Below are 72,089 nucleotides of genomic sequence, written 5' to 3' on the forward strand. Positions count from 1 at the left end.
GTGTACGAGGTGTACGGAGCGGAGCTGCGGGTGTACGAGGTTTACGGAGCAGAGCCGCGTGTGTACGAGGTGTACGGAGCGGAGCCGTGTGTGTACGAGGTGTACGGAGCGGAGCCGCGGGTGTACGAGGTGTACGGAGCGGAGCCGCGGGTGTACGAGGTGTACGGAGCGGAGCCGCGGGTGTACGAGGTGTACGGAGCGGAGCCGCGTGTGTACGAGGGGTACGGAGCGGAGCCGTGTGTACGAGGGGTACGGAGCGGAGCCGTGTGTACGAGGTGTACGGAGCGGAGCCGCGCGTGTACGAGGTGTACGGAGCGGAGCCGCGCGTGTACGAGGTGTACGGAGCGGAGCCGCGTGTGTACGAGGTGTACGGAGCGGAGCCGCGTGTGTACGAGGTGTACAGAACGGAGCCTCGTGTGTACGAGGTGTACGGAGCGGAGCCGTGTGTGTACGAAGTGAGTGGAGCCGCGCGTGTACGAGGCGTACGGACCCGAGACGCGCGTGTACGAGGCGTAAGGAGCGGAGTCGCGCGTGTACGAGGCGTACGGAGCGGAGCCGCGCGTGTACGAGACGTACGGAGCGGAGCCGCGCGTGTACGAGGCGTACGGAGCGGAGCCGCGCGTGTACGAGACGTACGGAGCGGAGCCGCGCGTGTACGAGGCGTACGGAGCGGAGCCGCGCGTGTACAAGGCGTACGGAGCGGAGCCGAGTGTGTACGAGGCGTACGGAGCGGAGCCGCGCGTGTACGAGGCGTACGGACCCGAGACGCGCGTGTACGAGGCGTAAGGAGCGGAGCCGCGCGTGTACGAGGCGTATGGAGCGGAGCCGCACGTGTACGAGGCGTACAGAGCGGAGCCGCGCGTGTACGAGGCGTACGGAGCGGAGCCGCGCGTGTACGAGGCGTACGGACCCGAGACGCGCGTGTACGAGGCGTAAGCAGCGGAGCCGCGCGTGTACGAGGCGTACGGAGCGGAGCCGCGCGTGTACGAGTCGTACGGAGCGGAGCCGCGCGTGTACGAGGCGTACGGAGCGGAGCCGCGCGTGTACGAGACATACGGAGCGGAGCCGCGCGTGTACGAGACGTACGGAGTGGAGCCGCGCGTGTACGAGGCGTACGGAGCGGAGCCGCGCGTGTACGAGGCGTACGGAGCGGAGCCGCGAGTGTACGAGGCGTACGGAGGAGAGCCGCGCGTGTACGAGGCATACGGAGCGGAGCCGCGCGTGTACGAGGTGTATGGAGCGGAGCCGCGCGTGTATGAGGTGTACGGAGCGGAGCCGCGTGTGTATGAGGTATACGGAGCGGAGCCGTGTGTGTACAGCATCGTGTGCATACGGAGCCGTGTGTGTACAGAGTCTTGTATGTACGGAGCGGAGCTGTGTGTGTACAGAGCCCGGTATGTACGCTGTATACAGCTGTATACTCCCAGGTTCGGTCGTAGACTCCGCGGCTCTTTAACCAACTGTAGAAGAGCTGACACTGGACACTCGGTAAAACTGCGCTCGGACGTCTCTTGTTTCTCGCACAGATACTGATAACATAAGATGGAGTCAGACGAACCCTCCTACAAAACTTGATAACAAAGTCATTACTACAGGACTGGATGAGAAAGGGATTTATTCTACAAGAAACGCTGGGGCCACAAATGAGAGAATCCGGGCCCCGTGGCTGGATACTCCGGGCCCCCGCCGTGTTAGGACCAGACGGGGTCTTTGTCCCTGAAGCTTCTCTGCTCGGTATAATGAGACTCTGATGTTGTTCTTATAAAGAGGGTTGGAGTAGAATAGAAGCTGCCTGAATATGAGGACCTTGTCTGATCTCTATGTCCTTGTGTACAGAGCTATGGAGATGGCGCTATTCTCTGTATAATAGATGTGATGTCGCTGGAGCCCTAATATTCCTGTACAGGGGTCTCTGTAGAGATAATCTTACCCCAGCATTATGGATTGGGAAAAAGGAAAAATGGATTGGGGGCATTTTATTGTAATTTACCTTTAAAAAAATGTGATAAAGAATAACTGATTATAACAAGTGTTTCGTTTTCCCTCTATGTTGTCTGTAGGAAGTAAAGAGTCGGGGCTGAAGATGCTTTATCTCCAGAAGTCTACAAAAGAGGGAGGATTGGCAACTCCGAATGTCCTTGTCTATTTTGGGATTGGGAGTTAGGAAAAGGGGCAGGAGAACATTTTGGGATTTGTTTTGTGGGGTGGGGGCAAGAGATGCAATATTTGTCAATATAGTGTAAATATATGACTACAGGTAGGTCCAGAAATATTTGGACACTGAATCTTCGTGATTTCAGCTCTGCAGGCCACTAATCTGGATTTAAAATGAAACAGCAGTGATGAGCGAGCACTAAAATGCTCGAGTGCTCAAGTCGAGCAAATTGGAATGCTTTGGTGCTGGACCCGAGCAACAAGCCCAATGTAAGTCTATGAGAAACTCAAGCATTTTTTCAGCACCTGCAGGGGGCCCAAAAATTGTCCAAGTCGATGGGAACAGTGCTGAAATGACATGGGAACAGCATGGGGAAGACCCCTGGAAGCATCTCTGACTCCCAGGTCACTGCTGTGAACAATGTTGTCAGAGCTATTATGCCACTTTTACGGACTCACAATAAATCATACAAAAACAAAACCAAAATGGATTTTCATGGGAAATATGTTAAGGAACATCCTTTCCAGGGTAATGACTTGTATATAAGGCAAAATAAATAACCAAAAGCAAAAATACTCCTCCACACCTTGGGCTATGTTCACACATAGCGTTTTTGATGCGTTTTTGCACTTTTGCATTGCTTTCAACTGTGAAAAATACATTCACCGGTAAATGACATTTTAACATTTTACAACCTTATCTGGCTATGTAGTGTGTGAGACATGATCAGACACATCCATACAGTGCTGAAAAGACATGGGAACAGCATGGGGAAGACCCCTGGAAGCATCTCTGACTCCCAGGTCACTGCCTAAAACTATGGTCATCAGACGTGATCTTATATAACTGCGGTAATAATACAGACATTTTTGGCAACGTGACAAATATTAAACTCCATTTAAAATGGGCAAGGCGCGTGGCAAGGGAGGGAGAAGTGGACATGCACGCCGAGGCCGTGGGCAACATGAAACTGTGCCTGTGAGGGAGCACAACAGGCACCCACATCATGTCAAACTACTTTCCTGTCCCAATTTCTAGGGGGCCGCGTAATACCACTCTTGAAGCCAGAGCAGTGTGAAAAGGTTGTTGGTTGCTGCTAGAAAAACTAACACTTCCTTTCTTTAGGTAAGGGTACGGTGAGAATAGAGAAGAAAACAATCTTGAATTGTGTGGATAAAACAAAAGCTTATTTAATGTTCATTCAAAAGTGATTACAAAAATGAAGAAATATATTTCATAGCACACAAAAAGAAGTATCAGGTTAGAAGAGAGAAAGGAAACAATTATAGGTTCTTACGTATCCAGTATAGAAGCATGATCCGTGTTGGAGATACTCGAGGAATGAGTGATCTCCTCCATTCATGTCTGGCTCTGCTTATATACCATCTCGCCTCATAGACATACATTGGAGAATATTTTTACAGTTTCATAACCCAATATGGCGACTTGCTGGTATATTAGTAGCTTCTACCATATTAGAACAAAACTAGTAACTTGTGACATATGCATTTTAGCTACGTGCACATCACCTCATGTTGGTATATTTTAAACATATGGCTAGTGACCTTTAAGGATCACTAGTTATCCCCAAATAACCCATATAGACAAGAGTCCTATAGGTTTGACAAACTGAACAGGTTTCTACCAAGGTCCCAGAATAACTCCAGTCTTTCTCTATATTTGAATCTAAGCATGGTTACAGCCTAAGCATGATAAAGCTTATGTATATTTTTTTATCATAAGAGATTAATATTTTACAGTCCCCCCTGATTATGATTTAAAAAATATCATAATCAATCCTAAACTCATTCTCTCACCATTCGTATCACATTCATTCTTTATTCTGAAAACCTTGTATCAACTCCTGTACTGAATGTCATCTGAGTTCCCAAAAACTTCTAAATTAAAAAAAATTCACTCAAAAAGTTATATTTTTTCTTTTTAACATTTCTCTTAAAATATCATCTTCCTTTTTCATTTCTGTCTTTATTTTTTTGTATATTTTCTTAATTTTACACATAATAAAAATCTGATAAAAAATATACAGCAAGACCAAAATGAATATCATTATGATTGGATTTGTTAATACATTTCCTGCTGCCATTTTTGCTGAAGACTGTGACCAACTAGTTACTGATCTTCCTAGATTTCTCCACCAAGATGAGCCTGACATACTTGTCCACTCATGTTCAATATCATCTAAATGACCTTGTTCATGTCTGAATACAATTTCAGCTTCTTTTAGTTGTTTTGTTAACAAAATTAACAAACCTTTGTCTTTATCTCATTTGTCCACATATCCCAAGGGAAATTATTTATTTGTGACAAATTGAACTGTATTGGAAGGATTTTCAGATTTCTTGTCCCTATTGATGTAATATTAATACTTCCTACCTTCTTGGAGATATTTTTCACATTTCCCTCAATATAATATAAACCTATTGTCAGATTTTCAGCATGTACACAAGATGAGAAGAATGCAGAAACAACTTATTTTTAAGACATAACTTGGAAACAAATTTTGTTCGAGCTTATTGGGGTCACCAAGTCATGTATCGTGTGCACATTCTCAACTCTGGCATGACCGGAGGTATGATTATGGAAACACGAGTTATAAATGACTTTATCCTGTCCAGGTAGACACATTACCTTAGAAACTAAATGTACAGTGGGTACGGAAAGTATTCAGACCCTTTTAAATTTTTCACTCTTTGTTTCATTGCAGCCATTTGGTAAATTCTAAAAAGGTCATTTTTTTAAAGTACACTCTGCACCCCATCTTGACTGAAAAAAAACAGAAATATAGACATTTTTGCAAATTTATTAAAAAAGAAAAAATGAAATATCACATGGTTATAAGTATTCAGACCCTTTGCTCAGTATTGAGTAGAAGCCCCCTTTTGAGCTAGTACAGCCATGAGTCTTCTTAGGAATGATGCAACAAGTTTTTCACACCTGGATTTGGGGATCCTCTGCCATTCTTCCTTGCAGATCCTCTCCAGTTCTGTCAGGTTGGATGGTGAGCGTTGGTGGACAGCCATTTTCAGGTCTCTCCAGAGATGCTCAATTGGGTTTAGGTCAGGGCTCTGACTGGGCCAGTCAAGAATAGTCACAGAGTTGTTCTGAAGCCACTCCTTTGTTATTTTAGCTGTGTGCTTAGGGTCATTGTCTTGTTGGAAGGTGAACCTTCGACCAAGTCTGAGTTCCAGAGCACTCTGGAAGAGATTTTCATCCATGATATCTCCGTACTTGGCTACATTCATGTTTCCTTCAATTGCAACCAGTTATCCTGTCCCTGCAGCTGAAAAACACCCCCATAGCATGATGCTGTCACCACCATCTTTCACTGTTGGGATTGTATTGGGCAGGTGATGAGCAGTGCCTGGTTTTCTCCACACATACTGCTTAGAATTATCACCAAAAAGTTCTATCTTCATCTCATCAGACCAGAGAATCTTATTTCTCATAGTCTGGGAGTCCTTCATGTGTTTTTGAGCAAACTCTAATAAATTTGCAAAAATTTCTACATTTCTTTTTTTTTTCAGTCAATATGGGGTGCAGAGTGTACTTTAATGAGAAAAAAATGAACTTTTTAGAATTTACCAAATAGCTGCAATGAAACAAAGAGTGAAAAATATAAAGGGGTCTGAATACTTTCCGGACCCACTATAAGCATGAAAAAATGTCTAATTGTTCAGTGTTTGTACCATCAAATGCAAAATCTGTGTACTGTAATATATAATACAGCTATTGTGTATTACTAAAAGGAATTTCCATAACAGTTATAGGAACCATGGTTTCTTCTCTTCCCGATATTGGGATTAGTGATGTTCCTATACAAATGTTCTGTTCACATCCTAACCACCTATTTACCCACAAATCTGTGTGATTTAACGCAAAATTATATTCTGTAGGCAAATTTCTCATTATTCCTAAAGGTGTAATTCCACTTTGCAATGCTTGTGCAATCATTTTCAGATTAGTATAATATTCAATCTGAATTTCTAGACATGCTCTGGCCACTTGGGATTCCTGTTCACTTTCTATGAGAGCTAAAGTAGCATCTTGTAGATGTGACACTGAAGATCCCAGCAGAGCAGCAGTGTTCAAAACCATCTTCTCAAGGAGTTGATTCAAACTTTTCTGAATTTTTACCCCTTTACCTCCAATATACCCAATATTTTCCAAATCTGATTTAAACTGTATGAATGTCCATAGTGTTAATTAAACTTCCCACTGTTCCTAATCCCCCCAAATTACCTTTTAATATCCCCCTCTTACTTCTAACCTGTGTTGAGGTTCTTTTCCCAAACCATTGTTCTATGCCCATCTCCATGTTAATGAGATGTGATTGACATTGGGGATATCTGGATGAGATTTTCCAACTACACATGTTAAAAGTCCAGACCATAGTCATCAACACTCCATCCCTTAATAGAGGTTTAGACTGGAATTGATTGGTTTGGAAAGGAGTAGATGGTTGAAACCTTGTCTGTGTACATACATTATCTACTGCTGACCAAACATTTACATCTTTACATTGTTTATAATTATTTTTAGTTAAAACGCAACACTGGTAAAGTCCAGAATCCTTAGGAGATGGATTATCTAGAGAAAAAACAAAATTCTTATCCAACCATCTCACATTCCCATATTGACCTCTGTGTATAACATTTGTTGGACCATTTGAAAAACTTCCCAAAAATAATTTGTTTCTGGTCCATTTTAACAAAGACTCGGGAGGTAACTCTAACCTTGTGTTGCATTTCAATAAAAGAGGAGCCATATTTTCATGACGATGTATTGCTTGTGGTGCAACCCTTACTTCTGGAGCGATAGTACTTGTTACTGTAAAAACTACAGATACTTGTACTGATTCTCTGGTTATCTGGAAATTCCATGTTTTTACCCAATCTTCATCTCCTTCTGTAATAGAAAGTAATGAAGGATCCAAAATTTTCCCCAAAAGTTGTGTGTTTAACACAATCTCTGTTTCGGATGTTCTAACTGTCCCTTTTGTGATCATATCATTAGTAATATCACCCGGCCACACAGCTTTCTCTTCACCTCTTATCTCTATATTCCAGTATAACACATCTGTAGGATTGCATTCCCATGTGCCTGTCTTATTATGTATATAATCTCCTTGCAACTGTGTAAATTTAGACTTCGGTCCTATGGTAGCATGTAATATTAAGTGACGTGTATGAAGTGTAGCTCAATACCGCATTTTACACCATAACCCATGCAAATGTTTCCAGTAATATCTACTGAATCGTCCGGTATGTCTTCATCTATTAGATTTTGTAGACTTGATCCTCTTGGTTTCCGTGAATGTAAAGTTCCTTTGATATGTCCATCCACTTCACTAGTATTTGTTCCATGATATAAAATGTCTTCTGCGTAGATTACAATTGAAACAGTACAAAGTAGCAGAAATGTGGTTCCCATCAGATAATAGCTTTTCCTGGGAAACTTTTTCTTTTCTTGAAGGATTGGTGTTGAATCCCTTCCATAAAGGACATGGTATTCCATATTCCAGCTCTTATTGGAATCCATTTCTTCCTAAAAGAAATGCAGTATCATTATTTTGCAATATACAATTTGCATTGATCAACATGTTCCCACAATTTTTGTTGTCTGCGGGTAGTTTTAACCATGTTGGATGCTGGTTGCACTAGGATCATAACTCATCCCATGGTGTCGATTATTTCAAATGGACCTTCCCAGTTACTTTCCCAAGGTCCATTCTTCCTGAAAGTTGTTATCATGACTAGAGCCCCTTTTTTGAATTTGGATTCATATGGTGGCTCCATCCTCTGCATTCTTGATGCAGGATGTGGAAGAATGGTTTTCAAGTTTTCCTGCAACAATTGCAACCATTTGAACCTTGCAACAGCATCTTTTTGAGGTGTGGACAAAAATGGTTCATGTGGGAAAATCAATGGCATTTTCCTTCCTGACATTAGTTCAAAAGGAGTAAACTGAGATGTGGAGGAAGTTGTTCCTCAAACACTCAACAGTACAAAAGGTACTGCATCCACCCAAGTATGACCTTTGTCCAATAACATTTTGGCAATTCTGGATTTTATTGTCCTATTCATCCTTTCCACAATACCAGCAGACTGTGGATGGTATGGTACATGAAACTGTTGTTGTACCCCTAGAAAAGTACAAACCCCTCAATAGTGACCCCTCTCTGTCCACTTCTATGGGAGTAGTGATGTAATGTGTGACCCCGCTCCGTTCACTTCTATGGGAGCAGTGGTGTAAGGTTTGACCCTGCTCCATACATTAGAAACTGTATCTAATCCCATCCTGTATGATACACTCTGCTGAGCTCAATATCTAATCCCATACAGGACTACACTTAGTCCTGTATCTAATAGCAGCATGTGTTACTCTAAGCGTATCTAATCGCGCATGTGATACAGTCCACATATCTAACCCCAGTTTATGATACAGCGAGCAGCACCATCTATCAGGATCAGCTCTGCCGGCCGTCCTCAGTGACACTGTACTTGTCAGTATCGCTGGCGGTCACCAACAAAATGTGCAATATTCCCCAGACCGGTGTATTTAATCCCGTCATTGTGTGCAATAAGCCCCGGACCGGTGTATCTAATCCCATCATTGTGTGCAATACGCCCCGGACTGGTGTATCTAATCCCATCATGTGATACACTACACTGAGCCCTATATCTAGATATGTGTAGTGTATCATGTGCTGTGAATAATCCCACTGTGTGTAACACTCCGTATTGTTATGGTAAATATTTATACTTTGATTTGATTATTATTTTAGACAATTAAATCTACCTACCGTATTTTTTTGGACTATAAGATGCACCCTTATATTTTGGGGTGGAAAATAGAAAAAAATATTTTTTATAAGATGGGGGTCCATCTTATAGTCTGAATAGGTATGGTATCTTACCTGGGGGGCAGTGAAGCGAGGGTCACAGGAGGCAGGGTCCCTCAGGAAGTCGGCGGCTGCAGCAGAAGAGGTCAGATGCTGTGGAGCCTGTGCCTGGCTGAGGCCCTCAGCCTGGCCGATTGCTGGGGCTGAGGCCTGTGGCTGGGGCTGAGGCCTGTGGCTGGGGCTGAGGCCGGGGCCTCGGGCTGGGGCCTGTAGCGGACTGAGCCCGGGGCCTTGGACTGGGGCCTGTACCGTGCTGAGGCCGGGACCTCGGGCTGGTGCCTGTACCGGGCTGCGGCAGGTGCCGGGCAGTGAGCGGCGAATCAGTGCGGACTGCACAGGTTTCCGGTGTGCGCGGCCATCTTCCTAGAGCTGTGATCTACAGGAAAATGGCCGCCAGAGCTACGGTCTGCGCATGCGCCGGCTCGGGCGGCCATTTTCCTGTAGATCACAGCTCTAGAAAGATGGCTGCGCACACCGGAAACCTGCGCAGGCCGCACTGCCTCGCCACCCAACGACGCTCACAGCCCGACACTGGCCCCAGCCCCTGTACCGGCCGGGCACAGGTCCCGGCCCCAGCCGCTCTGCCTCACCTCTGCTGCCGCTGCTACAACCACCGCGATCCTGGAGGGCCCTGCAATCCCACTTCACCACCACCGTAGGTAACGTTCGGACCATAAGACGCACCCCCAATTTTCCTCCCAAATATTGGGGGAAAAAAGTGTGTCTTATGGTCTGAAAAATACCGTATATATATATTTGATAATTTTATATTTTAATATTAGTCTTATAAGTGTTACTCATAAAAGTGATAACACGGCATTGTATGAAATATAGAGCTGTCTTCGTGTTAAGCTTTCCTTTGTTTTTAAAAGTATAGTAAATTGGACAGAGCTGCTTTCAAGGACTGTTATTTCCAATTAAAATACTTTCTTTCTTAGGCAATGTTAGCCACCCCTTTCTTCTGGGGGTGTAATAAAATACTTGTTGCTTGGGTTCTGAAGGCAGACAATAATTGTACACTCAGACACTGGCTGTGTGTTATTTTATTTCTCCGATGCATCGTATTTATTTATTTAATTTGAACCAAAAATGGCAGATTTGGAGATAATTATCTCAATCCAAATTCTTGGAAGGACTACAACGACAGTATCTAACCGCAGCTTATGATACAGAGAGCAGCACTAACAGAATTGGCGCGGCCGGCCGTCCTCGGTGACACTATACTTGTCAGTATCACTGGCAGTCACCAACAAAATGGCTCCACACTGTGATCCTAAATTTCATCCTCCCTTATCCTGTTACAAACACCCAGAAAGAGAGGAGAGGAGCGACATCACACACATGTACAGTGTCCATTTTATGACATGATCAGATATCAGAATGATGTCAGTTTGAGGCTAAATACCCTGTCTGACAAGTGATTCTGACAAGTGATTTTAAGTGACTTTTACAACTGTAATAATAATAATAAAAAGTCACTGTTGGGACTTGAACCCCAAATTCTGTATCCAGACACCAGTGCACTAACCACTGAGCTAATAACTCAGTTGAAGTAGGACCTAAGAGTTATATTATTTTCAGTGCAAACCTGATTGAAACTCATTGGGACTTATGCACAGACTGCAAGCAAGCCAAATTCAAATAGCCACGCCCCCTTGAGGAAGCTAGTGCGAAATGCGCATTGGGGCCAGGGGTCACGTGGTAAGTGGGTCCTAACAGCCTTCCTGACCGGTAATAGCATGTAATACATGATTCAACACCGCAAAATGAGATATTCTTGCTTGATTCAGTGAGGTGACACTAGCTGGGGTTTGAGATTTCAGCACAGGGTAACTGTGTACTGGGTACATGAGCACTGATAGTTTGCAGCCTGCATTCATGATTGCACTCGAGGCATAGACTGAGATATGTATATAATGTGCTGTTAAACTGTAACTGTTTTTTTTCTCTGCCTGCTGTTTGCTACCTCCCGTGGAGAGGGGAAGATAAAGCCCTTCTGATTACTAAAAAAGACTGGTGTTAAACTGTTTACTGCAATGTGATTTGATTGATGTTAATGCCACTCAGGATATACACTTGTAAACCTGCAAACCACCCCAATTGATCAGTTCATCATTTACTACGGTTCACTGTCTGTTAAATAACTGTTTTTAATTGTTTGTCAGCATATATGTAAAATAAATGGATTTATACTTTTTCACAAAAATTGCGGCATGTGTAATCACTCTGTTTTTTTAAATAAAATGCTTAATAAGGGCGTTAGCATGATTTATATCAAAGTCTGGTTCTTTTTGTGGTATATTCAAATTCAAATGATGTTTGATTTTGATGTGTGAGTCTGATGTGTGACTTTCTTCAAACATCAGAATCACAATGACTTTTAGTCACCCGGAGTATTTTCATGGTTGATCTCATAAGACAAAAAAGCTTCCAGTTGCTATCACTTGCCTGGATAGCTCAATGGTAAGGCATCAGCCTCTGATGCTACAGTGTCACAGATCAAATCCCAATAGAAATATTATTATTATTTTTTTTAAATTATGCCTGTTTAGCACACAAACTACAGGGATGTTTTACTTTTAATATCTGACATTTTGATTGTCATCCTGACGTGCTAAGAGTTTCAGACATGTTGTCTATTTGCATGGTAAATTACATAGCCAAACTAAATTGGGAGGCACTAATTTACTACATATCTATTTCCAAGTGACTGTACATTTGCATAATTTCTGTAGTTTGTGTGCTAAACAGACATAGTTTAAAAATAATAATATTCCTAGTGGGATTTGAACAATGACACTGTAGTTTCAGAGGCTGATGCCTTACCATTGAGCTATCCAGGCAAGTGATAGGAGCTGGCAGCTTTTCTTGTCTTATGAGATTCACCATGAAAATACTCAGGGTGACTAAAAGTCATTGTGATTCTCATTCTGAAGTTTGAAGAAAGTCACACATCAGACTCACACATCAAAATCAAACATCATTTGAATTTGGCTTGCTTGCAGTCTGTGCATAAGTCCCAATGAGTTTCATTATTATTATTACAGTTGTAAAAGTCATTTGTCAAAATCACTTTTCAGAATCACTTGTCAGACAGGGTATTTAGCCTCAAACATCATTCTGATGTTTGATTTTGATATCTGATCATATCCTAAAATGGACACTGTACTACAGAGACCCCTGTACAGAAATATTAGGGCTCCAGCGACATCACATCTATTATACAGAGAATAGCACTATCTCCATAGCTTTGTACACAAGGACATAGAGATCAGACAAGGTCCTCATATTCAGGCAGCTTCTATTTTACTCCAACCCTCTTTATAAGAACAAGATCAGAGTCTCGTTATACCGAGCAGAGAAGCTCCAGGGACAAAGACCCCGTCTGGTCCTAACACGCTGGAGGCCGGAGTATCCAGCCACGGGGCCCGGATTCTCTCATTTGTGGCCCCAGCATTTCTTGTAGAATAAATCCCTTTCTCATCCAGTCCTGTAGTAATGACTTTGTTATCAGGTTTTGTAGGAGGGTTCGTCTGACTCCATCTTATGTTATCAATATCTGTGCGAGAAACAGGAGACGTCCGAGCGCAGTTTTACCGAGTGTCCAGTGTCAGTTCTTCTACAGTCTGATAAGGAGCCGCAGTGTCTCCGTCCTAACCTGGGAGTATACAGCCGTACATACCCGGCTCCGTACACCTTGTACACACATGGCTCCGCTGTGTACACCGCTCCGTACACGCGTGGCTCCGCTCCGTACGCCTCGTACACGCGCGGCTCCGCTCCGTATAGCCTCGTACACACGCGGCTCCGCTCCGTACCCCTCGTACACGCGCGGCTCCGCTCCGTACGCCTCGTACACACGCGGCTCCGCTCCGTACCCCTCGTACACGCGCGGCTCCGCTCCGTACGCCTCATACACGCGCGGCTCCGCTCCGTACCCCTCGTACACGCGCGGCTCCGCTCCGTACGCCTCATACACGCGCGGCTCCGCTCCATACGCCTCGTACACGCACAGCTCCGCTCCGTACCCCTCGTACACGCACGGCTCCGCTCCGTACACCTCTTACACGCGCGGCTACGCTCTGTACACCTCGTACACACGCGGCTCCGCTCCGTAAGCCTCGTACACACGTGGCTCCGCTCCGTACGCCTCGTACACGCGCGGCTCTGCTCCGTACGCCTCGTACACACGCGGCTCCGCTCCGTACACCTCGTACACGCGCGGCTCCGCTCCGTACACCTCGTACACATGCGGCTCCGCTCCGTACACCTCGTACACACGCGGCTCCGCTCCGTACACCTCGTACACGCGCGGCTCCGCTCCGTTCACCTCGTACACATGCGGCTCCGCTCCGTACACCTCGTACACACGCGGCTCCGCTCCGTACACCTCGTACACGCGCGGCTCCGCTCCGTTCACCTCGTACACATGCGGCTCCGCTTCGTACACCTCGTACACACGGCTCTGCTCCGTACACGCGCGGCTCCGCTCCGTACGCCTCAAACACACGGCTCTGCTACATCCACACTGTAAACCCCTCCTGACCCCACACATAAACTTCAGCTCATCCAGCACCATGACAACCAGCACAGCAGAGTCCTGCATCCACTGAGGCCCCTGATCATGTGACCCCTGACTCCTCCCCTCCTGTGACCTCATCACAGCTCCTGTGCGCACAGAGCAGCCATATATGTGGTGACGGTTCTGCAGGTGGAGGTATATGGAGACCCCATTACTGGGCGCAGGGGGCATTAACCCCTTCAGCACGGAGACTCTTTTGGGGTCTCTGTGTGGTGTGAACAGTGAGGTAACAGCTGTGGACAGAATGCGGCTTAGCTGGTTCCCGTTCACATTAGATCCATTCAGACGACTGCAGGATGAAGGACAGAAGCCCAGAGAAGTCCTCACACAACGCCATTATTCCTCTCCTAGCTCCAGCACAGTAATGTAGATACTGGTGATTATCTCTCCATTACTGGATCGAGTATCGGGGGAGTTGTAGTCCGCCCCCCGTATGTCTTGTGTCTGTTATACGGCCAGTATACATTCGGGCATTGCCTGCCATACACTGTAGTGCTGTAGCCATGTTTTCTAGTGGCATTACTGCGATTGGCCGGCCACATCTTGTTATCGGTAGTGATGAGGGAACATGCTCCGATAAGTAACTAAAGGGTGCAACTTTATAATATTTAGGGGGAGGGAGTGGACATTAATCTAAGCACTCCCTCCTATAACAACTCTCCTTGAACTACTATACTTTCTGAGGACAGTGGGCCGAGCATCGCATTGCGGGGGTCTTTCGGTAAGAGCCAAGAACTAGTGATCAGCGAATGGTCTTTAGATAAGGGGTTAACCGAGCACGCTCGAGCACAACTGAGTATCATTGGAGCGCTCGTATATTATGTTCGAGTCCCTGTGTCTGCATGATTTGCGGCTGTTAAACAGCTTCAACACGTGAGGATTCCCTAACAAACAGGCAATCCCTGCATGTGTTGAGGCTGTCTAACATTTAAAAAAATGATGTGGAGTTCCCCCCCCTATTTTTGATGACCAGCTAAGGTAAAGAAAACAGCTTGGGACTGATATTATCCAGCTGGGAAGGTCCATGGATATTGGCCCCTTCCAGCCTAAAAATACCAGTCCACAGCAGCCCCAGAATTGGAAAATCCAATTAGATGCGACAAATTTTGGCACTTTGCCTGCCTCTTCCCAATTGCCCTGGTATGTTGGCAACCGGGGTAATATTTTTTGGGTTTACATCAGCTGTGTATTGTCAGCTGTTATCAATTGTAACAGTTAGTATTAGAGAAGCGTCTATCAGGCACCCCCATTACAAACCCAGTAAACTAAAAGAAAAAAAACACACAAAAATATTTTTTTTTAGAAAACAACTCCCCGACAGACAACAGAGGAATAAAGTTCAGAGAAGAAGCTTCATAGAAATACGTTGACGTTACAGACGTCATTTAACCCCTTGGGAGAAAGTGATTCTAGGGAGTAAATCCAGAACACGTCTCTGTAGAAGTTTACTGCGTTGTGATTGTGAATCCGCTGCGGTCATCTCTTCTAACACCGACCATCGGAGATCAGAACTTTTATCACCATCTCCGAGAAATGTCTGGCCACGGTGGTCTCAACAAACTTCTGCTCTTCTTCATTCTTTTTCTTGCAGGGGCCGCAGTGGATCTCATCCTAGACTCATAGAGCCGAATAGAGGAGCCATGTTCCTTCAGTCTGATTGTAATTGATCGTGGTGTTTGTCCAATGTCCACTTTAAAGAAATTGTCCACTACTTTATATGAACCCCCCAACTTATCCCCCCGGGGCCCAGAATGTTTTTGCAAATACCTTGCTGTGCCTTTTCTGCCTCTGAGCGGCGCTATCGCTGGCCGCTCAGAGGCATCACGTGACGTGATGTCACGTCAAGTGAGGTGTGACATCAGTGACGCGCTCCCCGCAGTGGATGCTGGGCTGTGGGCGGGGTTACCCCGTGCGTCACACCCAGCATCCACCGCGTGCTTTCCCAGTAAATGAGGAGAGGGAGAGTGCGCGGTGGATACCGGGTGTGATGCGCAGGGTAACCCCGCCCACAGCCCAGCATCCACCGTGGAACACAGAAGTGAGTACCCCCTGCTGCAGCCGGAACATGACGTGACATCAGATGTCAGAGCCGGCTGAACCGGGAGGTCACGTGATGCCTGTGAGCGGCCAGTGATAGCGCCGCTCACAGGCAGAAAAGGCACCACAAAGTATTTAGAGAAACACTTCCCTGGGGGAATACATTGAGGGATCATATAAAGTAGTGGACAACCCCTTTAACACAAGGGCACTTTACTGAGTAATTCACACCAGAAATATAGCCAGTAAAAACCACCAATATCCACATGTGTCCCTTCTAATTGGTGGGAAAACTATCACCTCTAATAATCCTCACACAGTTCTGGAATGACAAACACTGAAAAGTGCCCCTTTATGGATTTGAAAGAAAGTCTGTTTAGACACTTTAGCTTAATAATATCAGCTCTAATCAAATGGTTATATAGCGATTTACCTGAAGATTCACAAATTGTGGGGTTGTTTTGAAAATGTTATATTTAGGGTGTTTTTGTGAAGGAATCATGTATTGCTCCCATAGTACAGTGCCCCTTTCATGGCCCCCACACACAGTATACTGTTCCCCCTAGTACCACCATCCACCCACACACTGTATAATGTCTGCACACTACCTCCATCCCCAATTGTATTTTTTGGGGGTGTTTGTCATGTAATATATGGAAACCTACCGTATTTGCCGGAGTATAAGACGACTGGGTGTATAAGATGACCCCAACTTTTCCAGTTAAAATAAAGGATTTGGGATATACTCGCCGTATAAGACTACCCCTCTTCTAACGCAAATACGGTAAAAATTAAAAAAAAAAATCAGATTTGATTTCAATATGGTAATTTTAAAGTGATGAACCTTACCGGCGATTGGCTGGTTGTTGTATACAAATCCTGCTTGGATTGGTCAGCTCTCCCTGCCTGTCCAGCCCTCCCTGTCTCCAAGACTATCAGTGGAAACGATGAAGGCTAGCACTCAACAAAGTGGAAAGGCACGGTCCTAGTGAAGGGAGCCAGTGGTTCCGTCAGTAAAAATCACTGCACACGTAGAGAGGTATGGTATGCTTTAGGTGAAACTTTATTTAAAGGGTGATGCTTGCGGCGACTAGTGGACGTTTCGGCCAAGTGTTGGCCGAAACGTCCACTAGTCGCCTCAAGCATCACCCTTTAAATAAAGTTTCACCTAAAGCATACCATACCTCTCTACGTGTGCAGTGATTTTTACAGTTTTTTCCAAGACTATCAGAGCGGTAGCACATCCCTCTGGCCCTTGTATCATTACTGGTACCTCCTTCTCTGCCTCTCTGATCTCGCTCCTGAGGACTACAGTGACGAGGTGAGGGGGACGCCTGCAGCTTGCTTCACTTACACTTTCCCGGTGAGGCGCCCCCTCACCTCATCACTGCAGTCCTCAGGAGCGAGATCAGAGAGGCAGAGAAGGAGGTACCAGTAATAGGATACAAGGGCGGTCCAGAGGGATGTGCTACCGCCCTGATAGTCTTGGAGACAGGGAGGGCTTATAAATTACCATAAATACCGTATTTTTTGGACTATAAGACGCACCGGACCATAAGACTCACCTAGGTTTTAGAGGATGAAAATAGAAAAAAATGTAAGCAAAAAATTATTATTATTATTATTATTAATTTATATAGCGCCATTGATTCCATGGGGGTTACATACAAAATAAGAATATCACTACAGTAAACAAAGTAACAATGATAGACTGGTATGGAGGGAAGAGGGCCCTGCCCTTGCGGGCTTACATTCTACGGGAATAGGGAGGAGACAGTAGGTTGGGGGGTTGCAGTAGTAGTAGCTTCGGCGTTGTTGAGGAGGCAGCGAGGTCATTGCAGGATGTAAGCTTTCTTGAAGAGATTGGTTTTCAGGTTCCGTCTGAAGGATCCGGATGTGGTGGATAATCGGACGTGTTGAGGCACAGAATTCCATAGGATGGGGGATATTCGGGAGAAATCTTGGAGGCGATTGTGTGAGGAACGGATAAGTGTGGAGGAGAAAAGGAGGTCGTGGGAGGACCGGAGGTTACGTGAGGGAATATATCGCGAGATTAGTTCAGAGATATACGGAGGAGAGAGGTTATGGATGGCTTTGTAGGTCAGTGTTAGTAGTTTGAACTGGATGCGCTGGGCAATTAGGAGCCAGTGAAGCGATTTGCAAAGGGGCTTAGCAGAGGAGTAGCGAGGCGAGAGATGAACGAGTCGTGCAGCGGAGTTGAGGATGGACTGGAGGGGTGCGAGAGTGTTAGCAGGGAGGCCACAGAGGAGGATGTTGCAATAGTCGAGGCGGGAGATGATGAGGGCATGCACAAGCAGTTTAGTAGAGTTAGAGTTGAGGAAAGGACGGATTCTGGAAATGTTTTTGAGCTGGAGGCGACAGGAGGTGGCGAGAGCTTGGATGTAGGGTTTGAAGGACAGGGCAGAGACAAGGGTTACTCCGAGGCAGCGGATTGTCGGTACAGCGGAAAGAGTGATGTCGTTTATTATGATAGATAGATCAGGTGGGGAAGATATGAGAGATGGGGGAAAGATAAAAAAATGTGTTCACGATGTACTTTTAAGGGGGAGGGGGTCTTCTGCTGACACTAGTATAGGGGTAATGTCCCCCAATTCTGACAATATCCGCCATCCTGGTATATATGCCCCCCCCCCTTCCTTTTATACGTGGCAATCCCCCATCCTGGTATGCATGGAACCCCTCCATCCTGGTATGCATGGCACCCCTCATCCCTGTCCTGGTATGCATGGGACCCCTCATCCCTGTCCTGGTATGCATGGCACCCCTCATCCCTGTCCCGGTATGCATGGCACCCCTCATCCCTGTCCCGGTATGCATGGCACCCCTCATCCCTGTCCCGGTATGCATGGCACCCCTCATCCCTGTCCCGGTATGCATGGCACCCCTCATCCCTGTCCCGGTATGCATGGCACCCCTCATCCCTGTCCCGGTATGCATGGCACCCCTCATCCCTGTCCTGGTATGCATGGTCCCCCTAATCCCCATTATGCTGCACATAAAAAAAAATAAACACTCCTACTCAACTTTCTTCTCTCTCCTCCAGCACTGCATCCTGTCTGCCTGCACTGATCTCTCCATGTGAGCTGCGCATGACGTCACTACGATTCGCGGCTCACAAGGAGAGCTCAGCTGCCGGAAGTCACTGCTCCCCACGCCGGGACTGTGTGCGCAGGGAGCAGTGACTTCACTCTCCTTCATAGCTGGTACACAGAGGAGCCGCGCTGCGGCTCCTGCTGCTGCCGGCTGTCTCCTGTGCCCGCTCATTAAAGGGCATGAATATTCACCCCCTCCCCACACCCATGGGCGTAGAGAGAGGTTGAATATTCATGTCCTTTAACAGCCGGCACAGGTGATTCCGGCAGTAGCAGGAGCCGCAGCGTAGCTACACTGTGTACCACTATTAAAGAGCATGAACATTCAGTGCTCCCCATGGGCATGGGGAGCACTGAATATTCATTTTCAATAGCAGCGGGGACAGTGTAGGCTGCAGCAGGTGGCTGCTGCCTCCTGTGCCCCGCTCCTCCACCGCTGCCGCTCCCCCCACACACCACACATTATATATATATATATATATATATATATATATATATATATATATATATATATATATATATATATATATATATACCCCCAACATTCGGAGTATAGGAGTATACGCCCTATATGATGACACCCGGCGTATAAGACGACTTCTGACTTTTGAGAAGATTTTCAGGGGTTAAAAAGTCGTCTTATACACCAATCCGGTACATGAAAATGCTAAAAAACTCCTATCATATCCAGAGAAAAAAATACATTGTACATGGAGAGTTTGGCATCAAATACCTCCTATCTTGATGTTCTTACAAACAAACTTTTATAAATGTCTCAAACTTCTGTGTGTGAATCAGACCTGAGATCTAACGTTACTAGATGTAAAGAAGAAAACTAAATAGTATAAAATAGTAAATCTCATATGTTTCCCTTATTATCTCCAGTGATTTTATTATTACACAGGATTTTTATGAATTTACATCGGCTCATGTTCTTCTCATTCAGGTCTCTACAATATCGGATCCTTTAAATAAGAAAAATTTTCTGATTCATCTATTAAGCATGGATATGGACAGGGACAAGATGGCGGAGAGGATATTACACCTCACCCTAGAGATCCTCTTCCGGCTTACTGGAGAGGTGAGAGATTCTGATGACGTCACATTGCATCATTCTTATCTATGGGAATAACAGATGGACAGAACTGGAGAGGCGAGGACTCGGGAAATGTCTGGAGTGAGATTTATTAATGTGTCTCTCCATAACCAGGATTACACAGTAGTGAAGAAGAACTCTAGTGAGCGCTGTCAGGACCCTGTGTCTGAGGGATGGGGAAGACCCCTGAGCCCAATCACAGGGCCTCCATCTCATCACCTGATACATGAGGACATCAATGACCAGAAGATCCTAGAACTCACCTACAAGATGATTGAGCTGCTGACTGGAGAGGTGACACTGCTGCGAATGCTGGGACATTATACAGTAACGCTATGAAGGGATCGGGGGATGAATGTATCGTTGTATCTGTTAGGTTCCTATAAGGTGTCGGGATGTCGCTGTCTATTTCTCCATGGAGGAGTGGGAGTATTTAGAACGACACAAAGATCTGTACAAGGACGTCATGATGGAGATTCCCCAGTCCCTCACATCACCAGGTAATAGACAGGACTAAATACACACAACCTATAATTATCTGTATGTAAAGAATTAATTCAGTCCCTGTATGTGTTTCCTCCAGATCTGTCCAGTAAGAGGACAACACCAGAGAGATGTCCCCGTCCTCTTCTTCCACAGGACTGTAAACAAGAAGATCCCAATATTCCTCAGGATCATCAGGTAGATGGAGAGAAGATGTCTTGAGGTCTCCCCTATGATGTGTAGATGGCTGTGAAGGTCTTGTGTTCAGTCTTGTTTTATCCACCAGTATTATATGTTTTATACTTGTGTAATGAGGACGGTGGAGATGGCAGGATTAGAGCTGATCATAGATGTGACTTCTTCATCTGTCTGTGACTTTTACAATATTTGTTTCAGGTTGAAGATCTGACCCATATTAATACTACAGAGACATATGTGAGGGGTGATGAGCGGTGTAAAGAGGAGATTCCTACATATGACTACCCAGGTGAGTAGTAACCACTAAATGCAGAGAAGTCACAGATTCTTCTCAGATAATAGCACTGCTGGAATAGGTGAACAAGTAGGGTCCATTCAAATAGCAAATGAAACTTGGCACTCAAACAGGCATAATTTTAATGTATTTAATTGCAGTCCAACACGGGTACAATTGTTTTGGTCCTCAAGACCTTCATCAGTGTGTACTGCAGCATAAAGACCAAAAAATTAAAAACTACATATATCAGACAAAAGCTTAAAAAGTACCGTATTTTTCGGTCTGTAAGACGCACCTAGGTTTTAGAGGAGGAAAATAGAAAAAAAAATGTAAGCAAAAAATGTGGTCATGATGCCCTGTTAAGTCGTGGTGAATATTCATGGCCTTTAATAGTGGGGACGCTGACAGCCGAGCGCAGCAGGAGCCGCGCTGCGGCTACAGCGTGCGCACTATTAGGGAGAATGAATGCTCACTGCTCCCCACGCACAGAGTCCCAGCGTGAGGAGCGGTGACTATTGCGCCACAGAGCTGGACACTGCACTGGAGGAGAGAGGAGGTGAGTATGAAAGTTTTTTTTTTTTTCTGTGCAGCGTGAGGGGGATCAGGGGATGCCAAGCATACCTGGATGAGGGGACCATACATACAGGGATGAAGGGGGCCATGCATACAGGGATGAGGGGGGCCATACCTACAGGGATGAGGGGGGCCATACCTACAGGGATGAGGGGGGGCCATGCCTACAGGGATAAGGGGGGGCCATGCCTACAGGGATGAGGGGGGGCCATGCCTACAGGGATGAGGGGGGGCCATGCCTACAGGGATGAGGGGGGGCCATGCCTACAGGGATGAGGGGGGCTATGCCTACAGGGATGAGGGGGGCTATGCCTACAGGGATGAGGGGGGCCATACATACAGGGCTGAAGGGGGCCATACATACAGGGATGAAGGGGACCATGCATACAGGGATGAGGGGGGCCATGCATACAGGGATGAGGGGGGCCATACATACAGGGTGCCATACTTACCAGGAGCCGCGCTGCAGGCACAGTGTGCCGGTTATTAAGGAAAATGAATATTCACTGCTCCCCACGCCCATGGACGTGGGGAGCAGTGAATATTAATTTTCTTTAGTAGTGGGCACAGTGTAGGCTGCCGCAGGCGGCTGCTTCCTCCTGTGCACCGCTACTCCGTCACTGTCACTTCCCCCACATCCCCCACCACTCACAGCCACAGTATTTTATGTATATCGGACTATAAGATGCACCCCCCACTTTCCTCCAAAATTTTGGAGGAAAAAAGTGCGCCTTATAGTCCAAAAAATACGGTACTAGAAATAAACTGTCATAAGGTATTTCTGAAATTCAAAAACATTGCAATAGAGTGCACATAATGGCTGTATAATAAGTGTGACCTACCAGACTGCTAGGAATATAGTTAAAGGTAAAAGCAGGAAGGACACAGTGTCTCAGTGGAAAGACAGGATCTAGGGAGACAAACAGCCATAAGAACATCAGCCCCATAGGGAATTATCCAATAGGGACCAGCAGATATATGTAGAAACATACCCAGTAGTGAGAGCAGGAAGTATGACAGGCGTGGAACATGGTATCTGCCACTGGTTCCTAAGGTCGCCATGTCAAGGGAGGAGAAAGCCTAGTATATGTGGTCAGAGGGCTGGAACTAATGTCCCAGGAGACCAATCAGGGTGAACCGCTGGTGTAACATTCCTGGAAGTGGACTGAAGTGTTAGAAGGCGGTGTCTGGATAGCAGTGACGTCAGGAAGTGACGCCGTGTCATACGCTGCTATCAATTGCCTGAAGGCATAGGAGGCGTGACTGGAGAAACTGAGGGCGAACGTGCGTTCCACGGTGCAGGATGTGCATGTCAGAGGCTGCGTCCTGCGTTCCAACAGCAGGAAGACTGTGTTCTGAGTGGGTGGAGTGCGTTCCAGAACAGGGGAGTTTGCGTTCCACTGTGGGATGAAGGATGGAAGCCGTGCAGGACTATAGGACAAAAGAATAATAAGCCTGGAAATATGACAGGAGGTGAACAGGTATAAGTGGATCAGCCTGTGGGCCGTGGAGGATGATGATCAGTGATTAAAATAAGGAGAAGCCGTTCTACAACATAAAGAATGCAAAATTAGTACCATGATAATGAAAGAAAATTAATCTCTCTAAAATGACATGCAAATACTGTATCTCAAAGCACATATATGTACACTCCCAACAGTGAAAAACTCAAGGCTGACAACAATGTGGTACAACTTATGCAGTTCTCTCTAAAATTATCACAGGAATGACAATTAAACATATTCCCTATTGAGCCCCCTGGGGGTAAGGGTTTGAAGTTCATGGATCTAAAAGGCCTCCCTTATCTTCAGTAGGCGTGCACGGTCTCCTCCGCGTCTAGGGGAAAGCACCTGTTCAATGACCTGGAACTTGAGTTGAGATATGTTATGGCCTAATGTAACAAAATGTTGTAGCAAGAGTGTAGTAGATTCTTGCATCCAATTGTGGACTTATGCTTGTGGTTGTATCGTGTCACCAATGTATGCCAGACCACAAGGGCATTTAATGAAGTATAATATGAAGTTGGTGTAACAGGTAAAATACCCTTTGACCGGGTATTGTTTACCAGTATGGGGATGGTAAATGGTGTTCCCATGTAGGATGTTGTTGCATTGGTGGCACTGCAAGCAGGGGAAGGTCCCCCTCTTAGGAATTTGTAAAAAATGTTGTTTAACCCAGGTATGTGTGAGGCCCACGTCGGCACAAACTAGTCAATCCTTGAGATTGGGTGCCTGTTTGAAACATGGAAAAAATGGTTGTTGGAACTCTGGGATGTGGGGATAAGCAGATTGTAGAATGTTTCAATGTCTCAGGATGGCTTTGTGCAAGATGTATGCGAACGGATGGTAAGTGTGGACAAACAGAATCTGGTTCATGGTTTTAGGATGGGTGTGAGCTGAAGGTGTGTTATGTTGGTGTAGGATTTCAGGGGGATAGCCCCTTTCCTCAAATTTACGGCACATTTCCGGTAACCTCTGTGAGTGTAATTGATCATTACTCACTATCCTATTTACCCGCTGGAAATGGGATTTTGGAATTGACCGTTTCATTTGTAAAGAGTGATTACTCGTAAAGTGTAAGAGACCGTTTTGATCGGTAGGTTTTGTGTATGTCAGTGGTTAGTAATCCTTGTTGGTCCTTGAGGACCATGGTATCCAGGAAACTGATTTGATGAGAACTGTGAGTCATGGTAAAGCCCAGGTCTGTCCAGGAGGAGTTCAAAAGGTCATAGAATTCATTTAGAGATTCCTGTGGACACCCCTCATATGCAAAAAATGTCATCGATGTAACGTTTCCATGCGATGGAGTGAGTATGGAAGAATAGATTGGAGTAAACTATTTGGGCTTCGAAGGTGGCCATACAACAGTTTGCATAAGGGGGGCCATGTCAGAGCCCATTGCTGTCCCTTTAGTCTGTAGGAAGTAAGTATCTTGGAACAAGAAATAATTTTTGTTAAGAACTAAGGTCAGGAGTTCAATGCAAAGTTCAATGATCTGTCTGTGACTCAAGCAACAGACTGTGTACAGCATGTATACCTTTGGAGTGTGGAATGCCCGTATAGAGGCTGTTGATATCAAAAGAAACCAAGATGCATTTAGTGGGGGACACATTTTAGGTCAGTGATAAAACTGAGAAAAGCTCCTGTATCTAGTAAAAAGGAGGGACTTTTTTTTTAATTAAAGGTGTCAATATTTTGTCTATGAAAATTGCTAAAGGTGAAAGAAGCAAATCTGTTGAGGTTACTATAGGACGACCGCGAGGATGGTCAAGGCTTTTGTGAATTTTGAGGAGTACATAAAAGGCAAGTGTGATGGGATGTTGCTTAGTGAGAAAATCACGTGCCTTACTATCAATCACTCCTCTGGAGAGAAAATGTTCCAACACAGATGCTATTGCAGTCCTGACTTGATGTGTTGAGTCATGGGGTAGTCGTTGGTATGTGGAGTTATCGTTAAGTTGTCTATTGACTTCCAGGAGATAATCCTCTTTATACATCACTACTATGGCGCCCCCTTTGTCTGCCGGTTTGATGATAAGATTGCTCTCTTCCTGAAGGCTTCTGAGGACCTGACTGTTAAGGGGAGAAATATTGGACTGGTAATGAAGCAGCCCTTTATCTACCTTGGAACTTTAGTCCTGAAAGGCACTATCCACAAAACCAATGAAGGTCTCGAGCGCGTATAAGCCATGTGGAGGACTGTATGAACTTTTGGGGCGTAGGCAGAGACTGGCAGCCGTGATGAAGGTATTAATATCAGAGAGGGTAGAGGGAATAGAAAAGGTATTGCCTAGTGTGTCCTAAGGCGTAGTGAGAGATAAAAACGTTGTAACTCCATATCAAGATTTAATATGTTGTACTTGTTAGTGACAAAAAATAACCCCATTTGTAGTACAGGAAGTTGTGCAATACTCAAAGTCCTAGAGGAGATATTTACCACCAACTGTGCTGTGCCTGGGAGCAGATAACTCGGATGAAGTCCATGTTTCCGCTTGTGTTGGCCACCTCTTCTGGTCTTCTGCATCGGTAATATCTTTTTCTTTGAGCTAAATAATGAGCAGAAGTGATAAAAAGGTCCCTCCTGTCCGTGTCCGAACTGGAGGTAGAAGAATCTGTAGTGGATTTGGCAAATCTGGGAGCATAATTTCTTGAGGTGTATCTGTTTTGCCATCTATAGACCCATTCTTGCTCATAATCTTCGGTATCTCTCGCAAACTTATTCCTTTTCTTGCTCTCCTTATCTCTTTGACACTGGTCGATGCTCGTCTTGATTTTGTTTTGTAGAGTGCTGAGTTTTGTTGTAGAGATAGTAGCAGCAAGTTGAGTCTCAATATTTTTTACCTGTTCCTTGATAGATAGAATAGCCTTCTGTAAGTAGTCAACTGTTAGGGTCATAAGATTGAAAGAGCATTTATTAAGTATATGTTCAAATTTCAAACAGTACTCAGACTAATCGCTATACAGGGTTGGACGAATCAATCCCATTGGGATCCTTTATACTCTCAAGTATTCCGTCAATGTGGCACAATGCAACTCGATGCTGGGGAGGTGGCTAAATTCTCGCTTCAAGTTCCATCCTCGCATCTCCAACGGGGGGACTTTTAAGAAATCACATGATAGGTTAGATTGTGCAATGATATTGGAGAATGTAGAAGAGGACATGACACTTCAGCATGCTTACGTCCTGGAGTAGATAATAGTGTAGAAAACCGCAGCACTGGTGGAATAGGGTCCAAAACCTTTGAAAAGGCAAATGAAACTTGGCACTCAAACAGGCATAATTTTAAAGTATTTAACTAGTCCAACACAGGTACAAACGTTTTGGTCCTTAAGACCTTCATCAGTGTGTACTGCAGCTTAAACACATAAAAATAAAAACTACATATATCAGACAAAAGCATAAAAAGTACTAGAAACAAACTGTCATAAGGTATTTCTGAAATTCATAATCATCTGAAAATCCAAAACATTACAATAGAGTGCACATAATAGCTGTTGTGAGGCAGTGACTGGGATCGTATACGAGGGACGGTATATATCCCCCAGAATATGTGCAGAGACCTATTAAACCATTGGAGTGCATTGCCGTCACAGACACAGCTGTGGCTGCAATGCAGGAATGAAGTTGAGCATTGACCTGGTCAGGCTATCTGGCTAAGGCAGATTAAGTAAAATCCGGCAGGGCCTTCATTTCTTAGAGGAGGCTACAGGAAGGCAGTAGGGCGGCCTCCTCACTCCAACCCGGGTTTTCAAGTGGCTCTTGCCACAGGTCCTTTAAAAACCCTACATTAAGGATTAGTGTTGTTCAGTGTTGGAACCTGCTAGGAGCATAGCAGGAAAGCTTGGTGGACCTGTGAGTAGCTGAACCCATGCCTGGGAAGGCTCTGCACCCGTCAGGCTCTGAGCCCGTTGTTATGGACTTGTGTTAACCCGGCTGCGAACCGGAGGACTTTTCTGTTTACCCGTGAGTCTGCTGAATAAAAGCTGCTTATGTTGGACTTTCTTGGGTCACTGCCTCAGTTACTGCACTGTGTGAACACCGCCGCCTTACACTGTATAATAAGTATCTCAACTCAAGTTCCAGGTCATTGAACTGGTGCTTCCCCCTACACGCGGAGGTGACCTTGTACGCCTACTGAAGATAAGGGAGGCCTTTTGGATCCATGAACTTCAAACTCTTACCCCCAGGGGGCTCAATATGGATTATGATTTATTGTCATTCCTGTGATGGGAGAACTGCATAGGATGTACCACATTGTTCTTGTTAACCTTGAGTTTTTCACTGTTGGAGTGTACATATATGTGTTTTGAGATACAGTATTTGCATGTCATTTAAGGGAGATTAATTTTCTTTCATTATCATGGTATTTATTTTGTATTCTTTATGTTGCAGAACGGCTTCTCCTTATTTTAATCACTGATCATCATCCTCCACGGCCCACAGGCTGATCCACTTACACATGTTCACCTCCTGTCATATTTCCAGGCTTATTATTCTTTTGTCCTATAGTCCTGCACGGCGTCCATCCCTCATCACATAGTGAAATGCAAACTCCCCTGTTCTGGAACGCACTCCACCCACTCAGAACACAGTCTTCCTGCTGTTGGAACGCATTACACAGCCAAATCCGATAATACATTATATACGATTGTACACTACTGTCTGAGCACCTGGCAGGTTAAGAAAGGAAGATGCGCCATTTAGTTATTGGAATGCAGATTTTGTTGGAGTAGTTTGCAGACACAATGTATTGGGGCACTGTTCATGGTCACCTGGCAGCTCAAAAGATGGTGACCACAAACAAACTTGGTGCTATATACCCCATTTTCCAGATCCCAGGGATTGCCTTGCTCATCACCCTTTAACCTCTTCACGACATTGGACTTATCCATACATCCTGGTCGGTAAGATCTTACCGACCTTGGATGTATAGATATGCCCATGCGATTTTGCGTGCACAGGAGCTGTGCCGCACGATTGCCGCCGGGTGTCATAGTAACATAGTTTTTAAGGTTGAAGGAAGACTAAGTCCATCTAGTTCAACCCATAGCCTAACAAGTTGATCCAGAGGAAGGCAAAAAAAAAAAACATGTGGCAAACAATAAGCTCCACATTGGGGAAAAAAATTCCTCCCCGACTCCATACGACAATCAGACTAGTTCCCTGAATCAACGCCCTATCAAGGAATCTAGTATATATAACCTGTAATATTATACTTTTCAAGAAAGGAATCCATGCCCTTCTTAAATTTTAACAGTGAATCACTCATTACAACTTCATACGGCAGAGAGTTCCATAGTCTCACTGCTCTTACAGTAAAGAATCCCCGTCTGTGATTATGATTAAACCTTCTTTCCTCCAGACGTAGAAGATGCCCCCTTGTCCCCGTCTCAGGCCTCAGAGTAAAAAGATCAGTAGAAAGGTCTTTGTACTGTCCCCTCATATACTTGTACATAGTAATAAGATCACCCCTAAGCCTTCTTTTTTCCACAGTAAATAACCCCAAGTGTAATAACCTGTCTTGGTATTGCAGACCCCCCAGTCCTCTAATAACCTTGGTCGCTCTTCTCTGCACCCGCACTAGTTTAGCTATGTCTTTCTTATACACCGGAGACCAGAACTGTACACAGTATTCTAAGTGTGGTCGCACTAATGACTTGTATAGAGGTAAAATTATCTTCTCCTCATGAGCATCTATGCCTCTTTTAATGCATCCCATTATTTTATTTGCCTTTGCAGCAGCAGCCTGACACTGGTCACCAAACGTGAGCTTGTCGTCCACCAATACACCCAGGTCTTTTTCAGTGACAGTTTTGCCCAGTGTTTTACAATTAAGCATATAATTATACATTTTGTTTCCTCTGCCCAAGTACATTACCTTACATTTATCCCCATTAAAGCTCATTTGCCATTTATCAGCCCAAGCTTCTAGTTTACATAGATCCTCCTGTAATATAAAATTGTCCTCCTCTGTATTGATTACCCTGCAGAGTTTAGTGTCATCTGCAAATATTGAAATATTACTCTGTATGCCCCCTACAAGGTCATTAATAAATATGTTAAAAAGAAGGGGGCCCAATACTGACCCCTGTGGTACCCCACTGTTAACTGAGACCCAGTCTCAGTGTGTTCCATTAATAACCACCCTTTGTTTCCTATCACTGAGCCAATTCTTAACCCACATACATATATTTTCCCCTATCCCCATTGTTCTCATTTTATGTATCAACCTTTTGTGTGGAACCGTATCAAAAGCTTTTGAAATGTCCATATACACAACATCCACTACATTTCCTTGGTCCAGTCCAGAACTTGCCTCCTCATAAAAACTGATCAGATTAGTTTGACAGGAACGGTCCCTCGTAAACCCATGTTGATATTGGGTCATGAGGTTATTCTTCTTCAGATACTCTAGTATAGCATCTCTTATGAAACCCTCCAGGATTTTACCCACAGTAGAGGTTAAGCTTACTGGCCTATAATTTCCAAGTTTGGTTTTTGTCCCCTTTTTGAATATTGGCACCACATTTCCTATACGCCAGTCCTATGGTACAAACCCTGTTATTATGGAATCTTTAAGGATTAAAAATAATGGTCTATCTATGACGTTACTTAATTCCTGCAGTACTCGCGGGTGTATCCCATCCGGGCCCGGGGATTTGTCAACTTTAGTGATTTTTAGACACCGCCATCAGGGGCGCACATAGGAATCATGGGGCCCCATAGCAGAAGTTCTAATTGCCCCCCCCCCCCAAAAAGTAAATAATTGTCGGGGTCACAGAAGAGCAGATCTCACAACTTTGCAGCCTTTACATATTAATTTTCCTCCTGCTGAAGTCCTAGATTCCTTTTTCATTGCCCCATAAAGTGTGATGCCAACAATGCCAACAAAAGTGTCCCCAAACACAGTATGATACCCCCATGGTGAATTCCTCCACATTCACAGTATAATGACCCTATTGTACCCCACCTCAACTCCCAAGGCAAAGTATGGTGACCCCAACACAGTATGATCCCCCAACTGTGACCCCCACACAGCCCTCCATGCAGTATAATGGGCCTACATACAATATAATGGCCCCACACCTCTCCACACTCCAGAGAGTATAATGCACTCGCCATGGTCCTCCATACATTATAAGGCACTCGCCATGGTCCTTCACACAGTATAATGCACTCGCCATGATCCTCCATACAGTATAATGCACTCACCATGGTCCTCCACTCAGTATAAGACACTCACCATGGTCCTCCACATAGTATAAGACACTCACCATGGTCCTCCACACAGTATAATGCACTCGCCATGGTCCTCCACACAGTATAATACACTCGCCATGGTCCTCCACACAGTATAAGACACTCTCCATGGTCCTCCACGCAGTATAATGCACTCGCCATGATCCTCCACGCAGTATAATGAACTCCCCATGGTCCTCCACGCAGTATAATGAACTCCCCATGGTCCTCCACGCAGTATAATGCTCTCCCCATGGTCCTGTATACAGTATAATGCACTCGCCATGGTCCTCCACACAGTATAATGCACTCGCCATGGTCCTCCACACGGTATAAGACACTCGTCATGGTCCTCCACGCGGTATAAGACACTCGTCATGGTCCTCCACGCGGTATAAGACACTCGTCATGGTCCTCCACGCGGTATAAGACACTCGTCATGGTCCTCCACGCGGTATAAGACACTCGTCATGGTCCTCCACGTGGTATAAGACACTCGTCATGGTCCTCCACGCGGTATAAGACACTCGTCATGGTCCTCCACGCGGTATAAGACACTCGTCATGGTCCTCTACGCGGTATAATGCACTCGCCATGGTCCTCCACGTGGTATAAGACACTCGTCATGGTCCTCCACGCGGTATAAGACACTCGTCATGGTCCTCCACGTGGTATAAGACACTCGTCATGGTCCTCCACGCGGTATAAGACACTCGTCATGGTCCTCCACGCGGTATAAGACACTCGTCATGGTCCTCTACGCGGTATAATGCACTCGCCATGGTCCTCCACGTGGTATAAGACACTCGTCATGGTCCTCCACGCGGTATAAGACACTCGTCATGGTCCTCCACGTGGTATAAGACACTCGTCATGGTCCTCCACGCGGTATAAGACACTCGTCATGGTCCTCCACGTGGTATAAGACACTCGTCATGGTCCTCCACGCGGTATAAGACACTCGTCATGGTCCTCCACGCGGTATAAGACACTCGTCATGGTCCTCTACGCGGTATAATGCACTCGCCATGGTCCTCCACGTGGTATAAGACACTCGTCATGGTCCTCCACGCGGTATAAGACACTCGTCATGGTCCTCCACGTGGTATAAGACACTCGTCATGGTCCTCCACGCGGTATAAGACACTCGTCATGGTCCTCCACGCGGTATAAGACACTCGTCATGGTCCTCTACGCGGTATAATGCACTCGCCATGGTCCTCCACGCGGTATAATGTGTAATGCACACGCCCGGACTGACTGGCGTGTGCGTGTTTATGTAGTGATTCCACTGTGCCATGAACCGGAGAGTGCCTGGAGGGGCATAACTAAGTATCTGCCCGATCCGACCAAGGTCGCACAACGGCATACGACGCCAGTGCACCAGGGAGGAACCGAGCAGAGGAACCAGGGTCTACTCCAGGTCAGACTCCGGACACGGCTGTTGACCCACACCGGGGAATACAGGAACAGGCAGACTAGGGCGCAGGCTGGGTAGGGTCCAGTACAGACTGGGAGACAAATTTGAAACCGCAGACGCGGTGGACAGAGCTGAGCAAAGCGAAAACCGCAGACGCGGTGGACAGAGCTGAGCAAAGCGAAAACCGCAGACGCGGTGGACAGAGCTGAGCAAAGCGAAAACCGCAGACGCGGTGGACAGAGCTGAGCAAAGCGAAAACCGCAGACGCGGTGGACAGAGCTGAGCAAAGCGAAAACCGCAGACGCGGTGGACAGAGCTGAGCAAAGCGAAAACCGCAGACGCGGTGGACAGAGCTGAGCAAAGCGAAAACCGCAGACGCGGTGGGGACAAGGCTCTGTACACACGGAACAGACTAGAAGGGAAAGGCAGAACCAGATACCCACAGGGTACTTGCAGAGAAGTAGCGAGTGGACCACAAACTCACAAACGGAAGTACAGTGACAACGAGCAGGAGTTAGGTACGAGTTCAGACTCTGCAGAAAAAAGGGAAAGTACGAAAATAGAGAAAAACAAAACAGGCTAGGAGAGTATTCAGACAAGAACAGACACAGCAGCAAGATACAGGAGCGGGTCTAGGTATGCGGTCCCTAGAAGGCGGAACGAACAGGCAGGAGCGAGTTCACACAGGCCTGGAAATACAGCCTCCAGGATAGGCAGAAGACAACAAGCTAGAAGATAATACAGACAGGACACAGTTCAGACACGGGAACTGATACCGAAGGCAGGAAACATAAACGGGACCTGGCATATCAGTGACCAAAGGCCAACTGATAGAACACAATGCTCAGGCAGGGATTCATTGGAGCAGCTGGGTTAAATACCAGATGGCAGACAGCAATAGGCTGAGGACGCACAAGGGGTGTGCCTGCAGCAGGTACAAAAAGCAGGAAGTGATCGGGCGCCGCCCTTAAGCAGCAGACACAGAGGCAAACAGACAGCATGGAGGGAAGCCAGGCTAGCAAACTGGACTGGAGATCAAGTGCGCGCTCTTGCACAGTGGGAGATGGACCACTATGCAAGGACGCCGCCAGGTATGTTACAGTACCCCCCCTTACACCCCCTCTTCTTCAGGCCTGCCAGAATGTTCCGCAGGGAATTCGAGGGCCAATCCTTTACTTCAAGGAGATCACTTCCACTGTCCACCGGAAAAACTGGTCTCCTCTGGGTAGCTAGGATGCTACCTCCTATCCAGCCATCCTCAGCAACAGACGAAACGGGTGGAGTACCAGGAATAGCACACAAGGAAGTCTCTCTCCACTTATTATCAGGTAGCACCCCAGAGGGTTCAGGAGACAACTGGAAGCCCTCCGACGGGTTGGAGGGGTGCAGAGACTCGGGGGTAACCTCTGCTTCGGGGTACATCTTGTCAAGCTCACAGGATGAAATGGGCGAGGTATCCGGTACAAGGTGTAGAAAAGTCACTGTCTCTTTGTTATCAGGTGGTACCCCAGAGGATTCAGGAAACAACTGGGGGTCCTCCGCCGGGTCGGAAGAGTGCAGAGACTCGGGGGTAACCTCTGCTTCGGAGTACACTAGGTCGGACTCACTGGAAGAAGCGGGCGAGGTATCAGATACCGAGTATAGGATAGTCTCTGTCCATTCGCTATCAGGTAGCACCCCGAAGGGTTCAGGAAACAACTGGAGGTCCTCCGCCTGGTCGGAAGGGTGTAGAGACTCGGGGGAAACCTCTGCTTCGGAGAACACTAGGTCGGACTCACTGGACGAAGCAGGCGAGGTATCAGGTGCAGAGTATAGGAAAGTCTCTGTCCAGTCGCTACCAGGTAGCACCCCAAAGGGTTCAGGAGACAACTGGAGGTCCTCCGCCTGGTCGGAGGGGTGTAGAGACTCGGGGGTAACCTCTGCTTCGGAGTACACTAGGTCGGACTCACTGAATGAAGCGGGCGAGGTATCAGGTGCAGAGTATAGGAAAGTCTCTGTCCATTCGCTACCAGATAGCACCCCGAAGGGTTCAGGAGACAACTGGAGGTCCTCCGCCTGGTCAGAGGGGTGTAGAGACTCGGGGGTAACCTCTGCTTCGGAGTACCCTTGGACAGGCTCACCGATTAAAGTGGGTGAAGTATCAGATACCAGGTGCAGGAAGTCCTCCTGTGTGGATTCTGGGTGGGCAGCAGTCTCTTCGGGCAGGAGAACTGGTGCGCAACCCACGCACATTACCCATCAGGGCTCCTCCGGGATTCTGGGAAATGAAGCTTCAACAGGGACTTCAAGGTTGGGGTCAGGAGGTCTTTGGGAGGACAGACCCTGGCATGACGGCTTGCCTGTACGCCTAGCACGTCTGGACTGCCTCTTAAGGTTGGGAGAAGTATTCCGGAGAGCGTAGTCATCCTGTGTGGATTCTGATTGGGCAGTAGTCTCTTCGGGCAGGAGGACTAGTGCGCTACCCACACACATTACCCATCGGGGCTGCTCCGGGATATTGGGAAGTGAAGCTTCAGCAGGAGCCTCCGGGTTAGGATCATCGAAGACCATTAGAAAGGCCACCAGGAAGGCCATTATGTCGAGGACGATAGGATCCTGTGTTTCCAATAGGGGGTTGATCCATTCCAAGGCATCACCCGCTAGGTTAGACATAATGAATCCCACCTTAACCCGATCGGTGGGAAAACAAAGAGGGTAGAACTTGAAGTGTAGCATGCATTGCTCCACAAATGCACGACTCTGTCTTGGATCCCCATAGTACCGTGGCGGATCTGCAGGAACGAGAGCTGATAGATCCATCTGGACGGGTGCGTAGTTCGCCTGGAACTCAGCTAGAGAAAAAAAAAATTATTTATTTTTAATGCATGTATTCGCTGGAAAATGTCTCAGAGATCGAAGGCCGTGGGGCTCAACGGGAACCATGGCCTGAGCATGCTGTAATGCACACGCCCGGACTGACTGGCGTGTGCGTGTTTATGTAGTGATTCCACTGTGCCATGAACCGGAGAGTGCCTGGAGGGGCGTAACTAAGTATCTGCCCGATCCGACCAAGGTCGCACGACGGCATACGACGCCAGTGCACCAGGGAGAAACCGAGCAGAGGAACCAGGGTCTACTCCAGGTCAGACTCCGGACACGGCTGTTGACCCACACCGGGGAATACAGGAACAGGCAGACTAGGGCGCAGGCTGGGTAGGGTCCAGTACAGACTGGGAGACAAATTTGAAACCGCAGACGCGGTGGACAGAGCTGAGCAAAGCGAAAACCGCAGACGCGGTGGACAGAGCTGAGCAAAGCGAAAACCGCAGACGCGGTGGACAGAGCTGAGCAAAGCGAAAACCGCAGACGCGGTGGACAGAGCTGAGCAAAGCGAAAACCGCAGACGCGGTGGACAGAGCTGAGCAAAGCGAAAACCGCAGACGCGGTGGACAGAGCTGAGCAAAGCGAAAACCGCAGACGCGGTGGACAGAGCTGAGCAAAGCGAAAACCGCAGACACGGTGGACAGAGCTGAGCAAAGCGAAAACCGCAGACGCGGTGGACAGAGCTGAGCAAAGCGAAAACCGCAGACGCGGTGGACAGAGCTGAGCAAAGCGAAAACCGCAGACGGTGGACAGAGCTGAGCAAAGCGAAAACCGCAGACGCGGTGGACAGAGCTGAGCAAAGCGAAAACCGCAGACGCGGTGGACAGAGCTGAGCAAAGCGAAAACCGCAGACGCGGTGGACAGAGCTGAGCAAAGCGAAAACCGCAGACGCGGTGGACAGAGATGAGCAAAGCGAAAACCGCAGACGCAGTGGGGACAGGGCTCTGTACACACGGAACAGACTAGAAGGGAATGGCAGAACCAGATACCCACAGGGTACTTGCAGAGAAGTAGCGAGTGGACCACAAACTCACAAACGGAAGTACAGTGACAACGAGCAGGAGTTAGGTACGAGTTCAGACTCTGCAGAAAAAAGGGAAAGTACGAACATAGAGAAAAACAAAACAGGCTAGGAGAGTATTCAGACAAGAACAGACACAGCAGCAAGATACAGGAGCGGGTCTAGGTATGCGGTCCCTAGAAGGCGGAACGAACAGGCAGGAGCGAGTTCACACAGGCCTGGAAATACAGCCTCCAGGATAGGCAGAAGACAACAAGCTAGAAGATAATACAGACAGGACACAGTTCAGACACGGGAACTGATACCGAAGGCAGGAAACATAAACGGGACCTGGCATATCAGTGACCAAAGGCCAACTGATAGAACACAATGCTCAGGCAGGGATTCATTGGAGCAGCTGGGTTAAATACCAGATGGCAGACAGCAATAGGCTGAGGACGCACAAGGGGTGTGCCTGCAGCAGGTACAAAAAGCAGGAAGTGATCGGGTGCCGCCCTTAAGCAGCAGACACAGAGGCAAACAGACAGCATGGAGGGAAGCCAGGCTAGCAAACTGGACTGGAGATCAAGTGCGCGCTCTTGCACAGTGGGAGATGGACCACTATGCAAGGACGCCGCCAGGTATGTTACATAATGCACTCGCCATGGTCCTCCACGCGGTATAATGCACTCGCCATGGTACTCCACGCGGTATAATGCACTCGCCATGGTCCTCCACGTGGTATAATGCACTCGCCATGGTCCTCCACGTGGTATAATGCACTCGCCATGGTCCTCCACACGGTATAATGCTCTCTCCATGGTCCTGTATGCAGTATAATGCGACAGTATAATGAACTCCCCATGGTCCTCCACGCAGTATAATGCACTCCCCATGGTCCTCAACACAGTATAATGCACCCCATGGTCCTGTATGCAGTATAATGCAGCCCCCCATAGGGTAAAATGCAGCTTCCCCCCCACTATAGGGTAAAATGCAGCCCCCAGTCCTCCAGTTTTATCAGTATTCACTGATTTATAAATAAATACATACTTACCGCTCCTCGTTCCCCACTGCTTCAGTCTCTGCAGCGCGTCTGTGTCATCACCTCAGTAGCTGCCATCTCCACTGTCTGACAGCGTGGAGCGTCAACACGCCGCTGCGTCAGACGCAGAGGAGGAATGATGGGAGAGAGAGTGTCACATGACGTTCCCTCCTCCATCATTGCTATCAACCAGGGCCGACTCCAGATTTTCGTGGGCCCCGGGCGAAAGAGTCTCAGTGGGCCTTTTAACACATACACCATTCATGATGCACAGATACCGTAGAGAAATATAGGTATAGTACACAGGGCCCAGGCTGTCCCCTCATCCTTCATATACTGTATGCAAACATGCACACGCACACATTACGCAGACACGCACACACACATTACGCAGACATGCGCACACACACAGTACGCAGATATGCGCACACACACAGTACGCAGATATGCACACACTCACAGTACGCAGACACGCGCACACACATACAGTACGCAGACATGCACACATACAGTACCCAGACATGCGCACACACACAGTACGCAGACATGCGCACGCGCGCACACGGTACGCAGACATGCGCACACACAGTACGCAAACAAGCACACACACAGTATGCAGACATGCGCACGTGCGCACACAGTACGCAGACATGTGTGCTCGCACACGGTACGCAGACATGCGTGCTCGCACACGGTACTCAGACATGCGCGCGCACACGGTACGCAGACATGCGCGCGCACACGGTACGCAGACATGCGCGCGCACACGGTACGCAGACATGCCCGCGCACACGGTACGCAGACATGCGCGTGGACACGGTACGCAGACATGCACACACACAGTATGCAGACATGCGCGCGCACACAGTACGCAGACATGCGCACGCGCGCACACAGTACGCAGACATGCGCACACAGTACGCAGACATGCGCACACAGTACGCAGACATGCGAACGCGCGCACACAGTACGCAGACATGCGCACACGGTACGCAGACATGCGCACGCGCGCACACTATACGCAGACATGCGCACGCGCGCACACGGTACGCAGACATGCGCGCGCACACGGTACGCAGACATGCGCGCGCACACGGTACGCAGACATGCACACACACAGTACGCAGACATGCGCGCGCACACAGTACGCAGACATGCGCGCGCACACAGTACGCAGACATGCACGCACACAGTACGCAGACATGCGCACGCGCGCACACAGTACGCAGACATGCGCGCGCACACGGTACGCAGACATGCGCGCGCACACGGTACGCAGACATGCGCGCGCACACGGTACGCAGACATGCCCGCCCACACGGTACGCAGACATGCGCGCGCGCACACGGTGCGCAGACATGCGCACACGGTACGCAGGCATGCTCGCGCGCGCATACGGTACGCAGACATGCGCGCACCCACGGTACGCAGACATGCGCGCGCGCACACGGTACGCAGACATGCGCGCACGTTACGCAGACATGCGCGTGCACACGGTAAGCAGACATGCACATACACAAACAGATACACAGATAACTACACATACAGACATACATACATATTTGAACACATTCTTAAAAACACATAAAACAGACATATAATATATATATACACACAGTCATACACACTGACATACACACAAGACACATTAGAAATATACTTAATATGGGGATTGGTGAATCTGGCGACAAGCCTGTGTCCAGTCCAGCTGTGCAGGGCCGCCGGCTTGTCTGATGGCCATCACAGGCCCTGGACCATCCGAGCGGTCCACTCGCCGTTGGGGCCCACACCGCTTCCCCAACATCTCCGCAGGGAGGACCTCCGGCGGTGTTTGATTGCTGGCACTTCATCAGGGGCCCCCTCCTGCTCCACCGGCGCTACTTAATTGACGGCACTTCATCAGGGCCCCCCTTGGGGCCTCTCTTCATCAGGGCCCCCATCGGGGCCTCCCTTCGTCAGGAACCCCCTCGGGGCCTGCCTTCATCAGGGGCGACGGCAGGGGCGACACAAGCACAATTAAAAGCGCAGTGTCGCCCCTGCCGTGTCATTACTACAATACACAGCCACACAGCGCACTGCCATGCCTGAAGACAGTGCCGGTGGGAGGCGGCGGCGGCGGCAATCAAGCAGCTGAGCGGTGAGTGAAGGAGGGGGGGACTGCTATGGGGCCCCCCCAACTCACGGGCCCCATAGCAGTCGCTTGGCCTGCCGCCATTGGCGGATGCCACTGGCCGCCGTACTTCCTGCTGGGTTAAGCAAGTGACTTTTAATGGAGAATTTTTGGCATCACTAATCATGTTTTCTGTCATGCAATTTTCTTGTGTAAATACGGTTGAAAAAAAATCATTTGGCATATTCGCTTTTTCCTCATCCACATCCACCATTACACCCAGACTATTTTTAAGGGGGCAAACACTATCATTTTTTAGTTTTTTACTATTTATCTAGTTAAAGAATATTTTGGGATTATTTTTACTTTCTCTGGCAATGAGTCTCTCTGTCTCAATCTTTGCTGCCTTGATTTAGTTTTTACAGAATTTATTTAATTTTCTGTATTTATTTAATGCCTCATCACTACCTACTTGCTTTAGTACTCTAAATGCTTTCTTTTTGTCACTTATTGCGCCCCTTACAGCTCTATTTAGCCACAGTGGTTTCCTCCTATTTCTAGCATGTTTATTCCCATAGGATATATATTGTGCACAGGTCCTATTCAGGATGCTAATAAATGTCTTCCATTTGCTTTGTGTAGTTTTATGTCTCAGGATAATCTGACAGCAACACCTCAACTGTTCTTGGAATCAGCATAGGGTATTAGTAATTTATTAACTAATTGCCATAAGCAAATAATCCCTCAACTCAAGATTCTCTATTAATATATATATATATATATATATATATATTTACCAATAACAATAAAAGAAAATTTGTGCAATTTTAAAATTAAAATGAATGTGTGGTCTTTATATGGTCTTGATGTAAAGCATTCTAATTTATTATCGGAGATAAAGACAAAAAGCCGGCACCTGTGTATTTCAATTACCTTGCGCTGCTGATACTGCCTGTGAGCGGCGCTATTGGTGGCCGCTTTCAGGCAGCACGTGACCCCCGGCTGCAGCCGGCGCTGACATCCGCTGATGTCACGACAAGTTGCGGCTGCAGCCAGGGGTCCCTCTTCCGCGTTCCACCAGTGGCTGCTGGGTCACACCCGGCTTCCACCACGCGCTCTCATTCACTGGGAAAGCGTGCGGTGGATGCTGGGTGTGACGCAGGGGAATAACTCCGCCCACAACCCAGCAGCCACCGCGGGGACCCCAGCGCTGAGTCACGCCTCTCTTGTCGTGACGTCAGCGTGGGGTCATGTGCTGACTGTGAGTGGCCACCTGCTCACAGGCAGTATCAGCAGCGCGCGGTAATTAAAAGGAAGGTTGTATTTATCATTAAAACACACTGGCATTTTTTTAAAAGTACCGAACAACCCCTTTAAGCAGCAATGTTACAAAAGCAGCCAGGACACCTCATCCCACGCAAGTCGGGTGCATATCTCAATGGAAACAGTGAGCAATCCTCTGTGTCAGTAAGAGGATAGATAGCACTCACCGACTGTAAAAATACCAGTCTTTATTTCATCACTTTAAAACCTAAGAGCTGGGGAGTAAGTGGAACATATTGTGGATGACGGCCGTTTCGCGCTTCCTTGCGCTTCTACTTGTCTCAAGATGAATGCTATCTATCTTCTTACTGACACGTTCTAATTAGTGATGAGCGAGCATGCTCGTTACTCGAGATGAGCGAGCATGCTCGTTACTCGAGATGAGCGAGCATGCTCGTTACTCGAGATTTACAAGCATGCTCGTTACTCGAGATTTACAAGCATGCTCGAGCGAGCACCTAGTATCTTCAGCATGCTCAGAGTAATGTTAAAATCACTCCCGTGTGCATGATTTGCCACTGTTTGACAGCTTTAATACATGTGAAGAATGCTTAAGAAGCAGCCATTTCTCACATGTATTAAAGCTGTCAAACAGTTGCAAATCATGCACACAGGAGTGATTTTAACATAACACCGAGCACGCTGAAGATACTCGGTGCTAGCTGAAAGGGTTAACAGAACATACTCGCTCATCACTAGTTCTAATTTATTAATTTGTCACCAGTGAGAGAAACTATATTATCTTTTCCATGGTATCACCTATATTCATTGATAATGAACACGTCCACTAGAGGGCGTCTCCTACTAGTTTGACGTCTCACTGCCAATAGTTCCCATATAATGAGGGACTAACCACATTACTGGTAGCAGAGAGGTTCTGGAAAAGTGAAAATGGCTCCTCGTCCCCCAAAAGAAATTCAGCAAATTCTACTCTCCCTAATGCAAATGCTCCCCTCCCTTCTGAGCACCACAGTGTGCCCAAACCGCAGTTAGCGTCCATATCTTTGGCATTTCTGTAGCGATGAGAGTCGGCCTAATTAACTGGTGCATGTCTCCAGAAGCATGAGCTGGGCACTATGTACAGGCACTACTATGTACTGGGTACTACAACGGCAGTTTGCAATTTTCACTCAGCAACATCCACTGCTGCTTGTTTCTGGAAAACACCCATGGAGTCAAAGTCTTCACTACACCTGTAGGTAAATTCCCAAAGGGATATATTTTCCAAAATGGGATCACTTGAGGGGGTATTCTGTTCTTCTAGCACTTAGGGGCTTTTTATATGGAATCCTTTGCTCTAGGAGGCGAATAGTGTTCCGTCCTTCCCGAGTCTCGCCGTGTGGCTAAGCAGTACTGTACAGCCGCATATGGGGTATTTCTACATTGAGCAGAAATTGTGCGATTAATTTTGGTGCCATTTTTATCCATTTCCCAGTGTGAAAATGTAAAGTCAAGGGCTAAGACAAAATTTTAGTGGGAAAAATATTATTTTTTCTTCACTGCCCAATAGTATAAAATTCTGTGACCCCCCCCCCCCCGTGGTGTCAATATGATCACTGCACCCCTAGATTGATTCATTGAGAGGTTTAGTTTGTAAAATGGGGTCTCTTATGGGGGAGGTTCTATTGTTCTGGCACCTCAGGGGCTCTGCCAATGTGATATGGCACCCTCAAACTAGTCCAGCAAAATCTGAACTCCAATATGGCACTTTTTCCCTTCTGAGCTTTGCACTGTGCGTCAAAAGTAGTTTTCTTCCACATATGGGGTATCGGCGTACACAGGAGAAATTACACAACAAATTTTCGGGTCCATTTTCTCCTGCTATCCTTGTGAAAATGAAAAAAATTGGGGCTAAAACAACATTTTTGTGGGAAAAATATATTTTTTTCATTTTCACAGATCAACGTTGTAAAATTTTGTGAAGCACCTGTGGTTTCAATGTGCTCACCACACATCTAGATAAGTTCCCTGAGGGGTCAGGTTTCCAAAAAGAGGTCACTTGTGGGAGTTTTTCACTGTTTAGGCAAATCAGGGGCTCTCCAAATGCGACATGACACTCGCAGACCTGAAAGGTCTTGAAATTACTGTTGCAGAAGGTCCTTCAGCTGCTCAGCTCCTGCAGCCTCCGGTTTCTGTGATTGGGGAGGATGCGGTGTCAGCTTTCTCCTCCATCACAGGAAGCTGCCTCCGGACTATAAGACGCACACACTTTTTAACAAGTTTTTTTTGTTAAAAAATGCATTTTATAGTCCAAATAATAAGGTAGATAAATTCCTTAAGGGATCTAGTTTCCAAAATTGGTTCACTTGTGGAGGTTTTCCTCTGTTCAGGCACATCAGGAGTTCTACAAACATGACATGACACCTGCAGACCATTCCATCAAAGAAACGTCATTCCTTCCTTTCTGAGCCGTGTCGTACGCCCAAAGAGTAGTTGTCCCCCACATATGGGGTATCTGCATACTCAGGGGAAATTGCACAATAAATTGTGTGGTGCAATTTTTCTTGTTACCCTTTTGAAGAAGCAAAATGTGGGGCAAAAAAACATTTTTGTGGGAAAAATTAGATTTTCTATATTTTCACGGCTCAACATTATAAACTTCTGTGAAGAACATGGGGTTCAAGGTGCTCACCATACTTCTAGATAAGTTCCTTGAGGGGTCTAGGTTCCAAAATGGTGTCACTTGTGGGGTGTTTCCACTGTTTAGGCACATCAGGGGCTCTCCAATCGCGACATGGCGTCCGCTAATTATTCCAGCAAATTTTACATTTAAAAAGTCAAATGGCGATCCTTTTCTTCTGAGCCCTGCCATGGTCCCAAAAAGTTGTTTTCCCCTACATGGGATATCAGCATGCTTAAGAGAAAATGCACAACAAATTTTGGGGTCCATTTTCTCCTGTTGTGAAACTAAAAATTTCCTTCCACATTCCATTAATTCCTGTGAAACACCTGGAGGGTTACTAAACTTCTTGAATGTCGTTTTCAACACCTTGAGGGATGCAGTTTTTAGAATGGTGTCACTTTTGGGTATTTTCTGTCATATGCATATTGACAAATTACCGAGGGGGTAAAAAAAACTCTGGTTGAGGGGTGTATAAAAAAATGTCTTATTACTGCTTTACTAAAATGTGGTAAAGAAGTAAATTAAAACTACACTAGTTTGTCTGTGCCCTTACTGTGATATTAAGTCTCTAGAAACTGTATAGTATTACGATACATCTGATATCATGAGCTCATTATATTCATTATAGTTTTCCTCTGTCTGCAGTTTATAGATTAATTGATCAGATTATTTACTAGGACATACACAGGTTCCCTAGTGCTACCAAAAATATATACATAGCCACCCCAACACGTTTCGCCATGTCTGGCTTCCTCAGGGGGCTGGGGCTATTAGTGGCTGGACAGAGCCTGCACCGCCAAGAGCTTCTTCCGACGTCTCTTCCATCACCAGCACTGCCTGCAGAATGAATAAACGGTAATTACTTACCGGTAATTTGATTTTCCTGAAACCCATGACAGCACCATACGAGCGTGTAGGATCCGCCCCTATTACCGGACAGGAAGCCCTGAGCACAAAATAAGAAGGCAACTCCCACTTCTTCCTTCAATGCCACCCCAGCGTAAGAGAATTCTCCTGATTGTTTAGATCATCGTGGGACACTCGATTTGGACTACTACGGAGGGGTAAGGATAAAATTGTGGTTTATTATTTTACATTTTATTACAGGTGATCGATGGCTTCGGGGAATTAGGTGAGTATAGGTGTATTTTTTTATTTTTTACTTTATTTTATGTGGCGATCATAGAATCATAGAATGGTAGAGTTGGAAGGGACCTCCTGGGTCATCTGGTCCAACCCCCTGCTCAAAGCAGGATTCACTAAATCATCTCAAACAGATGTCTATCCAGCCTCTGTTTGAAGACGTCCATTGAAGGGGAACTCACCACCTCTCGTGGCAGCCTGTTCCACTCATTGATCACCCTCACTGTCAAAAAGTTTTTTCTAATATCTAATCTGTGTCTCCTCCCATTTAGTTTCATCCCATTGCTTCTAGTCTTTCCTTGTGCAAATGAGAATAAAGATGATCCTTCTACAATGTGACAGCCCTTGACATATTTGTAGACAGCTATTAAGTCAGCTATTAAGATCGGTAATGTATAAACTAATTTATTTTAGGTAACCACTGGCCACCAATGAAATGTATTTAAAATTTATTGGCGACCAAAAACAAACAAAAAAATATGGGGGCCTAAAAAAATAAAACATGTATAGGGCCAAAAATATAAACCTATGGGGGCCAAAATAACATATGGGGCAGTTTAAAGGACACAGTAGGGCAATTTAAATAGCAGGATCAGGCTGATGGGAACTACTGCTCCCATCGAGCTGATCCTGCTGGCACGAGTGGACGGGGGACAGACATAGGCCGATGGGAGTAGTAGTGTCACATCGGCCTATGTCTGCCTGCACGCAGACACCGCACACACACCAATTATACATCATACCACATACATCAGGGAGCGAGGAGCGCAGCACAGAACGGGAAAGCCGGCGGTATAGTCTTTTCACTGCCGACTTCCCCGCCCGGGTCCTTCACTCCCCGCTCCTTGGTGCTGCGCTCCCCGCCCGGTCCTAACTTAGGATCGGGATGGGAGGCTGCGGGGAAGCAGTATGGGGCTGTGTGATTGTTTAAAAGCCGGCGGCTTTTTACCGCCCGCCGGCTTTTAAACGATCAGGAGAATTCTCCCACGCTGGGATGGCATTCTGATGACAGGCTGGATCGCAGCTGAGCGCTGCCATCCAGCTTGTCATCCTTCAGAGACACTGCAGAGTGCAGGCATTATGGGAACTTCCAATTCCGGTATCCGATATTCTAAAAGTATCGGAACTCCGATACCGCGAATATCGGTCGATACCCGATATTTCAGTATCGGAATGCTCAACACTATTCAGGAATGATCGTATTTACACTATTCCCCTATAATAGCATTAATTCTGCAACTTTATAATCCAACCATGTAGATTGTTAGATGAAAATAGTTCAAATGAAAAATAGATTAGTTTTCAAGCAAAGAAACTAAGTAAACTGAGTGATAACCATCACCTCTGATACCCTTTTTTTTTTCCAAAGCAACTCATTCAGAAAGAGATCTAGATCTCTTACGGTATTGGACAAATCTCAGATGGTCTTAAGCTAAGGTATTAGCATCCGGTCCCGTTAAACATGTACCTTAAGTACGTATCATCCTGTTCTTGAGTAATAATCAGAACAGTCTTACCTCAGTGTGAAGGCATTCGTCTTAACTAGCAAAGATGCTTCTCCTTCACCACAGGAGTCTCACCGATACAAGGACATTTTAACTCATCCACTAATTCCTCCTTTTATAGGTTTATTGCAGCGCTGCCGTCTTATCACTCCAAGAGCGCACTGACTGGATATTTAACCAACTCGCCACTTAGTTGAGTCTACCAGTTTATGACTTTAATCGCAAGAATACATAGTGTAATATGGTTCCATTGACTTAATTTCCAATTTGTCCATCTGCACTTCTAACTGGGAGGATACACTGGTCTTGAAATAATTTTACCAGATCCTGCATAATCATGTCTGTCGAGCAACTCCATTAGGAAGATGGACTGGGATATTTACTGGTTCGTCAGTCCCATACCAGCGAGTCCAACTCATACCTCCCTTAGTAGGGCAAGCCGTTAGTGCTGCCCGACTCAGTACAATCAAGTTTATCTTTCCATTCCGAATCAGGAGGGTAGATTGAGGCAATTTTTGGATTATCAACCATAGTTACCAGTGAGTCCAGCTCGCACTTCCCTTAGGAAGGCTGATCGGTATAGTGCTGCCTTACTTGGCACAATCAAGTTTATCTTACCATTCCATACCAGGAGGGTAGTTTGGGGCAATTGGTAGTCTATCAACCAACTCATACCTCCCTTAGGAGGTCAGACCGGTATAGTGCTGCCCTCTTGGCACAATCAAGTTTCTTATCACTGTAAGCCAGAAGGGTAGATTGGGGCAAATGTTGGATTTTCAGCCCCCCACCGGTGACTACAACTCGCAGCTCCTCCTACCATTTCCTATCAGGGGGATAACCGTGAGGCTCAATGCACAAACCATGAGTCCTAGCCGTGAGGCTCAATACACAAGCCATGAGGCCTAGCCTTGAGGCTTTATACACAAGCCATGAGGCCTAACCATGAGGCTCAATACACAAGCCATGAGGCTTAGGCCAAAAAAACGTAGGTAGGTACGGAATCATTAAATTTAGATTCTTCCAGACTGATGTTATCATTTCAGCGCCCAACTGGGCCCCTGCTCATTGCCACTCACTAGAGGTAGCTATAGAACTCAGCATGGTGTTCCATGATTCACTGGTGTTCCATGATTTACGGCTGCTCCAGCCGTGAGCTCCAGGCTTCTACATCCTTGAGGACAGGAAACCACATTGAAGGAGGAAGTGGGGGTTGCCTTTTTATTTTGTGCTCAGGGCTTCCTGTCCGGTAATAGGGGCAGATCCTACTCTCTCTCGTATGGTGCTGTCATGGGGGAAGGGAAAAAGGTGGCTCCTGGTGACAGAAGCAGATGTCACAGTAGGAGATCCCAGAGGAGATAGGACACACCATTTGCAGAAGCTCTTATATGACACAATGGCAGAAAACCAGATCAGTAGAAATCACCTTAAAGTGGCTCCATTTTGGAAATTATATTCCTCAGTGAATTAATCTATAGGAGTAGTGACTATTTTGACTCCAAAGCCACTTTCCTGAAATTAGCACGCTGTGGATGTTGTAGAGTGAAAATTGCACATTTGTTGTTTTATAACCCAACACATAGTGTCCAGATTGTGCTCCAGGAGACACACACCGTAAATTAAGTGGGTTCTTCTCACTATAGTAATGCCAAATACATGGATGATAAATGTGGTTTGGGCACACTGCAAAGCTCAGAACAAGGGGGAGATTTGACTTTGGGAGAGTGGATACTGCTGGATTGGTTTATGGAAGCCATGTTGCTTTTCAAGAGCCTTTGAGCCACTAATAATGTGGAAACCTCTGTTTTTCAGATGATGGACCTGAGTGAGGACTTGTTTTTTTGTGAGATGAGAAGTTTTTCTTGGTATTATTTTCGCTTACATAACATTGTTTGGTGGCTTTTTATTCCATATATGGGAAGCAGAATGAACAAACAATTGAACACCACGCTCTTCTGGTTCATCCTATGAGGTTATCTATTAGACTGTGAACTGTCATTGTCTTGGTGAATAATTCAATTTTTTTGCATAACTTCCCATTTTTACAGACAGTTTAAGTAGAAATGTTCAAAAATATATAATTACATGGATTTTTTATTAAAAAATAATAATTGGTTTTATTATTGGCAGATGATTGTACCAGGAGATCAGAGGGACAGCTGACATCTTCAATTTTCAAATCAGATAATTTTGAGATCTCAGAGGATACAATTGAAGTGAATGCCATTACTCCAGATATACCATCATCCCTTCACATCAAAGATCTGTCTTCTGATCCTTTGAAACAGATCCTGTCTTCTGATTCATTACCGACTACTCAGAAAAATCAGAGTCACAAAATAAGCATTAAAAAACAAATTGCTCCTAAAGCAAGGAAGCCATTTTCACGTTCAGAATATAGAAATAGTTTTCCCCTCAAAAAGTCTTTTCTTAAGCATGAAAAAATTCACAAAGCGAAGAATAGATTTTCTTGTTCCAAGTGTGGGAGATGTTTTAATCAGAAATCAGATTTTGTTAGGCACCAGATAACTCACACAGGAGAGAAGCCATTTTCCTGTTCAGAATGTGGGAAATGTTTTACAAAGAATTCAGATCTTATTGGACATCAGAGAACTCACACAGGGGAGAAGCCATTTTCATGTTCAGAATGTGGAAACTGCTTTACAGTGAAATCAAATCTTATTGCACATCAGAGAACTCACACAGGGGAGAAGCCATTTTCATGTTCAGAATGTGGGAAATGTTTTATAAAGAAATCAAATCTTATCAGCCATCAGAGAACTCACACAGGGGAGAAGCCATTTTCATGTTCAGAATGTGGGAACTGCTTTACAGAGAAATCAAATCTTATTGCACATCAGAGAATTCACACAGGGGAGAAGCCATTTTCATGTTCAGAATGTGGGAAATGTTTTGCAAATCAATCAAATCTTATCAGCCATCAGAGAACTCACTCAGGGCAGAAGCTATTTTCATGTTCCGAATGTGGGAACTGCTTTACAGAGAAATCAAAGCTTATTACACATCAGAGAACTCACACAGGGTTGAAGCCATTTTCATGTTCAGAATGTGAGAAATGTTTTGTACAGAAATCAAATCTTATCAAACATCAGAGAATTCACACAGGGGAGAAGCCATTTTCATGTTCAGAATGTGGGAAATGTTTTGTACAGGAATCAAATCTTATTAGACATCAGAGAATTCACACAGGGGAGAAGCCTTTTTCATGTTCAGAATGTGGGAACTGTTTTACATTGCAATCAACGCTTATCGACCATCCGAGAACTCACACAGGGGAGAAGCCATTTTCATGTTCAGAATGTGGTAAATATTTTGCAAAGAAATCAAATCTTATCAAACATCAGAGAATTCACACAGGGGAGAAGCCATTTTCATGTTCAGAATGTGGAAAATGTTTTGTACGGAAATCAAGTCTTATCAAACATCAGAGAACTCACACAGGGGAGAAGCTTTTTTCATGTTCAGAATGTGGGAAATGTTTTACAGAGCAATCAACGCTTATCGAACATCAGAGAACTCACACAGGGGAGAAGCCATTTTCATGTTCAAAATGTGGGAAATGTTTTAACCAGAAAGCGCATCTTGATAGCCACCGGAGAACCCACACAGAGGAGAATGCCGCAGCTACACCCAACTAGTCTCTGTACAGACTAGAAAGGCCCTAGCTGCACAACTAAAAATACTACGGACCTAATTCTCTAATTGAGGAGTTTCTCGTACCTCCTGAGGAACCAGAGGGGAGGCCACAACACACTGTCAACCAGGGGAAAGGAAAGTATGAAGTAAAATACGAAAACTCTGAGTGAGAAACTAAAACACATTCATATAGGGCAAAGAAGGCAAGCTAAGGAGAACCACAAATAAAAAGAACAAGTATAATCTCCCAGAAACCTAACATTGTTAGAATGAAAAGGTACTGGGAGGGAAAGCAAACTGACCGGAAGGATAGTTTCACCTTTGTGGTGAAACTTATACAATTCATCCCCACCAACTGTAAATGTAAACCTGTCCGTTTATAATGACCACGGACAAGATAAAGATTCCCAACTCACATCAGGACCACAAGATCCCAGGTACTTTCAGCTGCATCACAACTAATGTAGTGTACTTAATTATATGTACCAAAGGTCCAACTGGGGGTCTGTATGTAGGGGAGATGGGGCAAAAACTTAGAACAAGGATGAATTCTCATCGCCACACAATAAAAGAAAAAAAGAATAGATCTACCTGTAGCCAAACATTTTTGTATCCCTGATCACAGCATCATGGACATGAAATTACTTGTATTAAAAGGTAACTTCAAATCTCAGAGAGACAGAGTTATGACAACCTTTGACACACTTGGAGCAGGAATGAATGTGTCACTTGGATTTATGTCTTTTTACTAGTGATGAGCGAATACATTCGGCACTATTCTTTACTCTCACGAATAGTACACAATTCAGGCTCTTCGACGAGTCATTAGCTATTCACCTCGGTATATTCGAGTGACCCGCCCAGCATGTTTGGCGCTTTATTTGCAGCCAATGAACATGCTGGGCTTGCTTGCCAATCACAGTAATGCCGTTGCCATCTTTGTTGTGGCATTACTGTGATTGGCTGGCCTTACAGCATCGTAGGGGGATATTTAAGCCCTGCTGGCGCCATCTTGCGCTTATCACATCAACGTAGTGTGAGCGTAGGGAGAGTGAAAGCAGCGTATAGGGAGAGTTCCTGAGTCCAAAAAGCTCTTTTAAGAGCTATTTAGAGTGAAGATTAGTTCTCTGTTAGGTTCAGATAGCGTAGGGTGAGATTTAATACGAGGGAGAGGAAAAGGGAGGCAGGGTGTTAGCATTGCAAGTACATGCTGCAGATCTCTGCTAGGTTGCATTGTGTATAGTCAGAAGCATATAAACTGAAGAACATGGCCGTATAGATAAACCATAGTTCATATGTGGGCGCTCTCAATAAAGTACAACCTACAAAAAGAGTGGAGTGACTGAGCCCCAAAAAGAGTCAGGTCACCATCATAATGTTTTATTGTGTATCCAAAATCTAAAAAGAAGGTCCCACGGACACTCCTAAATAGAGTACAACCAATAAAATGGTATGTCATGGGTGAAAACTACAAAAAGGACAGAGACAACGATGTGAGTCCACAAATATGAGTACACGAAAAGAAGTGACAATATTATCAATCCAAGTATCAATAATTCCAGTTACCAAGTAAATGGACAACGTAACTTACAATTAATTACATTAAATGTCCTATGTTAATCCATTCCTGGACACTTCAACATGAATAAACAACCAAAATATCCAGGTCAATATATACTAAACGTCTGGACAATGAAGAGATACCAGCTGCTTATAAAAGATATAGATTTTATTTAATCAAATTGATAAAACCAATTAACAAGACAGGGCAACAACCTCTATAAGGGAGTGACACATACATGAGCTGGGAGGGAAAATGAACCCCCAAAAAAGGCCAAAAAATTGAACGTCACTAGTAAACAAGAAATTAATTAATATAATGCCATATTCATACAATGTGCTTGTTACTAAGTGGCATGAATCATACACATGATGGTAACATAACTTAATTTAAATCAATACTGAAGAGACTATCCTAATGAAAAAATACAGCCTAAAATGCCAAAGTTTAAGGTACCAGTGCTTCAGTGACTATGATGGTCATACAGGTAATGGATAGCTATGTCATGATGTAAAACAGGCCTATGAATACAGGTAAACTGCAGACTGTGATATTTCAGTTTTTCTTTTTTAATAAATTTGCAAAAATTTCTACATTTCTGTTTTTTTTCAGTCAAGATGGGGTGCAGAGTGGACTTTAATGAGAAAAAAATGAATTTTTTAGAATTTACCAAATGGCTGCAATGAAACAAAGAGTGAAAAATTTAAAGGGGTCTGAATACTTTCCGTACCCAGTGTATATATTAGTATAAAATAACCCCTATACATTTAAAACCCACATCTAACATAGTGATACAATAATTCACATAGACGACTATATTGTCACTGTAGTCTTCTATCCCACAGGTATAGGGTCATCCGCGAGGATAGACGCGCAACTGCCTTGCTCGTACAGTTGAGCTGGTCCCCCAGCCACTGGAAACGGACATCCCGCACGACCCATCAACCCAGGCAAAAGCTTTCCTAAGGCTGAATAAAAACAATTAAAAACAAGCACCAATACATATACAATAAAACCATAAGATATTAAAAGAAACCCCCATCTACTCATTAGCCTCTATTATAGGAAGGAACTGAACCCAAAGCTTTCATTAAGTCCTGCCGGTGCTAGGGTACCCAGTCGATAGATACACTTACTCTCAAATTGTGCTAAAATCCTCCCCAGGTCCCCTCCTCATGCTCCCATGATGACTTGATCAATATCTATGATGCGGAATTCTCTTGGGCTGCATTGATGGTGATGTAAAAAATGGCGTGGTAAAGTTTTGAGAGTGTTAGGGTCTTCCACCATTTTGACTTTGATAATGTCCCTAACATGCTCTCTTACTCAAATTTTTAATTCTTTAGTAGTAAGTCCGACATATCTTTTTACAAGAACATTGGGCATAATAAATTACGCCCTTCGAGGTACAATTTAAATGTGCCCTTATTTTAAATGTTTTCGAGCCACCAAAATTATCAAACTTCTTTGCCTTCTTCAAATAACCACACGCCTTACGAAGCCCGCATGGGAAAAAAACATTAATCTCTTTCCTGTTATCCTGTTTATCTCTACATCTCTCCAGATCATAGTGACTGTGAACCAACAGATCTTTTAAGTTTGGACTTCGCTTTGCCACCATTGAGGGTGCTGGGGGGAGGATTTGACAGAGGATAGGATCTGTTAATAGAACTTGCCAGTGCTTCTGTAAAATTGATCTCACTTCAGGCCACTGATTGTTATATACCAAAATAAATCGTACCTCCTCCGATATGTTGATGTTTTTTTTATTGCCATAAATTAATTGATCTCTTGGGGTTCATGCTGCTATCCTGTAACCCCGTCTGATTAACCTACGGCTATATCCCCTCTTCAAACCGATTAGCCAGTTCTATCGCTTGTTCCTCAAATGTTTTCTCATTAGAGCATATCCTCTTGGCCCTAAGGAACTGACCTATTGGAATTCCTCTTATGGTGGAGGGTGGGTGTGCCAATTCTGCTTGTAACAATGAGTTTGTCGCAGTTGGTTTCCTAAATATGTCAGTAGTTATAATACCATTCTCAGATACCCACAATTTTTAAATCCAAGAAGTCCAGACTTCTTCCGAATTTATATATTTATAAGTATGCAAATTGTTATCATTCAGCTTGGTCATAAGCCTCTCCAAATCTCTGGCCGTAGCCTCCTAGACAAACCATATATCATCAATGTATCTCATCCTTCCCTGGACCAAGTCCATCTCAACAGTCCTATCCCCCTGGAATATATCCCGCTCCCACGCCCCCCATATCGGAGCCCTTTTGTTGTAAGTAGATGTTCTTTTTGAAAATAAACACATGTCGAAGGACAAATTCCAGGAGGACCACGAGCAGCTCGGCCAGGGACAGCTTGAGACCACTTGACCTCAGATACCACTCTAATACCATCTTCATGTTTGATGGACGTATAAAGTGTCTCTACGTCTGCAGTGACCATGACTATATGGTCACCGAGGCAGAGGTGATCCAATCTTTGTAGGGTGGCCGTGTTATCTTGCAGGAGGGCAGGCCAGAGACCAAGGGCTTCAAGTAGTGATCAATTACACTAGATATAATTTCACACAAACTGCCGATACCGGCAACAATTGGCCTACCTGGCGGATCAATCAGATTTTTGTGATGTTTTGGAATTAAGTAAAAGGTGGCCAAACGGGGCTGTAGTTTGCGCACCATATCCAACAGCTCTTTTGGTATCACACTCTGTTTGAATGCCCCTTCGAGGATAGACACCAATTCATCCTGGAAAGAGGATAGGGGATTATGAGAAAGTTTTTTATAACAATGGGGGGTATTCAGAAGTTTATATGCCTGCTTTTTGTAAAGGCTGACTGGCCAGACGAGGTTTCCCCCCTTGTCCGCAGTTTTAAAAGTAACATCTTTCAATTTTTGTAAATATTTTAGCGCCATTTTTTCCATTTTACTTATGTTAGATTTCCAAGGCGTACATTGGGAAAGATTCTCAATGTCCAAAGTGTCCAACTTAGTGAATACCTCAATGGCAGGACATAGGCTGAGGGCTGGAAATTTCTTAGATCTCTTACATAGATTACGGAGAAAGTCACTAACCTCTGAATTACTTTCTGCCTCCAGAGATTCCAGGGTTTCCAATGCTTCCCTTTCTTCTCTGGTAGGAAATAGGTCATGTAACGCTGTTTTGTAAAGTAATTTTTTGTAAATGAGTTTCCTTGCAATTAGATGTGTATCTTTCACCGTCGTGAACTGGTCTAGGTGATGAGAAGGAGAATAGGTAGGACCCTTCTCTAAGAGTGTTAGTTGAGTTGTGGATAAGGTATGGGTAGATAAATTAATTACCTTATCTGTCACCACCTACCTTTTATATGCAGCTGATATCTCTTCTTTGTCCAGACGTTTAGTATATATTGATCTGGATATTTTGGTTGTTTAACGTAACTTACAAGCACGGTATACAATCATGCATATGTGTTATCCTGGCACAACGTTGTGGACAACGCCCCCCGAAGAGCCTCACGCGAAACGCGCGTCGGGGCCCCAACGAGACACCGGTCCATACAGCACTATGGGTATGTTATGACTCATCTTTATGTCAGTGTCAATTTCTCTTCCCAGGCAAGGTTAGTATATTTCTGGACATCATAGAAGGTTACACATGTCTTATGGGCACCTTTACTGTTATGATGCCAGGATAACACATAAACATGATTGTATACTGTGCTTGTAAGTTACGTTGTCCAATTACTTAGTAACTTGATTTATTGATACTTGGATTGATAATATTGTCACTTCTTTTCATGTACCCATATTTGTGAACTCACATGGTTGTCTCTCTGTCCTTTGTGTAGTTTTCACCTATGACCTACTATTTTATTGGTTGTGCTCTATTTAGGAGTGTCTGTGGGACCTCCTTTTTATATCTTTGATACACAATAAAACTGATTTTTTTATCTGGAATCATTATGATGTTGACCTGACTCTTTTTTGGGCTTTCACTCCACTCTTTTTTGTAGGTTGTGCATTGTGTATAATGTAGGAACAGATTATGGGAGTAGGGAGAGAGGCAGGGTTTCATATCCAGTACCATAATATACCAGCATGTACTAAACAATTTTTTCAGCTTATTAATATTCCTGGCCTATTGCTGAAATAGCGTATATTTATCTAGCAGTTTTGCGACTGGCGCAAAGCCTGCTGAGCTATGCAAACGAAACAATTTACCAGTAATTTTCCTGAGTCTGCTGTTTGCGTGTATCATAAAAAAAAATAACAAAAAAATTACTCTGCTATTGGTTAAATAAATAGCGTATATTTATCTAGTAGTTGTGCAACTAGCGCAAAGCCTGCTGAGATGCGCAAACATCGCTATTTTCCTGAGTCTGCTGTTGCCGTGTCTAATAAAGCTAAAAAAAATTACCCACACATTACTACATACTGGGACTTTATACATAACACATCTGTGAGGCTACTTGTGAAAAATAAAGCCAGGGATTTTTTTTTCATAAAGCATTCAATATGGGAAAGGGTGACGTTAAGGAACGAGGATGTGGATGTGGCGGTGTTAAATAATACTTCTTTCTGTATTATTTTTCTCTATCGAGGACTTCGCAAAGTATCAATATCAAGATTTTCTTATAAAAAAAGTATTGATTTATTCTTGGATTGTCCATTAAAAATAATCAGATTGCAGCAGGTACATACAATAATTAGATAGTTACAGAGTGATTGTCCATAATTAGCTTAATTGTTGAGATTCACCCATCTTTCCCTTGGATCCTGCACGTGTGTCCGGGTAAAGAACGTGTTTCCTGGGCCTACATTAGTTGCTGGTTTACACACGGATCCTTGTCTTGTGTCCTGTGGAATGGCAAGCCACCTCCCTTTCTCTAGCATGGGCTTTTATAGCACCTGTTATTTTGTATATGGTAGTGAACTAAAAATACACACACAAATAGCGCATGTCATCTAGACACCCTTAGCATGAGGCTGATGCAATCTTGTATAGAACTCAGAATTAAGAATAAAATTAATATCCATAATTAATATTTAACAATAGTTAAGAATAAAATGAATATCTGTAATTAATATTTAACAATTCCCCCTTTTGAGGATGAAAGACACTTGAAATCCTCAAAAAAGATAGGTTCATCATTAGGATAACAGGATCATTTTTTTCTTCTTCTTCCTTGGCAATATCATTTAATGTCCATAATAATAATAATAATATCACTATCGGATTATTGTTAGATAATGATGTGAATTCATGTTATGGTAAGCCGTGACTAATATTCATTTAACATGTATAATTATACTTCCCTATATCTAAATTGAAGCAATCGCGGGTCCAATCGTCATCATCTGATGTCATCGGGTCTTCGTCTCGTCTTCTTCTTGGTTCTTTTATAACGCAGTCTTTAGATGAAAACTCCTTTGAAATAAATGATAGCGTGTAGATATTGTACAGTCCATAATTGTATTCATTATTGTTCAATCCATAAACTGTTCTCTTTATTAGAAAGATCATGTGTGTCAATTGATATTCGTGCAGTGTCACCTGGACTTACGTTGGATCGTCTTTGGATAATTCTGGAATCCTCCGTGTCGTCCGCACTGGTCTCGTGTCACTTCTGGAACAGATGTGACATTTTTGGTCAGCAAAGCAAGGGTTAACTTGACACTTCCCTGCTTTATATAGCACCATAACCAGTACTCAGTCCTTAATGTACAGGATATATGTCAGGCTGGCAGCTTTCTGACAATTACCTGTTCACCAGCTTTCAATGAAGCGTTGCAGGTGATAAGAAACCACTGGAACGTGATGAAACTTGAACACAACACAGTACATATAGGATCATCGTCCTCTGCCGTCCTGGTGATCAGTGGTGTGAATTGTATTTGACACAGTCTATTATAACACTCAGCATTCACAACATCTTTACCTTCTGAGACGTCCGGATATCGGTTGTTTCTTCTTAGAACTTTTGAGAGTCTCTTTGATTTATAAATATTAAAAGTTTTTATTAAGATAGAATTCATAATTGTGATGTCTTCATTGAAGTCTTTATTCCCTAATCTGATACCAAATCTGGCAATTTTCCTAACCTATAATATCACAGCGTACCATAGCAATCAATAATATCCATCTAATTATTATCAAAATATAAAATTAATTATGTTTGGAATAATAAACAACAATAGATAGTAATTCATTATTAATCAAGTTCTCCATGTGATAGAATATTTTTGTGTCATGGGTGTAATTACCTTTTCCAACCCATAGATGTCAGTGTGTTTTGAAACAAATGTTTTTATCTTTATTAAACCAATAATACCAAAGAATGTATACTCATGGACCAAAATGAATAAATATATGAATGAATGACTTGTGTTTACTCAGAAAATGTAAACATTTTTTCTTCTTATATTCGAACCCCCTCATTAAATTTAATGAGGCAATATTCTTGTACTAGACATTACTTTATTAAATATTAATGTGTTTTCTCAATTGAGATATTGAACTGAAATAATAAAATAAAAAAAATGAGAATTATAAATGAAAAATGGAAAAATAAAAAAATAAGTAAGAATAAAATAAAAAAATGAAAAATAAAATTAATAATAATAATAATAATAATAAAAATAAGGCCTTAATATGTTAATGACAAATGCAGAGTAATTATATTCTCCATGAAAAATACCCTTATTTCCATTATCTGGATGATTTCATATTTGTCATAACCTTGTATTACCAAAAATGATTCAATTATGCAACTTTGCATGTAATACCCTTCTTAATTTTACCATTGTACCTTATTAATATTTCTTCTTCATTAAAATGTGTGAAAAAAAAGTATTGATCAAAAGTGATTATGTAATCAGGATCAAAAAACACATTTTCCCCTTAATACCAAAAATTATTATTTTATAAAATAATTTATGTATCAGAACCAAATTAAAAAATAATTATTCTATAAATATTTTGCATAAATTTCATATCAATGTGTAGCATAGATTTGTCTGAAGCGGTGTGTACCTATTTAGGTAACCATTAAAAAAACAACCTTTAATATTATAAAATTATCATGTGGAAAATTATTCTAAATGTAAATTTGCTTTGTAAACCATATTGATGTGTAGTTGCCCTTATCCACTATTAACTAAATCAAGAAATAATAATTACTAAAGAAATATAGAAATATATTATGTAGATAATAATTAATTATGTATTATAATTTTTCAGAATTAAATATATATTTGTACATTCACATAAAGAAACGTTTTTTTTTCCTTGCACACGAGGTGAGGCCTCTCACAAAAATCATACTTAGCAGCTGCTCATTTACTCATCTGTCAAACATTCCACATATGACGTTATAGATATATTTATACCCAAAATTTTTGTATAATTTATCAATGCGCATAGTAAACTATTAAATGTAATGTCTTAATATTTCTTTGAATATTCCCCAAGTACATATAATATAATATGAGAGTAATTCACTGAAATTTAAGACACTTGGAAAAAAAATACTCTTGACTTGCAAAAATAGGAATGTCTTAGATTCTTTTTTTACTGGCTACCAGGTTTTAAGTTACGTCAGCTGAAAATAGAATGAATGGGATTCTATACTATTTGCTCAAAGTTCAAAGGCCGCAGCTGTCACACGTCATGCTGTAAAGCAAACACTTCATGCACAGAAAATATTAATAAGTGTTACACATAATATAGTTCAACTAGTTATATTGTTATTTTAAAATGTTATACACATAAAATCATGCAATTTTTTCCAACTTCCTGTGTGAATAAAGAAAAATCCATTTAGAGTTTGATCAAATCCTGCTTTGTAATGAAAACTCTAAGGAAACATAAGAAATAAAATTAAATATCAAATTCATAAAGAAACAGAATTATTTAAATATCTTATACATATATTGGTTGGTTCTAATATAATTCAAAATATTGCTACTTTAATTTATATATGAGGTTCTAATTTATTAAATTTTAATTATTACTATAATTATATCTATAAATACAATTATACACAATCTCTACTGTATACAAGTGTGTGTATATATATATATGAACTAGCAGATACTATGTAATGATACAATTTTACTTTATAAAATAATAAATAACTAATGATATATTGTATAACACTTTGATGCAACATATAATTAGTTTTTTCCTTAGCCATTCCCTAAACAAAATCTTCTTTCTCTGTCAAAAATGTCTAGAAAAGCTCTGTTTAGAAAAGACATTTTTTCATCCTTAAAGAGAGTCTTCAGCTTATATTCCATTATGTCATTCTGAGCCGGTCCCTGTCTGTCAATTTCAGCCATTTTTATTTTTAGGCGAAGACGGCCAGAACTTTGAAACTGTGAAGAAATTGACTTTTGCATCATCTGATATGGCTTATAACATATATGAAATCTTCTGCGTATTTCATAACATTTCATTATGGGGATGACTCAGTCTAGGAGAGTTTGATATTGGCTTTTGAGAAGATTTTACCTTTTCTGGTTTTATAAATTTAGCTTGATTTATTTTCTTTTCACGATTTTCGTGTTTTCTAACAAAATCAAGCAACTGCGCACATTCAAATAAAGAAAATTTTTGTGACACAATTAGTGTTGAGCCACCCCCGTGTGTTCGCCGAACTGTTCGTCGAACTGTTCGTCGAACACCGTTAAAACCAATGGCAGGCAAACAAAAACACATAGAAACACATAGAAAACACCTTCAAAGGTGTCCAAAAGCTGACAAACTGCTCAGAAGACATAACTAACACATGGAAAAGTGACAAGTACATATAGTCATGCGAAAAGAAAAGAGGTGGAGGAGTAAAAGGAGGGGGAGACACAGATATTAGGCATGTCATGCCCTTCTAAAACCCAAAAAGTGAGACGCCGACACGGCCAGTCCGTTACTGCCCGTGCGACCTCCGTGTCGCCGGGTTTGTGCCAGAGCCGCGGTGGACCCTGACGTCCAGCCCCCCTCTCCCAATACTGGTGCCTGTCTGCTGGTGGGTCGAGCGAGCCCCCCTGTGGTGGAGGCAGGTCTAAGCTTTTTCATTTAAATTGTCTCTCTAATTTGAATGAATACACTTTAAATCCTTTTACAAGGATCTATTGGAGGGCAAGTCTCATGCCAGCAGCCGCGTAATTCCAGCTCCAGTAGCGTCCACTAAAGCTGCTGCAGTTAAAAAGTTTTTATAAGGATCGAGCTCGGCTGTCCACCGCAAGGTGTCCTACCGCCAGTCCCAGTCCCTATGCCTTGGGGTGCCTCCTGATGCTCTTCACTGAGTATCCCGGGGTCCCGAAGCATTTCCTTTGAAAAAATGAAGTGTCCAAACTACAGGTAGTGTAGCTTGCTTAACAGCTGGGATAATCCGCTGACTAGCAGACACTGCTACTAGGCACAAAGTATTTTCTGGGCTAGATGCAGTTAAAAATTTGTAATTAGATACTCTCGTTGGATGCTGAGAAAGCATTCCATAGAGTCTCCTGGCACGCCATATATTATTCTCTTAAAAAGCTTGGGGTAGGGGTCTAGGGGACCCTTTTTTAGCCAAAATCACGGCCCTGTATCGCAATACGTCACCTAGGCTGAAGATAAATGGAACTGTAGCACCCCGAGGGCTCGGTTGCTACACAGGTATTGCACCTCACCCAGAGGTGTGATATCTCACTCTCAGGTAAGGATGGAGTGTGGATCAGGACCCCGACACCTGCATGCATTACACCACATTGCCGTGGGGCAGGGCGACCAATATGCCCCTGAGATGGGCACGACAGTCCCTGTCCCTGGCTGGAGTGGGGGGAGGGAACACTGAGGAAGGGGAACCCTGTAGTGCAGGAGAAGGGAGGAAGCAGTTCCTGGGTGCATTGAGAAGGGAGTATAAAAGGTGGGCACCATCTTAGTTCAGTGCAGAGAAGTCTGAGCAGAAGTGACAGGGAGCAGGGGCTCTGCATGAGCTCTGCTCCGGAGGCGGGCCTAGTAACAGAGGCCCAGGCCTGGAAGAGGGAGAAGGAAGGAAGAGGAGCGGAGAAGGCACGAGGAATGAAGGGATCCCAGGGGTGCAGACGGGTGAGTCGCCACCACACGCCTGAATCCACTTGCGTGGAGGGGTCAGGCCAAAGAGGGAGACCGATCCCTGAAACTAGTGGAGGCAGGAAACGACCCTCAGCTACAAACCGGAGGCTGTGACATTTTATGTGGCGCAGCCCCTCGCTACACCCGCTAGGAAGGCACCACATAGGGTCAGGGAAACTGGCGCCAAGTTTACCAAGAGGAGGCCCGAGGCAGCCGGACAGAAGCGTTGGTAAGAAAGGCCAGACAAAGGACACACAAAGGGGGTCCTGTGAAGCGCTCCAAAGTTATCTGGGAGTTGTCTGAGCCCCTCACCTGGTGAGCACAGTACGACGTGGGCAGCCGTTACCTGCAGAAGTGGTCTGGATAATAAGAACTGTGAGTAAAGGCCCTGGACTGCATCACTGACTCCGTGTCGTTACTGCTGCTGCCCTGCACCATCACCCCCATCTTCCGCATACACTGCCCTGAGGCTATACTCCTCCCGTGGGGAGTTATGCTACGCTCTGCTGCACCCACAACACCAGCCTCAGCGGTCTGCCCTGCAGCAGTGGTTCACTCTGACTGCAATCCACGGGTGGCGTAGTCGGACATTTAAACATCAAAACCACATAAATAGTTCCACCACTGGTTTGACCGCCCTGAGCCACGGAACCGGGTCGCCGCCACGGAGACTACAACCACCAGCATCCACCAAAAAGGGTCCGGCTCCGGGTGTCCCAAGGCCCAGGAGGCGCGTCAGAACATTTTCATCACCTTTCATAATCACCAATGGGACAAGGCAGGGATGTCCTCTGTCCCCTCTCTTATACATCCTAGTGACGGAGCACCTGCTCTCATCAATTCGCCATAACCCCAATATTAGGTGGATTGAGGTGGGAGGCACCAAGTACAAGTGCTCTCTATTTGCTGATGATGTCCTAGTATATATCACTCAATCACATATATCCATCCCTGCTGTTATGGCTGAAATAGATCACTTTGTTACATGGTCAAATTTTAAAATCAATGCAGCGAAGTCTGAGGCCCTCGATGTCTCCATCCCCAAATCCATACAGGATTCCATCCAGTCCAACTTTCCCTTTGCCTGGCCCTCACAGGGTATCCAATTCTTAGGAATTCCTATTCATAGAGACCTCTCCCGTCTATGTTATCTTAATTTTGGGCCCTTTATTGAACAACTCCATACAAACCATGGTTAGAACTGTAAGATTCACTACGTGAACCACTGGTGTTTTGTGGAAAAGCACATGTACACTGTGTTCCAAATTATTATGCAAAAAGTGTTTAGGAGTGATAAGGTAAGAATTTTTTTGTTTGTCAGTTAAACTCATTGATGGTGATGTGTGTCAGGGCTCTTTATATCACTGTAAGCAATTGCAGACACCTGTGCTAATTACCAAGCAATGTGAACTGAGGTCTAAGATGGCAGACATGCAAGAGATAGGAGCATGTTCACACTAGCAAAAAGAAGCAAAACCTACAAAAGACAAAAATATATCTCATACCCTACCATCATTATATATAAATGTAAAGCAAAGTTGCATAATAAATATAGGGTACTTAGTGAACTATTTTTGATCAAAAAAAGTATACAAGCCGTCCCACCAGCGGCAAGGTGACCCTAAATTGGGACGGTACCTATACTGCCTATATTAAAAACCTTACTGTATATCAAAGTTGAAGTAATGCATATAAAAGGGTAGACAAATAGGACCGGGTCCCAACTCCAGACCACCTAGGCCCGTGGTAAGCTACATATATACTAATCAGCTCAACAAAGGGTATGCCACACCCTTAAATTGCACAGAATGCAAACAAGACAAAAAACCAAGCAATGTGAACTGAGGTCTAAGATGGCAGACATGCAAGAGATAGGAGCATGTTCACACTAGCAAAAAGAAGCAAAACCTACAAAAGACAAAAATATATCTCATACCCTACCATCATTATATATAAATGTAAAGCAAAGTTGCATAATAAATATAGGGTACTTAGTGAACTATTTTTGATCAAAAAAAGTATACAAGCCGTCCCACCAGCGGCAAGGTGACCCTAAATTGGGACGGTACCTATACTGCCTATATTAAAAACCTTACTGTATATCAAAGTTGAAGTAATGCTAATTAGTTTGGCAGGTGTGTCCAATGAAAGGCAAGACTACTTAAGAAGGCTGTCCCACATTATTAAGCAGCCTACATTTTCTGCCAAAATGGGAAAGAAAAAGGATGTGTCGGCTGCTGAGAAGCAACAAATTGTGGAGTGTTTAGGTCAAGGCATGACTACAATCAACATTGTGCGATGATCAGGATGAAGTGTCTTGGCAATCAAGAATTATGTAGCTGATTCACAGTACACACGTGTGCGTGCTGATAATGGAAAATTGAGGACTCTTTCCTACAGGCAATTACGTCAGGTTAAAAGAGCAGCGGCAAAAAAGCCTTGTCATAGCAGCAGACAAGTTTTTGAAGCTGCTGGTGCCTCCAACGTCCCCCGAACAACAAGATGCAGGGTCCTTCAGAGGTTTGCAGCTGTGTGTAAGCCATCCTGTCGACCTCCTCTATCCACTGCACACAAGTAGAAACGGCTCCAGTGGGCTAAACAATACATGAAGACTGACTTCAAAACTGTTTTGTTCACGGATGAGTACCGTGCAACGCTCGATGGTCCAGATGGATGAAGTGGAGGATGGCTGGTTGATGGACACCCCACGCAAACACGGCTACAGCGCCAACAAGGAGGAGGTGGAGTAATGTTTTGAGCTGGAATCATGGGGAGAGAGATTGTCGGCCCCTTTAGGATCCCTGAAGGGGTAAAGATGAACTCCAAAATGTATGTGGAGTTTCTCAAACAGCACTTCCTGCCATGGTTCAAGAAGAAGAACTGTGTATTCCATTTTCATGAATGATAATGCACCGTCTCATGCTGCACATAACACATCTGCATCTCTGGCTGATATGGGCATAAAAGGGGACAAACTTATGGGGTGACCCCCATGCTCCCCTGACCTCTACCCCATTCAGAACCTCTGGAGCATCATCAAAAGGAGTGTCTATGATGGCGGGAGGCAGTTCACATCTAAGCAACAGCTCTGGTAGGGTATTCTGTCCTCATGCAAAACAATTGAAGCAGAAACCATCCAAAACCTGACAAATTCAATGGACGAGACAGTTCAGAAGCTCCTTTTGAACAAGGGGTCCTATGTGCAAATGTAACATCACCTAGAATGAAGTTTTGAGTTGAAAACTGTTTGATTTCAGTTTCTAATAACCTGCTAATGCTTATAATTTCAAAAATGACCATTTTGTTGTTCTTTATTAAAATGAAAAGGTTGATCGAAGAGTGTGGGGGATCTAAGAGTGTGGCAACCCAGTAGTCAGGATTACTTCGAATTCTGAGAATCTGAGGGTCATGTTGCAGGTAGTGCAGCAAGAAGGCACTCATGTGTTTTGCGCATCTAGGTGCCCCAAAATTATTTTCCGGGCTAGATGCAGCTAAAAATTATTATTAATTTTAAATCTGGTGGAGCTTAGTATAGATGGCCTAATAGAATCAGTAATGCACACTGCTACAAAGCCCAAATAATTTTCCAGCCAAGATACAGATAAACATGATTAGTAATTTTAAATCTGGTGGAGCTCAGTATAGATGGCCTAATAGAATCAGTACTGCACACTGCTACAAAGCCCAAATTATTTTCCAGCCAAGATACAGATAAACATGATTAGTAATTTGAAAGCTTAAAACGGTTGGTGAGGTGATTTTAACAAATCATCAAGCTTTTACTCTCCCCAGGATGACACAGGGGTAGAAAAGTCGTTTCGGATCCATGATTTGTTCATCTTTATGAACGTGAGTCTGTCTACATTATCAGTGGAGAGCCGCGTGCGCTTATCTGTCAGCACACCACCAGCAGCGCTGAACACACGTTCAGACAGAACGCTGGCTGCAGGGCATGATAAGATCTCCAAGGCGTAAGTGGCAAACTCCGGCCATTTATCCAGATTGGAAGCCCAAAAAGAGCAAGGGTCCAGTGACACAGTCATGGCTTCAATGTTTACTTGGAGATACTCCTGTACCATCGTCTCTAGGCGTTGACTATGTGTCAGACTTCTTGTCTCCTGTGGCCTTGCAAAGGATGGGCTAAAAAAGTGGTGAAATGATTCCGCAAAATTGATGTTAGCAGCAGATACTGTGTTTCTGTTACGGTTTGAGTGCTGAACACTCGACGGTCCCACGGTTGGCAAGTTGGAACTGTGAGATTCACTACGTGCACCACTGGTGTTTTGTGGAAAAGCACATGTAAGATTCTGCAACAGTCTCTGCTGATACTCCTGCATGCATGCATCCCTTTCTATGGCAGGAATAATTTCTGCAAATTTACTTTTGTACCGGGGATCTAACAGTGTGGCAACCCAGTAGTCAGGATTATTTCTAATTCTCACAATTCGAGGGTCATGTTGCAGGTAGTACAGCAAGAAGGCACTCATGTGTCTTGCGCATCCAGGAGCACCAAGTCCCTGTTGTGTTGGTGGCGAGGTAACAATCATGCTTCCTTCCTCTGTCCTCTCCCCCCAAACTCGCACAACAGAAATGTGATCAAGGTCTCCCTCATCTGATGAGTCTTCCATCAGTTCGTCCTCCACTTCTTCCTGGGCTCCTGCACCTTCGTCACTAGTTTGGCTGCTACCATGCGCCCTGGTAAAACCATCTCCCCCACCCTCACATGCCTGCCGCCTTGGTGCTGCCGACCGTCTGGACCTTGCAGATGTTAGCCCTTCCGCATACAACTCCTCCTCCTCTACTTCCTCCACCTCCTCTTGTGCCACCACCTGACTCTGAATTGTGTTTACCATGTGCTCCAGCATGTAAATCACCGGAATAGTCATGCTGATAATGGCATCGTCAGCACTAAACATCTTTGTCGCCATTTCAAAACTGTGCAGAAGGGTGCATAGGTCCCTGATCTGAGACCACTCCTCCAGCGTGATTTGCCCCACCTCTGGATCTCGTTGGCCCAGGCTATACGTCAGAACGTATTGCACCAGGGCTTGTCGGTGCTGCTACAGTCGCTGCAACATGTGCAGAGTTGAATTCCACTGGGTAGGCATATCGCATTTTAGCCGGTGAAGTGGCAGGCCCAACGACTTCTGTAGAGATGTAAGTCGCTGAGCTGCGGGATGCGAACGGCGGAAGTGAGCACACAGTGACCGTGCCCTCTGCAGAAGGCCATCTAGTCCGGGATAGTGGGCTAAAAATTGCTGGACAACCAGGTTCAACACGTGAGCCATACAAAGCACGTGTGTGACATTGCCCCGGCGAAGGGCCGCACCCAGGTTTGCAGCATTGTCGCACACGGCCTTCCCTGGTTTCAGGTCCAGTGGAGACAACCATTCATGAAATTGGTTCTCCAGAGCTGACCACAACTCCTCAGCTGTGTGACTCACATTTCCCAGACATTTCAAAGTAAAAACCGCCTGATGACGGTGAGCCCTGCTGCCAGCATAGTAAGGAGGTGTGCAGGATCCCTTCTGCGCAGTTAGAAAGCTTGTGGCATGACCAGACAGGCTTTGGGTGCAGGTGGAGGACCCAGAGGAGGTTGAGGAGGCAGAAGCAGTGGAGGAACTTTGAGATAAAGAGGATTGACACACAACTCGTGGGGACGACAAGACTTGGACAGCAGCCCCTTGTCCTGCTGTCACCATAGTTACCCAGTGCCCAGTCAGCGACATGTAACGCCCCTGTCCATGCCTACTCGTCCAAGTGCCTGTGGTGAAATGCACCCTGTCACACACACACAGAGTTTCTCAAAGAAGCGGTGATGTTGTGTGCGACATGCTGGTGGAGCGCAGGCACACCTTTCTTTGAGAAGTAGTGCCGACTGGGCATCTGGTACTGGGGCACTGCGACGGACATAAGGTCTCGAAAATCCTCTGTGTCCACCAGGCGGAAAGGAAGCATTTCTGTAGCCAAGAGCTTGCAGATGGTGAAATTCAACGTCTTAGCTTTCTCATGGCTAGGAGGAAATGGTCTTTTACTTGTCCACATCTGAGGGACAGAGGGCTGGCTGTTGTGCTTAGACGGGGTTGAGAAGGGTGTCCCCGGCAAACTGCCTGTCTGTGAGGAAGATGCAGGCGGACATGTTAGGTTGCCTTGATCCAAAGGTGGTGCTATCGATGTCGGACAGCGCTCAACACCAGCTGGTGTTTCCACCTCCAAAGAAAATGATGACCTGCCAATCACGCTGGCTGTTGCGGGTAAAGAGGTGGCAGGTCTGCGTCCCAAAACAGGTGTGACTGCTGTCCCCCCAGTCACAGAGGATGAAGAGGCCGCGGATGCACAAGATGTGGCAGACGGTGGTTGGCCCGGCCGGCTAGGCCGCATTGTAGCACAGTGAGCTTCCCACTGCAACTTATGCTTCATGTCCATGTGCCGGTTCATGCATGAAGTACTCAAACTATGTATTTTTTGGCCTCTACTTAGCTTTTGCTGACAAATGTTACAGATAACACGAGTTGGATCATCTTTATCGATCTGAAAAAATGCCCAGGCTATGCAAGGCTTAGCACCCATGTGACCTGAAGAGCCACCACGACTTGTGGTCAGAGGCAGAGCTGTGTTTGAGGATGCAGTTGTTGACGTGCTTCCAGTACTACGTCTCTGTCCAGGAAGGCGCAACCTGACCTCGTCGTCACTAGCATCCTCCTCCACCTCCTCTGCTGACCTCATCTCTTGGCTGACTGTGGGTTGACAGTAAGTGGGATCTCCAACCTCATCATCATCACCCTGTGCGTTATCACACCCGTCGTCCTCAGAGCCAACCTGTTCCTGCCCTGACAAAAAACTAAAGTTGTCGCTCCAATCAGGTATTTGAGTCTCATCATCGTCTTCCTCATTGTCTCCACCAACAGGAGTTTCAGTTTGGGAATGAGGGTCTACATTATGGTCAGAACCTTCTGCGTCTGGTCCTGGATCCGACTCATAAAGATTCTGGGCATCAGTGCAGATCATTTCACAGAAGCTCTGGAGCCGACCTCTGATTCCCAGGCTATAGTATGAGTAAACAGCTCCGCAGACTCATCCATCTGTTCTACCCCATACTCAGACGGGTAGCTGGAGATTTGGGAGCTGTGAGGAAGCAAGTGCGATTGGGGTGACACCTCTGAGGACTGGAGTATTTGTGATGTTGAAGTTGATGTGGAGGAGAGCCCACTTAAAGGAGCACTTGATATCCGTTGAAGCACCTGCTGTTTTTGTGCCTCATCTGGAACTTGTAGCGATTGGCGTGGCCATAAGAAAGGGATCTTATCACATTGTCCGCTAAAAGAAATAGACATTTTAGTTTGGCTGGAAGATGGTCTTTCTTCTGCAGATGTTACTGTTGCTTTAACACCTGCCCCACGGACACAACCTTTTTTTCCCCTTCCCAACACGCCTATTCCCCTTTCCACCAGCAGCAGGCCTTTTTCCACTCATTTTGGTGTTTAACTAATTCACAACTCTGGAGTTGTTTGCACAAAAAAACAATGGATGGGAACCGAGCAGAGCTGAGTGGCCAAACTGTGGCATTAGGCCAAAAGTATTGGCTGGGTTAGATGCAGATAAAAATGATATTGAATTTGCAACCTGATGGAGGTCAGTATAGATGGACTAATAGACCAAGTCCCACACACTGCTAGAAGCCCAAATATTTTTTCAGAGCTAGATGCAGATAAAAATTATTTTTAATTTGCAACCTGGTGGAGGTTAGTATAGATGGACTAATAGACCAAGTCCCACACACTGCTAGAAGCCCAAATATTTTTTCAGAGCTAGATGCAGATAAAAATTATTTTTAATTTGCAACCTAGAGGAGGTTAGTATAGATGGACTAATAGACCAAGTCCCACACACTGCTAGAAGCCCAAATATTTTTTCAGAGCTAGATGCAGATAAAAATTATTTTTAATTTGCAACCTGGAGGAGGTTAGTATAGATGGACTAATAGACCAAGTCCCACACACTGCTAGAAGCCCAAATATTTTTTCAGAGCTAGATGCAGATAAAAATTATTTTTAATTTGCAACCTGATGGAGGTCAGTATAGATGGACTAATAGAATGATGCTATGCCCAAAAGGTTTTACTTCACTAGGTGCAGTAAAAAAATTGGTATTCTATACACAGGTGGTGTATCTTGCAACACAGATAGGCTACTCCACTGACTAACACACTCTGCAATAGGCCAAAAAGGATTAGCTTTGCTAGATTTAGCCAAATGCTGTGAAAAAAACTTGCACAGCACTGGCACAGACCTGCCTGGCAAAAACTGATAGGAACTGATGTAACTTAGTCCTGAAAAGGACTGCAATTACAATTAGTCTTTACTCCCAACCTATCTATTTAAGAGCACAGACCTGCCTGATAAAAGTCGTAGGAAATGATGTAACCTAGTCCTTAAAAGGACTGCAATCACAACTATTCCCTACTCCCAAGCTATCTGTAGATTTGTGCGAAAATTGGCTTGAAATTAACAAGGTATAGCGCACACAGCAACAGCGGTGCCATCTAACACGCAGCTGCAGCAGTGAGAAAATGGTGGTGACAGGGAAAATGGCTGGGTCTTATAGGGCAAGGACATGTGACATACACTGCCAATGACACATGCCCTTGCTTGTGTGAAAAAAAGCACTTCGCTCCGTGTGTGCGCTGCTGATAGGCTGACAGACTGCACCTCCCCACTGTAAATGCGGGAAAGAGAAAAAAAAATGGAGATCTTCATTATTCCTGCAGAGATCCATCCCCTGGCCCTCCCCCCGCCCCGCTGTACACTCAAACTGCGTATTAACATTAATTTTCATCATTACTGAGAAAAAATCCAGTTATGATTTTGGTGCACGAACAGTTATCGAACATAACCTCGAACAGCCGAATTTTTTTCAAATCGTTCGTGTTCGCCGAACGGCTCGAACACCGCCCAAAACAGCTCGAATTTGAGATTGGCGAACAGTTCGAGTCGAACAACGCTCATCTCTAATGTACAGACAATAAATTCAATACAAGGTGAGACAGTTTAAACAGTTAAATTAGGAGTGAGGTCCCTGCTCGCAAGCTTACATTCTACAAGGTAATGGGGGGGACACAATAGGTGGAAAGTGCTTGTTATTTCAGGTCTGGCAATTATAATAAGTCAGGATTGTCATATAAAGCTGTATGATCCGGTCATCAGCACGTATGTTCAAGTGCAATACTCAATTACCGAGTGCAGTTATCGTGTGCATGGAGGGTGTGGAGACAGATGAAGAGAAGGGAACAGATTCTGAATAGTATTTAGGAGGGAACAGGGGAAAGTTAGTTTACTGAGTATTTGAGGTGGTAGACTTGTTTAAAGAGATGGGTTTTTAAGGCGCGCTTGAAGACATCAGGGCTAGGCATCAATCGGATCGTCTGGGGTAGAGCATTCTAGAGAACTGGCGCAGCACGAGAGAAGTCTTGGAGACGGAGGTGCGAGGTTCGGATTATGGGGGATGTTAGTCTTAGGTCATTTGTGGAACGGAGGGCACGTGTAGGACGATAGACTGAGATGAGAGAGTTGATATAAGGTGGTGCAGAACTGTGGAGAGCTTTGTGAGTGAGAGAAATGAGTTTATAGTGGACCCTGTAGCGAATGGGTAACCAGTGTAATGACTGGCACAAGGTGGAGGCATCAGTGAAGCGGCTGGACAGAAATACAACCCTGGCTGCCGCATCCAGGACAGATTGGAGAGGGGAAATTTTGGTAAGAGGGAGACCGATCAGAAGAGAGTTGCAGTAGTCCAGACGAGAGTGAATAAGAGCGACAGTAAGAGTTTTAACAGTTTCAAAAGTGAGAAAAGATCGGATTCTGGAGATGTTTTTAAGATGCAGGTGACAAGAGCGAGTGAGTGATCGGATATAGGGAGTAAAGGAGAGGTTAGTGTCGAATATGACCCCAAGGCAGCGGGCGTGCTGCTTGAGAGTTATGGTTGAACCCTCCAAGGTAATTTCGATGTTAGGTAGAGTTAGGTTAGTAGAGGGGGAAAACACAAGAAGTTCAGTTTTGGAGAGATTCAGTTTAAGATAGAGGGAGGACATTATGTTAGACACAGCAGACAAACAATCCTTGGTATTTTGTATTAGGGTAGGGGTGATGTCAGGGGAAGAAGTGTATAATTGGGTGTCGTCAGCATAGAGGTGATACTGGAACCCAAATCACCTAACTCTGGGTTAAGTTGTCTCTTTGTTTCCGGATAAATAGACCCCATGTCATGATACACTCAGGTGGGACAATGTTGACTGTATTGAAGGTTTTGCTCCGATCCTACACCTATTCCAACACATTTGGTTACCTTACTTTCTGTTACCTCAGCGAAAACCCTTCAAGAGAATAGATGTGGAATCAGACTGTACATTAGCAGAATAATTGGCTATGATAACAACACTCAAATAAGTGTCTACCCCTAATTTTTTCTCAGGAGAACTGCTACCGAAACCTGAGATTGTGAAACGTGCTGACTGGGTCCTTGTGAAGGTGATAAAGAAGAAACACTGGCACCAGCCTAAGTGGGAAGGTCCTTACCAAGTCCTATTGACCACTCCCACTGCTGTCAAAATTGCTGAACGTACATCATGGATACATCTGTCCCACTATTAAAAGGGTTGACGGAAGTCTAGGGAAAGTTAGGCAGGGAACAAACCCAGTCTCCTGAAGCATAAACCCGGCTACAAAGGGGGGTTCTCCAAAAGGGAGAATTCATCTCAAACCGGTGAAGACACCCACTTCCCTTTTCCCGGTGGACGGAGACAGGGTAGGCAGTAGAAGAAAAAAAAGATGTACTAGGGACAGTTATTTTGAGAATCCTACACATGGTTATGGGAAATTGGAAGGTAATAGATCCAGCAGGGTGGGAAAGTCCAGAGGGTTGGAGAGGTTTTGGATTTAATAATTTAAATCTCACTTTTGAAGTAGGTCAGACGGTCACCTTTTTGATGGACTTCTGCCTGTTATATAAAGGATGTGAAGATGGAGAACAAGCTGCCAAACTAACTGGGTCAGAAAAATATGTTTGTGTTATAAACCAAAATAACAGGGGAGTAAGAATGTTTACTAGTTGGTTTGTGCTGGATGGACAACCAAGACTATGGGTATAAAATTTATGGCCACACAGATTTGAAATCCAGGTTCCTCATTAGGAAAAAATAAACTTCCCGTTGCACAAAAAAGGATGATTGTAGCAAAATTAGTATTAATCTTAAAAAAAACCTAAGATGAGAGACCAAAGGTTATATGGTATTGGATCTGATGCATCAGGAACAGACCCAATAGGACATTTCTACATAGAAGTTCAGAATAATACCAAAACACGCCCGAAGGAAAGTATGTCAGAAAGAACCATAATGGAGTCCATGGGTCCCACAGGTGGGTTCACTAACTTAATCTATGAAGATAAACTAGCTCTAGAGACAATCTATGAGGAGAAAAATGAATGGTTAGAATTGCTTAGATATACTGCAAAAAGCCTTAACAAACTAAACTGTGTAGCTTGAGCAACAGCCAGACCACAGCTAGGTGCTGTCACTTTTCCCCTACAT

At 44.8% G+C, this 72,089-nt stretch overlaps 1 protein-coding gene across 1 annotated transcript; it reads left to right on the forward strand.

The window, feature by feature from the left end:
• Nucleotides 1-19,944: 19,944 nt before the first annotated feature.
• LOC141212727 (uncharacterized) lies at nucleotides 19,945-52,551 on the forward strand. Its single transcript, XM_073665034.1, has 6 exons — nucleotides 19,945-19,962; nucleotides 20,020-20,199; nucleotides 20,282-20,405; nucleotides 20,489-20,586; nucleotides 20,785-20,875; nucleotides 47,334-52,551. The coding sequence occupies exons 1-6, from the start codon at nucleotides 19,945-19,947 to the stop codon at nucleotides 48,860-48,862; spliced, it is 2,040 nt and encodes a 679-aa protein (XP_073521135.1). The 3' UTR covers nucleotides 48,863-52,551.
• The last annotated feature ends 19,538 nt before the right edge of the window (nucleotides 52,552-72,089 follow it).

This window comes from Phyllobates terribilis, unplaced genomic scaffold (assembly GCF_046119375.1).
Source record: "Phyllobates terribilis strain yellow unplaced genomic scaffold, ASM4611937v1 Scaffold_183__1_contigs__length_3771566, whole genome shotgun sequence".
NCBI classification, from domain to species: Eukaryota; Metazoa; Chordata; class Amphibia; order Anura; family Dendrobatidae; genus Phyllobates; species Phyllobates terribilis.

Bases quoted from the DNA above. Each gene is read 5' to 3' on its own strand.
- LOC141212727 (XM_073665034.1), top strand. The intron at 20,200-20,281 runs GTGACACTGCTG...TGTATCTGTTAG, and splicing joins TTGAGCTGCTGACTGGAGAG to GTTCCTATAAGGTGTCGGGA. The intron at 20,876-47,333 runs GTGAGTAGTAAC...TATTATTGGCAG, and splicing joins TCCTACATATGACTACCCAG to ATGATTGTACCAGGAGATCA.